Source organism: Equus przewalskii, chromosome 13 (assembly GCF_037783145.1).
Source record: "Equus przewalskii isolate Varuska chromosome 13, EquPr2, whole genome shotgun sequence".
Taxonomy (NCBI): domain Eukaryota; kingdom Metazoa; phylum Chordata; class Mammalia; order Perissodactyla; family Equidae; genus Equus; species Equus przewalskii.
Genome location: NC_091843.1, coordinates 6,109,454 through 6,181,542, shown reverse-complemented (window position 1 = coordinate 6,181,542; position 72,089 = coordinate 6,109,454). Strand labels below are relative to the sequence as shown.

The 72,089-nt window shown below is 45.8% G+C and overlaps 2 long non-coding RNA genes across 2 annotated transcripts; both read left to right on the top strand.

Annotated features, from left to right (window-relative positions):
* Positions 1-30,308: 30,308 nt before the first annotated feature.
* Positions 30,309-44,379, top strand: LOC139075028 (uncharacterized). The gene is made up of 3 exons (XR_011525041.1): positions 30,309-30,489; positions 30,812-31,087; positions 43,196-44,379. It is a non-coding gene; the product is annotated as an uncharacterized lncRNA (long non-coding RNA).
* A 2,278-nt stretch (positions 44,380-46,657) lies between these two features.
* On the top strand, positions 46,658-53,901 carry LOC139075027 (uncharacterized). Its single transcript, XR_011525040.1, has 3 exons — positions 46,658-47,165; positions 49,382-50,706; positions 50,787-53,901. It is a non-coding gene; the product is annotated as an uncharacterized lncRNA (long non-coding RNA).
* Positions 53,902-72,089: the final 18,188 nt, after the last annotated feature.

Here is a 72,089-nt window from a genome sequence, read left to right as displayed (position 1 = left end):
GGTCAAATGTGAAAGCAACAACAGTAACCAAGCCTCGAGCACTTGTCACGTGCCAGGCAGGACTAAGACTGCCCGTCCCCAGTACTACCCTAATCAAGTCCACACCGTTTATTATCCTCACTTTGCAGATGAGAAAGCTGCTCAGAGGTTATAGAATGGGCAAGGGCCAGAAATGGTAAGCAGCTGAGCCGGGCAAGGAATCCAGGGTAGTTTTGCTCCAAAGTGCCCCTCCTCAACCATTCCTAACACAGAGGGACACGCGCAGACGGCAAGTGCAACACTGGCCATGGCCCTCTCAGCCCTCTGCCCTGTGCTCCCTCTGGGCAGCCGAGAACACTGAGTTCCACAGTGAGAGGGTGACTTGGCCAGGTGACAGCGACGGTGGCTCATGTTGGCTCTTTCCATCAACCCCCAGGGAATTGCAGGTGGGAGGGAAGGGGAAACCCACTCATGAGTTTCCATTGCACCGAGGACACCGCCAGACCTCACAACTGCGCACCCCGTAACCCCCGCCCCCGGGTCAAACAACAGAATGACCAGGCACGCTTTCCGTGTTTAAGCGATGCTGAGAATAAGCAAAGATAACTTGGCTGTGCGCTCTAAGAAAGACCCGCGTACTGGAAGACGAGTCTGCGAACCGCCTGAAACAGCTCATGTGCGAAGACTGACAGCGAGACTCACTTCCAGACCCTCTTCTCACTGCGTTTACAAATCCCAGGCATAAGCAAACCCCCATCGTAAACTCTGCCTAATCCCCGCTCATTCTCTGCCTGGTAAAACCAGCCTTAAAATCATCAAGCCGGGGCCCTAAAACTCTAAACAGGCTCTCCTGAGCTCCACCTCCGAGACATCACTAAAGCTCCGTCAAAGCTGTGCTCTCTTTCACTGCAGTAGATCTATAGGCTTTGCTTGATCAGTGCGCTTTTTGTTTTGTTTGGGGATTTGGAGAATGGTTTTGGGGGGAACTGATAGTTGACATTTCCTTGCCATGGCCTATAAAGTCACGTGCCTTCTAGCCTCTAGTTATCTCACTGGCTTTTCTCTTCCTCGCGTTCTAAAGCTACAGATGCCTTTAGTCTCTTCTTTGATCCTGCCATGCTTCCTCCAACCACAGGGCCTTTGCACATACCATTTCTCCTGTCTGAAATACTCCAGCAAACCTTCTTTACCTGGTTAACTCCTTTACTTCTTTCAAATCACCTCACTTGCCACTTTTGCAAGGAAGCCTTCCTTTCCTGTCTTTATGAATAAGAGAAATCTCCCCGTTTTTTGCTCTTACATTTATCTCTGCTTTATAGCACTTCTCCAGTTGTAGTTTTATCTTTAGTTTTTGGTTATTTGATTACTGTGCGTCTATCCCTCTAGAAGGTAAGGTCCCTGAAGGCAGGCACTGTGTCCGTTTTGATTACCCATGCAGTTCTTTGCAATTTACCTGAAATAGATGCTCAGCAAAGAGCTGTTGGCTAAGTGATGGATGGATGGATGGATGACAGCAAGATTTTGCTCTTAATAAAACCTCATGATTGTGTGTACATGGCAGCATGTGTGTGTGTGTCACGTGTTTGTAGCCTGAAATTAGAAAGGGGGACACAGGCCAGGATGTAGGAATGACGACATCGGAGCAGGGAGAAGGCAGGCGTCCAGGGGGCCCCTTGGTGTCTGTTTTGGCCCTGAAGCCTATCCTCACTGAAGTGCTCAATGTCTGACCCCTCTCCTCCAACCAGCCACCTGGTGAGGGCTGAAGGGGTTTGGGAGAACTCAACGCATTTCCCTTCAACTTCAGGCTAAGCTGCAAAATGACCAGCCTCCCAGAACCCTGCCACATGCCCAGCGTGCCGGGGTACACAGATCCTTAAGAACCCCTGCTCTTGGAACCCTTGAGGCACGTAGGGTTTTTTTGTTTGTTGGTTTGGTTTGGTTTTAAGACTTTATTTTTTAGGGCAGTTTTAGTTTCACAGCAAAATCGAGAAGAAGGTACAGAGAGTTCCCATATACTCCGTGCCCCACACATGCCAGCGTCCCCTGTTATCAGCGTCCCCCACCAGGGGGTATATTTGTTAAAATCAACTAGCCTACACTGACACAGCGTTATCACCTAAAGTCCACAGTTTACACGAGGGCTCCCTGTCGGTGTTGTACAATCTATGGGTTTGGACAAACGTACACTGACCTGTATCCACCATTATAACGTCATACAGAGCAGTTTCTGCCTACTCACCCTTCCTTGCCCCAATCGCTGGTAACCACTGCTATTTTCATTGCCTCCAGAGTTTTGCTGTTTTTTAGTTGGTATTTTCTAGCACTTCCCTTTTTTTTCTACAGTTGCAAAGAATGCAATAGAAGGCAGCAAAGTTAACACACTTTTTAGCCTGAAGTCGTCCTCCTTTGGGAAGCAGTAAGGTAACCCACGGGCTTCTGATGGGACTGAAGTCCAGGAAACATCGTTGGGGGGCAGGCAAGCCAAGGGAATTGTGTTGGTTTCTATGAGCAAATAATCCCTATGAAAATGGGGACCCAAGAAGTTAGGCCAGACATTGCACTTAATAAATTCTCCCTTGCCCGATGGGGCTCCACAACGTTACTGAGAAAATTCCGAATTTCACCCATTTTCAGATCCTGGGTCCATTTGAAGGAATGGAAGCAGATGCTCCATTTGGAAGAATAACCAATCAAGATATGGTGGAATAGATCCTTCTAGAATGAGGCTTTCATTTTTTTTTTTTTTACTTTAATAATTTTTAATTTGATAATTGTGACCTTTGTATTTCACATCAAAAGCTCGCTAAGAATTTAGGGAGGGAGGCTGATCCTAAAATTACTCTGACAACTGACAGCAGGGCAATTTGCAGGCAGTTTACAGCTGTGTATTTGCATGATGTTCACATGGAAAATAAGGTGATGATTGTTGACATACTTCCTTGGCGAAGGCTGTCCGAAACTCATTCCTTTCCAAGCGGTTCTCAGAAGGCTTCGGACCCCAGGGCTGAGTCATGACCTGCCACATGCCGACTGGATTTGTAACCAGGCTCCTCTTGCAAACATGCACGCTCTACAGACTCATATCTATTTCTTACTGTTACCTTGTAAGGAAACATCCCTTAGTGCTTCAGAGGAATAAGCAATCTTTCACCAAAAGATCAGAACACCAATTGGGCAGAACCCTTTCTAACTTTGGGCCTGTCAGGACAGAAGCAGCAGCAACAGCTACAAAATAGCTAACGTGAGACTTACTGGGGAGCAGGCTCCATGCTAAGCCCTTTCTCTGGCATTGTCTTGTTAACTCCTTGCAACAATCCCAGAAGATAAAAATTAACATGATGCCGGTTCTCCAGGAGAGGAAACCGGGGCTCTGTGAGGTGCAGTGACGTGCCTGAGTCGCCTCACTGTGCATGGAGGAGCTATGGTCCATTTACTAAGACGGCACCCTCTCAACCACCTGCCTTCAGCTGATTGTAAACAGTGAGGAGCACGTACTACGGACGCCCCACCCAGACACCCTTGCTGACCACTGCACCCTGGGCTGACCAGAGCTGCCTCAGAGCCCCACCCCACCCGCTTCCTCCCCCACGGCCCTGTGTCCATCCTTGGCCATGACCGATGAGGGAGCCTTACAGCCCTGTCCCCTTGCCTTTGGGCAGGATAACCTTTGTGGTGCAGTCCACCCTCCAGAGCTCCTCATGGGATCCAGACACAGCTAGAATCCTCCAGAAGCCTCACGTTTGCTGATCTTCTTTCCCTGCCCTATCCTGCTTCCCCTGCTCCTTTCCAGGTTTCAGGGGAGAACTCTCCCTCAGTCAAGGCACTGATCTAAGTTCCTCAGGGAGCGGTGGGCTTACGACAAAGGGAGATGGGGACGGTAGTTTCTCTGGAAGCGCCTCTTCTCTCTGTCCTAGTGGGGGCCTCAGAAGCAGGGGGAGCCTATTGGGGGTCATAGGCCTGGTTTATAGGGTGCAATACAGCACGATCACCGGGAGTGGGGGCAGCTCAAGGCTCAACTCTTGGAGTAAAGAGGCATTGATGCGCATAGCACTCGCCTCACAGAGATGCGGTTAATGTGACAAGGCATGAAAAGCATTTGGGGACAGTCCTGTCCCACAGAACTCACTGAGCAAACAAGAGATGTATTCAGGGATTTCAGGAGAGGAAAGAATGTTTTCTGTCCCTCCCCTTCCTACTCCCAACCTCAAGCACTGAGCAGAATCAATAAAATCATTACCCCTAAGTGGGACGGAGCAACATGGTAGATACCAGTTGACCTCCTTTGCTCCCCGACATCGAAAGTTGGGCTGTAGGCTCTATTCAGGGAAAGTGTGACACCATCTTTTGAATACAAATGATGCAGAACTTAGCGCCCAGCTGAAAAATGCCTGAGGGGGCGGGATGTTCCTGAGATTGAACTGGAAGACCCCAGGGGCTGGGTTCAGGACCCTCATGACAGTCTGTGTGATCGTCAGGACAGGATAAAGCCAAAGCCTGTCAACACGTGGTCCCCCAAGCCGCCCACCTTTACTATCACTGCTGATTCCAAGCCACCCTCAGATCTGTCCCTTCTTCTCCATCCTTGGCCTCAGCAGGCAAACACATTCACGCTTGATTCAACTTCACGTCGACGTCATACCTAAAATGTCATTCCTTCATGTATTCATTTAACAAACACTTACCAATATCTATTCTGTGCCAGTCACCATTCTAGATTCTGAGGATACAGGGTGAACAAGACGGAGCCCACAGTCAAGTGAGGGAGCCACATCCATGTTGTAGCTGCAGGAATGTCTTGCTCTTCTACCTCCGTGCTTACTGTTCCCTCCACTTCTCCATATCTGTCCCTTTGTTTCTGGCTGACCAACCACACTAACCCTTCAAGTCCCTGCTCATCCATCACTGCTTCCTCCTCAAAGCCTCTTCTGGCTTTTCTCATGCCCAGTTGGGCCGATTACCCCTTCCCTTAACTGCTACAGTGCCTTGTTCTTCCCCTTCCATAGCCCTTACCACAGGGCATTACAGCGATGTGTTACAGATGGTGAGCTCCTTAAGGGCAGAGATCACGCCATTTCTTCATTTAAGCCTTTCTCCCTTCACTCGTTGCTGAGTCAGGCACTGTGCTAGATGCCAGGGATTAGCAGTGGTTCTTACAGAGAAGCTCCCGTCCCATCCTCACAGCACTCACATTCCACTGGGGAAGGCAGGCAAAAAGGAACTCAGTTTCAGATTCCCACGCTTAGGCAGAAGGTCTGATGGAGAATGACTTCTCATCAAGTCCATGAAGTGAATGGACAAGAAGGCCAGGAACTTCCTTTCTGTCAGGCTGGGGATTGGGCACTCTGATTAGATCACTATGAAATGAATGAACTCAAGCAGCAATCTGACAATTGCCTGACCAAACTCAAACTTCCCTGGAAGGGTGGCGCCCCCTCAGTTTGGGCTGTTTAGACAGGAGTTTAACATGCAGTCACTTACAGGGGCCCAGGAGGTCATATGCACACGTGACTTGTTTCAGGGACAAGACCACTGTCCTATGCTGCCCCTTTTTGGAAGCTGTAATTCACAAGAGAGTGGACACCGGGTGACAGGAAGCTCTTCTTCTCAGCTCCTCCACTTATTTCCCTGTAGGAAAGTGGATCAAGTCTTTTCCAATTTCTCAGCAGAAGCCCCAAATTAGAAAATTTGGCTCCAAATTTTTGCTCCAAATCCAATCTCCAGATTTTCACTAATTCAGTTGTTCTAAGTTGTTCAGTTGTTCAGTTGCTAGTTGAATAAAAATAGTCTGTAGGTAATCACCTGCAACTTCTGGTACTGATCCAGGCACAAATCAACATCCTACTTAGAGGAGCGACATCGGCATCATGGCAGAGTGAGCTGCTCTCTTTGTCTCTCCCTTCTAGGTTACAACGAACCGGACATCCATTGACCAACAGAGGATTCACTACACAGCACAACAGGATGCCTAAGAGGTCCACGCATCTATACATCTGAAGATGGGTAGAGTGGACCCATGGGAGGCAGTGGAACTAGGGGAGCAGCCCCCTCTCCATCCCCTGGCAGCAGTGATCCAGAGGACTGATCCTCACACCAGCACGCATGCCTGCAAGCTGTCACTGCAGGAACAGAAACAGCAGGTGCCGAGGCCCGTGCAACTGTGAGTAGAGTGGAAACAGCAGGCATGAGGGCCAGCGAGACTGTGAGCAGACCCAGCAGGAGCAGGAGAAGCAAGTGCAGCTTGCTCCCTGGCCATCTCCCAGAGGATCTAGTGTGCATGCCCCCACGCCTCCCCTAGCAGTGGCCAGGTCTTTCCAACAGTGAGGATGGTATACAAAATTTGCATTTTCCCAGCTGGGTCAGGCGCCCTGACCTAAGTTTTCAAAACTCACCAGCTAGTGCCAGAGACAAGAGGCAGCACTAGTGAGCAGCAACAACAACCTCTCCCTACTTAGCCCCTGCTCCACTGCAGTGGCGGCAGGTGGAATCTGTGACCAGAGGCTTCAGGAGCCACAGCAGAACTGGTTACCCAGCCCTCAGTGGTGGCACCCTGATACCAGCTTCACCAGCAGCAGGGGCTGCATATAAGTCCTTGGGTCCCTGGTCCCCTGGCAGCAACAGCAACACCCAAGAATCCAGCACCCCTGGCAGCAGTGCAACCAGCATCCCCGGACAACCCAGGAGCAGCAGAGTAGGTGGTGCATGGGGAAGCAGCATCCAAGCCTGCAGAGAGCCAGTGGAGGAACATGAGACCCAGGTGACCCTGGAAGCAGCAGAAGTGTTGGCAGCCTGGTGATCCCAGTGGCAACACCTGAGACTGCAGTGACATCCGAAGCAGCAAGGCACCAGCAACTTCAGGGCACCAACGGTACAAGGAGGGCACTGATGATGCCTCTGGCAGAGGCAGTGGAGGTGGGAAGTGCAGGTTCTCAACTACAACCAGAAGCAGCTCAGAACCAAAGTAACCAAACCCTTACCCAAATAAGACAGGTGGTTACTACCACAAATGTGCTAGCAGAGAATCAATTCATCAGACACCACGAAGAACTACAGTAACACAGCAGAACAGAAAGAAAATGACAACTCCCCAGAAACCAAACTTGAAGTCACAGAAGATTATAATCTAACTGACAGAGAATTCAAAATAGCTCTCATAAAGAAACTCAATGAGTTACAAGAAAACAAGGAAGATGGTTCAATGAGCCCAGGAATGAAATTAATAAACAGAGAGAGCACTTCACCAAAGCGATTGAAACTCTAAAAAAAAAAATTCTGGAGAAACAGAAATTCTGGAGATGAAGAACACAATTAATGAGATGAAAAATAATGTAGAAAGCATTAAAAGTAGAGCAGACCAAATGGAAGAGAGAATTAGTGAGCTTGAAGATAGAAACCTAGAAACGATTCAGCTGGAGGAGGAAAGAGAACTAAGATTTTTAAAAAATGAACAAATTCTTTGAGAAATATCTGACCCAATTAAGAAGACTAACATAAGGATTATAGGTATCCCAGAGGGAGAAAAGGAGGAGAAAGGAACAGAGAGCTTATTCAAAGAAATAATAGCTGAGAACTTCCTAAACCTGGGAAAGGAACTGGATATGCAAGTACATGAAGCTAATAGAACTCCTAATTACCTCAATGCAAAAAGATTCTCTCCAAGGCATATAATATTAAAACTGTCCGAAGTCAATGATAAAGAAAAAATATTAAGGGAAGCAAGAGAGGAGAAAATAACCTACAAAGAAACCCCCATCGGGCTTTGAGTGGATTTCTCAGCAAAGACTCTGCAGGCTAGGAGAGAGTGGAACAATATATTTAAAATATGAAAGACAAAAACTTTTGGCCACGAATACTCTATCCAGTGAAATTATCCTTCAGCTGTAATAAAGACGGAGAAATAAAAGTTCCCTCAGACAAACAAAACCTGAGGGAGCTCATTACCACTAGACCTGCCTTTCAATAAATGTTGAAAGGAGCCCTCCTACGTGAAACAAAAAGACAAAGGTTTACAAAGCTTTGAACAAGGAGATAAATAGACAGACAGAATCAGAAAATTGCAGCTCTGAATCAGAATAGGTTAGTAAACTTTTAATTATAGTATAAAGGATAAGGGAAAGAAAGCATCAAAAACAACTATAACCACTTCAATTTGGTTATAAACTCACAAAACAAGAAAGAATAATTTGTGACAACAAAAACATAGAATGGGAAGAGGAAAAGGATAAAACCTGCATAAGCAAATGGAATTAAGAGGCTGTCAGAAAAAGAACTGTCTCGGGGCCAGCCCTGTGGCTGAGAGGTTAAAGCTCCATGCACTCCACTTCAGTGGCCTGGGGTTTGTGGGTTCAGATTCCAGGTGCAGACCTACTCCACTCATCAGCCATGCTATGGAGGCATCCCACATACAAAATAGAGGAAGATTGACACAGATGTTAGCTCAGGACTAATCTTCCTCAAGCAAAAAAATAAAAAGAGGAGAACTGGCAATGGATATTAGCTCAGGGTGAATCTTCCTCACCAAAAAGAAAGAAAAAAAAAAGAAAGGACTATCTCATCTATAAGATGTTTCACACAAACATCTTGGTAACCACTAAGCAAAAAAATCAGAGCAGAGTTGCAAATCACAAACAAAGAGAAAACCGAGAAAAACATCACAGAAACCACTAAACTGAAATGGCAGACAGAAATACAAGGAAAAAGAAATGATGGAAATATAGATAAACCAGAAAACAAAAGATAAAATGGAAATATTAATATATCAATATTCACTCTAAATTTAAATGGATTTAATTCACTGCTCAAAAGACACAGAGTGGCAGGATGGATTAAAACAGAAGAGCCAAAAATATGCTGCCTCCAGGAAATACATCTCAGCTCTAAAGATAAACATAAGCTCAGAGTGAAGGGATGGAAGACAATACTCCAAGCAAATGGCAAACAAAAGAAAGCAGATGTTGCCATACTTACAACAGACAAAGCAGAACTCAAGATAAAAAAGACACTGAGAGACAAGAGAGGCAGTGTATAAGGACAAAAGGGACATTCCACCAAGAGGACATAATACCTATGAATATATATGCACCTAACACAGGAGCACCAAAGTATACAAAGCAACTGCTAACAGACGAAAAGGAAGAAACACAATAATAGTAGGAGACCTTAATATCCCACTTACATTGAGGGATAGATCATCCAGACAGAAAGTCAACAAGGAACTAGTGGCCACAAATGAAACGCTAGACCACATGGACTTAATAGATACATATATACAGAACAGGCAATCCCAAAACAGCACAATACACATTCTTCTCAAGTGCACATGGAACAGTCTGAAAGAGAGACCACATTTTGGGAAATAAAGCAAGATTCAATAAATTTAAGAAAACTGAAATCCTATCAAGCATCTTTTCCAACAACAATGGTATGAAACTAGAAAACAACTAAAAGAAAAAAGCTGGAAAAATCACAAATATGTGGAGACTAAACAAATATGTTGTTCAGAAATACTGAATAATCATTGGCTCAATGAAGAAATCAAAGGAGAAATCAAAAGGAGACAAATGAAAATGACAACACAACATACCAACTCTTACGGGATGCAACAAAAGCAATACTAAGAGGGAAATTTATAGCAATACAGGTCTACATCAAAAAACAAGAAAAAAAATTGGGGCTGGGCCCGTGGCCGAGTGGTTGAGTTGGCGCACTCCACTGCAGGCAGCCCAGTGTTTCGTTGGTTCGAATCCTGGGTGCAGACATGGCACCGCTCAGCAAACCACGCTGAGGCAGTGTCCCACATGCCACAACTAGAAGGACCCACAACAAAGAATATACAACTATGTACTGGGGGGCTTTGGGGAGAAAAAGGAAAAAAATAAAATCTTTAAAAAAAACAAAAAACAAGAAAAAACAACCAAAAAAAAAAACAAGAAAAAATTCAAATAAACAGGCTTATCCTATAACTAAAAGAACTAGAAAAAGAAGAACAAACAAAGCCCAAAGTCAGAAGAAGGAAGGAAATAATAAAAATCAGAGCAGATATAAATGACATAGAGACTAAAAAACCATAGAAAGGATCAGTGTAACTAAGAGCTGGTTCTTTGAGAAGACAAACAAAATTGACAAACTCCTACCCAGACTCACTAAGAAAAAAGAGAGAAGGCTCAAATAAATAAAATTAAAAATGAAACAGGAGAAATTACATGGATACCATAGAAATACAAAGGATTATAAGAGAACACTATAAAAAGCTATACACCAACAATTTGGAGAACCTAGAAGAAATGGATAAATTCTTAGAATCATACAAACTGACAAAACTGAATCAATAAGAAATAGAGAATCTGAATACACCAATCACAAGTAAAGAGATAGAAACTAATCAAAAACCTCCCAAGAAACAAAAGCCCAGGACCAGTTGGCTTCTCTGGTGAATTCTACCAAACATTCAAAGGAGATTTAATATCTTTCCTTCTCAAACTATTCTGAAAAATTGAAGAGGACAGGACACTTCCTAACTCATTTTACAAGGCCAACATTACCCTGATACCAAAACCAGACACGGACAACACAAAAAAAGAAAATTACACACCACTATCGCTGATGAACATAGATGTAAAATCCTGAACAAAATAATAGCAAAGTGAATACATCAATACATTAAAAAGATCATACACCATGATCAAGTGGGATTCATACCAGGGATGCAGGGATGGTTCAACGTGTGCAAGTCAATCAATGTGGTACACCACATCAACAAAAGAAAGAAAGAAAATCACACGATCATCTCAACAGATGCAGAGCAAGCACTTGACAAGATCCAATATCCATTTATGATAAAAACTCTCAATAAAATGGGTATGAAGAAAAGTACCTCAACATAATAACGGCCATATATGACAAACCCACAGCCAACATCATACTCAATAGTAAAAAACTGAAAGCTATTTCTCTGAGAACAGGAACAAGACAAGGATGCCCACTCTGGCCACTCTTACAAAACATAGTATTGGAAGTTTTAGCCAGAGCAATTAGGCAAGAAAAAGGAAATAAAAGGGATCCAGAACGGAAAGGAAGAAGTAAAACCGTGACAATTTGTAGATGACATAATTCTGTATATAGAAAACCCTACAGAATCCACCAAAAAACTCTTAGAAATACAGTAAAGTGGCAAGGTACAAAATCAATAAACAAAAATCAGTTGAATTTCTATACACTAATAACGAACTAGAAAGAGAAATCAAGAATACATTCCCATTTACAATTGCAAAAAAAAGAATAAACACCTAGGAATAAATTTAAGCAAGGAGGTGAAAGACCTATACACTGAAAACTATAAGACATTATTGAAAGAAATGGAAGAAGACAGGAAGAAATGGAAAGATATTCCATGCTTATGGATTGGAAGAATAAGCATAGTTAAAACGTCCATATTACCTAAAGCAATCTACAGATTCAGTGTAATCCCAATCAGAATCCCAATGACATTCTTCACGGAAATAGAACAAAGAATCCTAAAATTTATATGGAACAACAAAAGAACTGGAATAGCCAAAGCAATCCTGAGAAAAAAGAACAAAATTGGAGATATCACACTCCCTGAATTCAAAACATACTACAAAGCTATCATAATCATAACAGCCTGGTACCAGCAGAAACACAGACAGACAGACCAATGGAGCAGAAACACAGACAGACAGACCAATGGAGCAGAACTGAAAGCCCAGAAATAAAACCACACAGCTATGGACAGCTAATCTTTGACAAAGGAGCCAAGAACATACACTAGAGAAAGGAAAGTCTCTTCAATAAATGGTGTTGGGAAAACTGGACAGCCACATGCAAAAGAATGAAAGTAGGCCATTATCTTACACCATGCACAAAAATCAACTCAAAATGGATGAAAGATTTCAATGTAAGACCTGAAACCATAAAACTTGTAGAGGAAAATACAAGAGGCATTATGCTCTTTGATATCAGTCTTGGCAGCATCTTTTCAAATACCATGTCTACTCGGGCAAGGGAAACAGAAGAAAAAATAAACAAATTGGACTTCATCAGACTAAACAGCTTCTGCACAGCAAAGGAAACCATTGACAAAACGAAAAGACAACCCACCAACTGGGAGAATATATTTGAAAATCATATATCCTACAAGGGGTTAATTTCCAAAAACTTTGAAGAACTCATACAACTCAACAACAAAAAAATGAACAACCCAATCAAAAAATGGTCAGAGGATACGAATGGACATTTTTCCAAAGAAGATATACAGATGGCCAACAGGCATATGAAAAGATGTTCAACATCGCTAATTGTTACAGAAAGGCAAATCGAAACTACAATGAGATATCACCTCACTCCCATCAGAATGGCTGTAATTAACAAGACAGGAAATAACAAGCATTGGAGAGGATGTGGAGAGACGGGAACCTTCATACCCTGCAGGTGGTAATGCAAACTGGTGCAATCACTATGGAAAACCATATGGAGAGTTCTCAAGAAATTAAAAATAGAAATACCATACGATTTAGCTATTCCACCTCTGGGTATTTATCCAAAGAACATGAAATCAATAATTGAAAAAGATTTATGCATCCCTATGTTCATCACAACATTATTCACAAGAGCTAAGACGTGGAAGCAACCCAGGTGCCCATCAATGGATGAATGAATAAAGATGTGGTATACATGTACAATGGAATACTATTCAATCATAAAAACAAGACAAAATCATGCCATTTGCGACAACGTGGATGGACCGTGAGGGTATTATGTTAAGAAAAATAAGTCAGACAGAGAAAGACAAATACCACATGATTTCCTTCATATATGGAAGATAAACACATGGATGAGGAGAACAGATCAGTTAGCAGAGGGGAAGGGGGTTGGGGGAGGGAGAAAGGGGTAAAGAGGCATGTATGTATGGTGATGGATGAAAACCAGACTATTGGTGGTGAACATAAGGTAGTCTACACAGAAAATGAAATATAATAGTGTACACCTGAAATTTACACAACGTTATAAGCCAATAGGACCTCAATAAAAAATAATAAAAAGATCCTAGCTAGAGACACTTCTTTACAACTAATGTTTCCCGTCTTAATTAACCCAGAAGGAGAAGAGAAAAAAATTAACAGGAAAAAAAACCACAAGAGAACCTGGACAAAGCTAAGAAACTGAAATCTCTGAAACAGGATGTTCTTAGCAGGGAGACACCCCCACTCCCGCCTTGCAAAAGCCCCAGGTTTGGGGGGTGGGGTTGGGGTCGAAAAGGAGGAGAGAGGCCTGGCAGCAATGATCTCCCCAGACCACAGCTCAAAGCCATTAGAACAAGGGGAAGTCCTCGTTCCCTCCACAGGTCGTTTCAATGAAGAGGAGCCTGCCAGGGTGCAACCCGATAGCTTCCTGGTCGCAGGGCCTGCTGGCCTCGCCTCCGCACTTCTGGACAGTATTAGTTTACACAGGCCTGCAAACAAGCCGGGCTCTCTCCAACCTATTGGGTTACATGCAAAGCACAAGTAAACTTCCTGGGATAACTAATAGAGGAAATTGGAAAGGAAGGAACAATCTATTAATTATCAATAAGCAGCTCACAGGAACTCGGCAAATTAAGTAGTTTAAACGGGTAATAGAGATGAAAAGAAAACCGTAAGATTTAAAAAATATTCCGCCGTGACGCAGCGGATTGAAGGATCCAGCTGCTCTTCCCGCTCCCACAATAATGCGGCAAATCGAGGAAGTTCAGAGAGAAGGAGGAGACAGGAAGAGTGAAGAGGCGCGCGCTCCAGATCTCGGCCGGACGGCGCGCATCGCTGTGTATTAGCCGGGAGACGGCCTTCCACCCGAGCTGCCAGAGCAGGACCGCGCAGGCAGCATTTCCAAACGGCAGGAGCGTCGTAGCTGACGTTAGGTAGGATTTAGCATAGTATTAAACGACACTTGTGTATTAAAAGACGTTATTCCCTTCTCAATTCTGTTTGAATCTGATGCTACTGGCCTTGAACCCTCCCTGGCACACGCAGAGCCCTCTCTTTAACAAGGGGACGTGCCCATAGCCTTCTGCAGCCGCGGGATCTAGCTGGAATGCCGGATTTTGTTCCGTCTTTATTGCATGTATTTTTTCGGTTACCTCCTTCTTATCCCAAGCGGCACTACATTCCGTTGCAGTAGCCATCTGAAGTCCTTTTGAAATAGATTTATTTAAGTTTTAAAAAGTGAAGTGATGCAAAAAATTATTTCCAGGAAATGGGTGCACCTAGTTACAGAGAGGGGATCATGAGATTCTGAGCCCCCTACAAATTCATACAATTCTTGGAAATGGCTTTGAAATTCCACTGGGTATATCATTATATTAAACGCTGATGTCGTTGACCTCCAAGGACCAGGCAGAGGGACCGTACATCAACTAAATGTATTATTTCATTTAGTTCTTTCAATTCCTTTGTGAGAAAGTAATACTTCGGGGGCTTTTTTACAAATGGGAAAACTGAGGCATAGAAAAGCTAAGTCACTGGCCCAAGGATACCCAGATATGAAAATGTGGAGCCTAGACTGTTCCCTAGGCCTGGGTGACTCAGCCTAGGAGGCAGGGTAGCCTGGTTGCCTTCTGAGTCACTGGCATATGTTTACCAATCTCGAGAGTCTTCTGAAGGTTGACTAAGACAATGCAGGGAAAGCCCCTGGCTCCGTGTCTTGGTATGTCACCTGTCCCCAGTAAGTTCTCTCTTCCTTCCCACTGAGATGCTCAGGGTTCTAGGAGACTTTCGAGGTCATGGCTTTCAGCTTCATTTTAGCGGGGAGCCTGGAGAGCGTCAGTGACTTCCCACGCTGCAGCAGTGTGGAGCTCTCCAGGATGCCTGGCTCCAACTAAGAGCTCCTCACCATTCTTCCCGGGACCAGGCACCTACTGACCTTCTTGGTGTCTGGCTACATTTCCAAGGCTGACAGGCCACTCCCAGTGCTGCAGAAGACACCAGTCTGACCCCAGCTCCCTCTGACTTACTTCGTTATTCAACAGCTATTGGTGGAGCACCAGCCACCTGGGTGCTGAGGATCGGTAGCAGTCTCTAAGACAGACCCAGGCCTCGCTCCCACGGAGCTTCCAGGCTAGAAGGGAAGACAGACAGTAATCAACTGATTGTCGAAAGAAATATAAATTACAATGGTTTCATGGTTTCTCCTCATTTTGACACAAAGAGAGTATTTGCCTCTTCAGTCTGTTTAGCAACCCACTCCTTGGTTTCCTGCCTCCCTGCCCCCCTTCTAACCAATCTCTGTCTGGCTGCTGGAGTACTCTGCCTAAACGCCAATTCCAACATCTCTGCCAGCTCTTATGCCTTCAGGGGCTCCCCACGGCCCAGAGAGAGCGGTAGATGCCTCAGCCTGCCAGCCACAGCTTCCAGGAGATGCTTCCAGTTTTCCAACCTTGCACCCGACCCTATTCCCAGGTCAAGAGCCAGGATTTCCCACGGCACTTCCCTTATCTGTAATGATCTGTGATGCCCATGATGTCTTCTTAATAGAAACCGCATCCCCCATCCCCTAAAGCCAGTGCCGAATGCCTCCGCTCCCATGAAGCCTTCTCTCGACAGCCCTTTGCTCCCTTCGTCCACCTGCAGCACCGTGCTTCATCCGGGTCTGAGAACCCTCATGCTTCTCTTCCCCGCCTCACAGCCATGTAGGGACTTTTCTTCTGTTCCCAAGTTGAGTACGAGTTCCTTAGAGTTGGGTGGAGACATAAATGTTTTATTCATTTTTGTGGTGTTCATTGTGTTAATACTACAACATTGTGTCCTATAATCATGAATTGAATTCATTTGGTGCTCAAAGCCAGGCTAGAGATATGGGTTATACTCAAACAATGAAAAATAAATTAACTATCCTTTGTTTCAGTATAACCATATCTCTAGCCTACCCTTTAGCACCAACTGAATTAAATTCACGGTTATGGAACCACGTAGTGGAAGCTGAAGATAGAGACACAAACCTTGTGTTTGAAGTGACAAAGGCTAGAGGGACAGGCAGACACCCAAGCACGTAACAACTGCCGGGCTGGTCAGCTCCGCCAGGGAGGTAAGAATGACAGCAGCTGGCACTCACCGGGTGCCCCCCACGCTCCACAACTGTGCTGGGCTCTCTACACGTTGTCTCATCTAACCCTTAGAGCGATCCCACGACTTAGGTTCTTCTTCTTTCTGTTTCATAGATAAGGAAACTGGAGCTAATAAAAGTCAATGACCTGGCTGGGGTCCTGCTTGGGGGTTGCATCAGTGGTATATTACTGACGGCCACCAACAGGTAGCCTGGGGCAGGGAGTCCAGGGCCGATGACTTGACTCCATGATGCCATCAGAGACCAGGCACCTCCTGTCTTTTGGCTCAGCCGTTCTCAGTTTGTGACCTTCATCCTCTTGCTTGTCCCCTCGTGACTATGAGAGGTAGGACCCACACCCCGCCCGGCATCTATGATCTAAACTGGAAGTAGAGAAAAGGCAGAGTCAAAGTCACAGGTCCATTAGTCTGCCCTCTGGTAGAGAGTTTCTGGGAAGCCTGACCAGTAAACTCCATCGTTATGCCTTTGGCCGGAGCCATGTCATTTGAGCAGTCCAAACTGCAAGAGAGGCAGGAAATGCAGTTGTATAAATGAACTCAATGCCAGGCTAAACAAAACTGGAATTCCTTGCGTAAGAAACGAGGGAGAGAATGGATATCGTGTGAGCAGCAAGCAGCATCTGCCATCCCACTTTGAAGCCTACACTTGAACTCGTGGTGTGCGAGTAAACAGCGACCGTCTGTGGGGTGTAGGTAAGGGGATGGGGGAGCTCTGATTTGTGGTATTTGCCAATTTCCGTGGTGTAAATGCGCTCCTCGTGGGGAATGTCAAGCTACCGGTGTGCCTGCGCATGGCTCACAGAATTCCTGAAGATTTAACAGCCAGCTCCCACGAGCCGGTGCAGGCCATCTCCAGAACATCAGTGACTTGAACCTGTCTGACTCTAGGCAAGCGCTCTTTCCCGTGATACTTTACCAAACGCTGTGGACACAGAGAAGGGAGCGTGAAGTGTGCGCAGGGACCACGCAATTCTTGAACTTTGGAAACGTGTGGAGGCTCAGAGGCCACCATGTGCACAGATGCAACAAGCGTGTGAGTAGGCAGAGACGACTGAGAGCTTCCCTTTTCCAGGCGGATGTGTGGAAGACACACCTGAAGCCCCTGGGGGCAAAGAGGGGTGCGAGAGCTAACACGCGAAAGGCTCTTTCCTAGGGACCCCCACGGAGCTGGTGGATGATGGGTCGGAGCCTCAAGGCAGAAGGCCCTGATCAAGGCAGCCAATGCCTGAGACTGAGAGAGGAAGGAAGATCCTTTCAGTCTTCTTTCCTACCCTTGTGGCAGTGGTTGTCAAGGAGGGGGTGTCGTACCCCTCAGGGGACACGTGGCAATGTCTGGAGACATTTCTGGTTGTCACAGCTGGACTGAGGTGGGCTGCCGGCATTTACCAGGCAGAGGCCAGGGATGCTGCTAAACATCCTACCGTGCGCAGGATGCCACCCCACCCCCAACGAAGAATTATCCAGCTCACAGTGTCAGCGCCGAGGTTGAGAAATTGGCCAACAAACGTTGCCTTCGTGAGTTCTGCGAGCCACAGACAAGACCTATTTCCTTACTTTTGGGGAGGAGCAGGTACCAGCGATGAGGGGGAGGTGGCAAGCGGAGAAGGGAAGACGCTGTTTATTATTCAACTCTCGCTTCCACAGCAGGGAAAACACTGTTTATACAAAACATCAAAGGTCGCTGCCACAGATATCAGTTCCATATTGCATGAGCCTTTGCCAAATCAAATTAGCTTATTTTCCTTGATATTAAGTTTGACAAGCAAAGAGACTGTGAAAACCAGAATTCCAACTGGGCGTGCCCCTGTAATTCAGTAAATTTTTTTAGTATGGAGATTCCAACAGTAGCCTTATTCTTCACGTAAGGATTATATTACTGTCTGTATTTATCTTGTCTGGAAATTTACCTCATTGTATCCTCAATTCCTTCTAATATTCAGAGTCTTCAGGAATGTGACTGAGGCAGCAGACGCTGTTTGGACTGGCAGGGGATGCCAATGGCGGTCGGCTGGGGCAGTGCCCCAGGAAGAGAGAGGCCCCTGCTCCGCGTGAAACCCACTATTAAGATGATTTGGTGTGGGGCAGTGGTGTGTCAGCATTTGTGTCAGTCAAAAGAAAAAGAAAGAAAGAAAATATCCCCAGGCCAGTTGCTCCTAAGGGTTTTTGGTTCCAGATAGCTTTGCAAATCTGATGAAAGCTGTGATCTGTCTCCCGCAGACGTGTGCACACATACCCACAGTTTGCATGGAATCCAGAGTGCTCACTGGCTTCCTGATGCTCAACGGTGGAACCCCGCTTGGCCCGGATTAAGGATCTCTTCTACAGGGCAAAGTGGGGTATTGAAAAGAGGCTGAACATGGTGCCAGAAAGATCCAGTCGTGTCCTGACTCTTCCATGGCGTAACCTTACATCTGTGACCTCAGGCCTCGCCTCCTGGAGCCTGGGAGTCCTCTGCTGGAAAATGGGTATTAACGTCTCCTTCACCGGGTGGCCCTATCAATTAGGACCCAGCGCTCCAAGTCCACTTGGAGAGTGGACCAGACGGGGAAGCAGATGGGGGCAGGGAAAGCACTCACTCGCTGAACTGGCCTTTACGGGGCACTCACTACCTGCAGACCCCTTGCAGAGCGCAGGGAATTCAGAGAGCAACAGCACCAGTGTCTGCTCTCCAGGAGCTCACAGAACGTTTCAAATTCACAGCAGAGAGCTGGGGAGGCTTCCACTGACCCTGTGCCATGGGCTGGACTGATGGGAATGAGTTCAGGAGCTGCTCAGGAGCGAGGGCTTGGTGGACGGGACTGGCTCCAGGTGCCGAGGGGGAGGACAGGAGGGCTGACCTGAGTGCAACTCAGCCACCGCACAGAGGGCCTGGCCTGAGAAGTACGAGTTTTTAACACAGGCCCAGAACAAAGTAGCTTCCAGGGCTGGTAACAGCACCCAGAGCCCTGCCAGAGAGTCGAATCTCAAATGTAATCTTCCATAAATTATTGTGTGTTGCACTTTGGCATCCGCAATGTCAGTTGTGCTAGTAATGCCTGCTTTCCCCCAGGAGCCATGGACGTGGGATGCAGCGTCTTCAGTCCTCAAAGCCTGCCTTGTTCCTGGCTCTGCTCCCAGCACCCAGAATGGGGCCTGGCCTGCAGGAGGCACACGGAGCATTTACTTGAAGGAATGAATGAACGGACTCACCTAGTGGGGCACAGACTTGATCGGCGCAGTAGGAGGGAACGGAGGGCTGAGAACACTGTACCCGAGGAGGCTGCCTTGGTTAGGAGGCCTTGGGGACATGGCCGTGGGGGTGAGACTTGAGCAAGAGTTAATGAAGTGGAGAGGAAGACAGAGGACACAGCCCGTGGGAAGGCCTCACGGCGGGCAGGAGAACAGCAAAGTCAACAAACTGAGAAGGTCAGTGCGGCTGGAGCACTGAGGATGCAAGGGAGGGACTCAGAGTGGCTGGAGGAGCAGATCACACAGGGCCTTCCTTGTAGGTTGTGGTCAAGACTTCTGTCTGTCCCCAGAGCGTCAAACACCTTGGGCAATTTTCTCCCCTTCTCTGTTTTTCCATCCAGAGCATACTCTGTAATTTTGTCACTTGCCTTCTCAGCATTTATCTCTCTTTTCTTCCTGGAAACAGTGACCTGAATTTCCCTTGGCAATCTACCCCTCCCTGCTCCTCAGCCATGAGGCCCCACCCCAGCTCCAGCGGGCCGCTCTTTGCCCTAAACCAGTGAATATATACCTCCTCCCTTTGACGATGGAGGATTGGTTTGATGATGGTCACAAAACACAATCAACACACAGGAGGGAAAAGGAGGCAGTGGTCATGGGCTTCCAGGATGTGAGGCTCTCTCTTCCATGGGAACTACGAAAAGTATCTCCTTTTTCTCCTGGAGAGTTTGGTATGAAACGCCACTCTTGCATCAGGAACTGTAGCAGGAGGCCACCGTGTGAGACTTAAAGATGAAGCTGACATCTTGAAAGACAGAGCCAAGAGATGTAGCTGAACTGAGCCTTGATGATATTCTGTGAGCACCTAGATCAAGCCTCACCTGATGTCAGCTACTTCTGGACTTTTCAGCTTCCTGAGCCAATAATTCCTCTTTGCTTTTAAAGCCATTTTGAGTTGGGTTTTTGAACATAGAGGTACTTAATTGATTCAGACAGTTGAACCAGTGATCTAATGTTGCTGATTCTGCGGAACAGTTTTTACAAAGACTTGTCGAAAGACAGGGGCATCTGGGAGGTAGAAGCTATGTGGAAACTGTAATCTGAAAGCATGAAATCTCATATTTTACCAAAGTGTTATGGTGGGCCATCAGTCCAAAACTTCACACCACAGTACAACCGATTTCACAATAAGTGGTCTGAAACGCATGTGGACATGGTTGCAAAGATTCAGGATTCAGTTTCCATTTGGAGGAAAGCCTAGAATTTTTGGATGTTTCCCCAAGGATTCAAGCTGGTGGATCTGAAAAGCCAGCAGGGACATCTCCCGAGGGGCATTTTCACAGCTCTCCAGGATACTTCCTCCCCAGGATAAGACGGCACTTTTCTTCTGGGCCTCAGGCGCTTCCATGGTGGAAAGTTGGCTGGAAATCAGAAGAGATGAGTAATGAGGAAAAGTTCGCAGGCTTCAAAGAGCAGCATTGCTCTGGGCTGGGCTTAAATAATCAGTGGAAGGCCTGCTGGGTGGGTTCGCGTTTGTGGAAGCCCATTCGTTCCTCCCTGGTGCCGGCATGCTTGGCCATCTCTTTCTTTTGAACTCGAGGCAGACACGCTAAAGGGCAAGGCCCAGGCCTGCTGTGCTGAGGCCTGAGTCTCAGCTGCCGAACTCGACTCTGAAGATCGGCATGGCCTCTATTCTCTCCCGATATCTCCAGCCTCAGGGCACTTTCTTCCTGAGCAACCTACTCAGAGACTTTTCCAGAAAGGAGACGAAAAGGGATCTTGGTGTAGGGAAGAAGAGTAGAAAAAAACACTTGATCTGCCTGTATGTGATTTGTTGAAATTTCCCTTTTATAGCCAATACGTTTTGAGCTCATCTATGAGTTGGACGGTTAGTCTCTCTGAACTTCCATTTCTTCTTCGGTCCAGTGAGGACCATACCACCTATTCCAATAAGTGCTCTAACAATAAAATATAATCTCATATGGGAATTGCTCAGCACAGTCCAACACATTAACGAGCTCAAGAAATATTGGCTGTAATAGGCAAATTCCAACATGAGAATGCTACAAAAAGAGCAAATTGTAGTCTAGTGTCATGAAATGTCATGTTGCCATGAAAAGGAAAAATAAAAGTCTAACTAAATAAAAACTAACTGCCTCCCAGTGCTTGTTTGCAAGAAAACGGAATGATAGACTTTCAGTTTTGCAATGGAGGGGTCATGGAGTTCAGCCCATGCACTGGCATGTGAACTTGTGGTTTCTGCCCAATGAATCAGTCCATGATGGGAAAATTAACTTATTCGAACAGTGATGTCAATGTCACTCGGAGGAAGGTGCTGGTACAATGTACAGTCACTGCAAACGTCCAACATTCAGAGACTAAATAATGTTGTCTAGGGGGCTGGCTGACATGCCATTCATATTTAAAACCCTGATGTTAATCTAAAACATTTTGGTTCGACAGTGGGGTGGGGGAGGGCAGAAGGAGGGGGACTATTATGTTCCTGTCGGTAATAAGTAGGGAGGGACTAAACGTCTCCCATGCTTGACCCTTGGGGCACTGGTTTAGGGGTGAGTCATTCCACTGACTGCACAGCGGCTGCACGAGTTAGACAGAGCGAAGTTGGGGTCCCTCCCTGCCAAGTTGGTCCAATTTGCTCATGAGCACTGGCCCATCCAGTCCCAGAGCAGTGGACCAGAAAGCTGTTTGGACATGGTTTGCTCTTTCTTTTGCTTCTAATAGGAAACTTCCTTTCCCAGAGAGGGTCTCTCTGGCGACTTCTGCTTCTTTCTCATTGCAGCGTTGTCTGAGCCAGAGAAGCAAGTGCAACTTGAATACAGGCAAAGTGAGCCAGGCTTCTCAGTATCCCTCTAATAGCCTCGATTGACTTTAGCGGTTTGGAGGAAGTTCACATTTTTCCAAACCAGCTCCTCCATCACCATAACAGCCAGAGTGTCTGGGAAAACTGCCTGTCTTTTTGTAGAGGCCATTATGTTAAGAGATAGATTAAAAATAATAGGAAGGGGTCGGAAACTTTCTTCCTCTGAGCCAAGAAAATAAAGAAGGAGAGGTGAGTGATCAACATCTTGCGGGGAGCTGGGCAGCCAGGCTGCCATGAGCCAGCGGAGCAGCTCCCTCCCATCCCAGAGCGTGGAACTGGTGCACTTCAAAGACCCACGGAGGCCTTTCTCAGCAGAAGCAGCTTGCAATGCTAGAAAGATTCTTGTTTTTCCATTCTGAGAATAATACTGCTGGCAAAGGATTCATAAATGAGGTCTGAACGGGAAGAGGGGATTAAGGCAGAGAAGGAAAATCTTGCCACAAGGACTATTTACAAGCTATAAATCCGGTTGTTAATTTCAAGCCATCATAACCATTCTCCCATTTCTAGCCTAAAACAACAACTGCTGGTCATCAACGCACCGGTAATCCACCAGAGGAACACCGAGCGGAGCTGCAGCGGCCCAGCCACCACTTTTCCCGGCAAATAAAATATGACCTTAATTATAAGTCAACTCGTTCTCATTAGGAGAGGGGGAGGGGGAGGCTGGAGAAGACTGGTTGAGAAATGGAGGCTGATGGCAGGGAGCAGAAATGTGCATGCAATTTGCAACAGGAAGAAAGCAAGGCTGACTTTTATAAAAGATGTGCCAAGAACATTTCAGGCTCCAGAAGAGACATGAGCCTGGAGCAGGCAAAGCCTTGTTGATTACACAGAGGCAAGATCCAGCACCACGTCCAAACCAAGGGCTTCCCTTCTCATACGTGAGAATTTTACTGCAAAATAGAAATTTCTCATAACTGTCCTATGTGGGGGAAGGATGAGGCTTCACTACCCGCCCACAAGAAAGAATGATTGATAATAATAACTTCACAAAGCTATTATCACATCTATTGCCTCTTTTCCTTGCACAGCTTACATTATTGCACATTTATTATGTGCTAGATACAAGGCTAATTACAATAAGGTAAATATTTATTATCCCCACCTTACGGGTGAGGGAACTGAAGTGTGATAAATTGCACTGACACATAGCTACATTTGAATCAGAATTTGAATTCAGATTTATGTGGCTTCTATGGCTTTGCTTATATCCACTCCACTGTAATGGGTTTTGCTTTTCATAACTATTTTCTCCAAACGCCGTGAAGAGTCCCCTTTAACAGGTGAGAAAACTGAGGCCAAGAGAAGCCAAGAGTGTTGCCAAAAGTGACTCAAGCCCTTGAGTGCTGAGGCTGGAATTCTGTAATATTCCCCCCAAAAGGGCTGGGCATGGTGTTCCAGAAGCCAAAGATGGATCTGTCCTGGTGCTGACCTCCAACAACCAAGAGAGGAAGAGTCAGAGCTTACAGACAGTGGGCATCTCGTAAGGAGGTCGCCTCCCTCCCTGCTGCGCCCTTGAACCTCAGAGGTGGCCTGTTCTTGCCCTTTACAGAATCAGGTTTTTCAGCCTCTCACTCAGTTCTGCAAGCTCCTCCATCCTTGCACAAAATCTCTTTTTTGTTTAAGCTAGGCAGAATTGAGTTTCTGTTGCTTACAACTACAGAATCCTATTACAGTAGAGTATACTAAGTATAGACGATCAAAACTGGAAACCAAATTCTAAGATGAAGTCCAAGGGGGGACACAGGGCAAGCAGAGAGCGACAAGCCAGAGGACTAGAATTTCTAAAGGTATAAAAGGCACCTGCTAGAGGAGAAAGTGGCTCTAGGACAATGGAGACAGTAGGCCAGCCTGCTGGATGCTTGTTTTCACTGACTTCTGAATTTGTGGTCCTGCGGTGGGTTGGCCTGGTTTAAAGAACTCTAAAGGCCTTGCCTGGTCCATCACAGCAGTTTCCCACAAATTGTGATAAGCAGGTATAACTAAATCTGAATAAGCCAAGATGAAACTTTCTCACCTCAAACTCAGTTACCCAGGTGTGTAGGTTTTGGAGAATTGTAACCTTAATTAGCCAGAGGTTAGTCTCTTTTTTGTTTTTTAATTTCATTTTCATAAAGAAAGAGAATCTGATTCCAGATTGATCACTTAGATTCAGAAACTATACATATTACTGTTGGTATTGTTGGGTCAAAAACAGAAACACCAGAGGTAAAAAAAAAAAGGGGGGGGGGAAGAAAATTACAAAACTAAGTGTATAAACTTGACGGTCAAGAGAGCACACAGCAGTAGAGAAATTCACTGAATAGTTCTCTGTGGGAAAAACTCAGAGCATTGAAAGTTCTAGAAGAGGGGAGCTTCTGGTGTTTAGTGCAATTTAGCGTTGAAGATGGACACATCGAATGGGGCGGAGTGAGGCCACAGGTCTGAACACAGTTGGTTAAAACAAGTCCTGTTGTCATCGGTCAGAAGCATCTCCAGCTATGTCCACTAACGATCTGGGACACGAGGTCGCTCAAAAAAACAGCTTTGAATTGTTTAGAACCAATTGTAATGACACACAGCATTCAGTGTTTTATCACCTAGGCAAATGCTGCTGTAAGTGGAAATTTCCCTCATCGTGGTTCTCCCCTTCTGAGATGATGGATGAGAACATAAGGGACAGGCAGATTACCGGGTTTTCAGGTCCACACCACTATCTTGATTTCAGTGCCGTTCTCACAGATCCCATTGTGTTTATTTGTCTCTTACGTCTCCTTTGGAAATAGAATCGCCTGATGGATGAACCAACAAGAGGATAGCTGTGCAACAGCGTTTAGGACCTTGTCAACCATATACTTGACAACAGCTACAATTAGGCACAATGTAACTAACACGAAGGTGCCCCTTAATCAGGCCCTATACAGACAAGTCACGAGGAAACTTTCCATTGGTCGGTTCATCCCACTTTGAACAAGGAAGTCCTTGTTCTTGAATTTTATGTGGGAACCTCTTGACTTATCCTGAAACATTAGTTCAAACGCCACAGGAGGTGTTAGCCAGAGCACAAAAGCTGCCTTGTTTGGTCGGTAAATAAGCCAGAGTGATTCGATTGTCCAAGTCATTGCAATTGAGCGAGTGAGCAAGGCTTTCACGGCTGTGTTTGACCAGCAGACACCTTCTAGACAATTTCATTCGTTGTGATTGCCACTGTTAGGCACAGTTTCTAATGCAGTGTTCTAATCAGGAACCCCAAACAAAGGGAGAAACCCATGCACCATGTGCTGGGACTGCTATCTCTCCCACCTCTGAGGATCTGTTCTTGCACGGGCGTATCCCTTAGTGAAAACTCAACGCTGATACAAACCCATCCAAGTCTACCAGGTCGGTAGACTCCTTCCCTTCGCCAAGGCCCACGTTGGGGGGCGACATTACCTGGGCAGAAACACACAAAGCCACAAGGGGAACCCCCGACATTTTGTAAGTATACTTCTCAGGCATCTTAGCCCCGTTACAACCAAATACACCTAAAGTTTAATGGAAAATAGTGTAACGAGTTCAACAAGCACAGAGATATTTTCTTTTAATCTCTCAAAAAGAATTGAGTAAAAAAGCTTTATTATTTATTTCCTGTGAAATAATAGTTTACCATCAGTAAAATTTTACATGCCACTTGGGAAAATTTTTGACCATTACAGCTAGTGTGGTTCCCAAAATTTGGTGGCTGAATATTAACCAGGAAGATGTCACTCTTACACATAAGGGTATTAATTATAGACCAATCAGAAGCAAATTCATTTCCATGAATGTCTTATCTTGATGCAGCTAGGAACATTTTCAGCACAACACCTTAGCAGAAGGGAGCTCCAAGGAGCTCCATGAGAAAGGTGACAAGCTCAAACTGAGTTTGGTGACTAAAATAAGCTCTCACAATAATTTTGAGTTACTTAAAATCTAAAGAATGCCACACGAATTTAGTGATTTTTATTATCTTTTCTTTTTATAAAGTGAAAGAGCAAATCTTTGTATTTACTCAATGGCTATCTAGGAAAACTCAAAGGTGTTTTAGGTTTAAAATATATTGTGTGATTCTAAATTTGGGGCTTCATTTTGGGGACCGCAATATCAAAAAGAGTCACCAGGAGAGTCACCAGGTTGGTCACAAGAACAAGGGAAAGTTGTCATCTTGGCTTCCTCATTAAACAGAAAGATTAACAGAAGATAATCATTCAGGTGTCAGTGAAGAATCCTTATTGCTTCAGGTAAAACAACGCAGAAGCATTGTAAGAGGAAGTATAAATTTAAAAATATGGAACTCTTAAGAATTGAGTCCACGAAAGACAAGAATAATCCCTTATTTCCTCATGTGAAAAGAAGATATATAGTGCAAGGTCATAATTTTCCTTTATCAGAACTCTTTTTTCTGTCATATTTAAGGTTTTTGCTTATTGATGTTTTTATACCATTGTGTTTATATATTAAGACATATATAAATGAGTATACTATACAATTTTTTACATTATTATTCTTATTAATGTAAGACAATGTATACGTCATATTGATTTTACCATTTTGATTCAAATGTTATAAAAAAGCAAATGTGTTCATGTACACTCATGAATATGAGTTAAAATGATTACGTGTGTGGTGGGATGATCAATGGCACCTCAAAGATACCCACATCCGGGAACCTGAGACCACGTTACCTTACGTGGCAATAGGGACTTGACAGATGTGATTAAATTGAGGCTCTTGAGATTCTCCTGTATCGTTTGGTTTGGCCTGATGTAATTACAGGGAGGTAGGAGGTCAAAGAGGAGAAAAGATGCTTGGCTGCTAGCTTTGAAAGTTGGAGGAAGGACCCAAAGTATGCTGCTGGCCTCTGAAAGCTGGAAAAGGCAAGGAAACATAGTCTCCCCTGAAGACTCCAGAAGGGACAGAGACTTGCCAGCATCTTGATTTTAGCCTTCTGACTTCCAGAACTGTAAGAGAAGAAATTTGTTTTCTTAAGCCAGTAAATCTGTGGTAATTTGTTATAGCAACAATAGGAAACTAATGCCTATCATAACTCTGCACACATTTTTCTCTCTGCTTGAGGAATTTGAAATAAAAATTACTCATTGCTGACTCTCAAGGTTTCAAAGTCCATTAGAGATCTTAGAGATTAAATTCCAATCATCCTTCAAAAACAATACAATCATTAAGGATATTAAAAAATATCAGAAAAACACCGTTTTAGAATTTACAGTAGTTTAAGTAGAGTAATTCTGGAGACTCATGTAATTTGTGGCTTGACTGAAGTTACAAAAATCAACCCTTTTTATGAAGACATCGATCATTATAATTCAATCTAATTGAAGATGTAGTTACATGTTTGCAATTTTAAACATTTATGAAGAGCACTATTAGCTTAAGATAAGTATAGGAAATTTAGAAAATTCAGATTAAATAAGTTATTTAGCATAAACTCAAATATTATGCTAACATTTTTATACTGTGGTAAAATCAGAGAGAAATTATCAAAATGGGCACATTTTCAAAGATTCACCTTGATTATAAATATTTCTCTTATTTTACATTATGTAACAACGTTAACACTTTAAATTGTTTAAAAACATTGAATGAAGTGCACTCCATCTTAGTGTGTAACCCAGTAACCAAGACTGTCAGCTCACAGCTAAATCTTTCTTTTTCAGAGCTGCAATCTCAACAGGAAAATTTTCCTTAAAAGAACTAAAATATTTAAAGCATTAGCAGTTAAGTTGTTTCGTCTTCTGGAAATTCTTGAGTTCTCTTATTTTAAATTTATATAAGTGATTTTAAGTCTCTATAAACCAATTAACTTAAGGGCTCCTATAGCATTTGGAAACTTATAATCTGATTCACTGGCTTTCTCCTGTCTGGACCAGATATTCTAGAAGGTGCATGAGAACAGTTTACAGTCGACTAAAAGATGGACCATTGTGGGACTGAAATAGTCTATGTTGTTGCGGGGGGCAGATGTATTAACTGTTTTTGAATTGGCAGTCCCTGTGTTTAACAAAAACAGACATAGAAGGGATTCATTCCTTAGCTAAAAGACAGACTTAAGTCAGCTCAAGGAAAGACGGTATTTGCTTCTCTTCGCCAGATGAATCTCAGACAAATGAACGCACAACAAACCAAGACTGAAAGTGCCGCTGGAAAACTCTTGAGTTGAAATCAGGAGACTGCTGGCCAGAGTGAGGAAACCAGTGCAGGGTACGGTCACTAGGACAGCCTAGATGAAACAATGAAAACTCAGCGAGGATGCAACGCACATCATCCCACACTCAGAGCTCGCGCACTGCTGCAGGAACCCACCCACAATGCGGGAAGATTAAACAGGAGCAAGGGGGTTCATATTTTCCAGTTCAGGATCAGGGGTGTCTGCGAGTGCGGCTGGTCAAGACGGTCTCCGTAGAACCTCCGTTCTTTATGCCTAAAAGTAGAACAAAGACCACGAGAGCTGAAACATGAAACAAAACAGAGATAATAATGAACAAACAAGCAAAAAAATGAGTCTATCAACTTGCCAAGCAAGGAAACCCACGTCAGCAAAGAAATTCTCCAAGAGGAAGAAAATCAGGGATATTTAAGTGCTGAAAAAGGGGAGCTCATGGCTGTCGTGCTAATTAGGCATTGAGAACTGGCCCTCTGGATAGAACAGAGGGAGCCCATAGGTCTGTACGCAGTTGGTTAGATAAATTCCATGGATTATTGGTTAGGAAAGAGTTTGTAGTTAGTTCCTGTAAGGATCTGGGGTATGGGGTTAATCAAAGTTCATGGTTAACAGCTTCAACTGTTTAGAGCTAGTTGTGATGAGACACAACTCAGTTTGATAGCCCCTAGGCAAGTGCTGCTGTAAGCACAGGTTGCTCATATAGACGGCCTGAAAAGAAGGGGCTCTGAACTGTAGTGCTACACTCATCTGGATTATCAAGTGGCCCACAGAGGCTCTCCCAACCAGGAAGCTCTGCCACCCTTCAAGACTAGCCAAGAAGATGTCAAAGTAACTGGGAAACAATAGAGGGCGCTCTTGCTGGCATGTCCTCTCAAGCTGTCAACCAGGATCCGGGAAGAAGGAAGTAGTATTATTCCTGGCATCTGCGCTTGGATTTTGTTTGGTTCTTTGTTTCTGTGTTGTTGAGCATATAGCAGTTACCAGAAAAACATCTCTTTTTAATTAACAAAGTTATTTTTATTTGGATTAATCACAGTCCCAATAGGGGCATGCTTAGGGTTTGTTATTAATGAACCCAATAATAATCAAGCTTCTTAGAATTCTTTTACTATAGTCATTTGGGATGAAAGCATCAACATAAACTCAGTTGCTCTAAACAATACTTGATGCTAATAAATCTATTCCTGGGTGGCTTACATTCTAGCCAATCAAACATGTTGGGTTTCCAAGTCATAATAAACTATGAATAAGGACACCACTGAGAGAGGCTATTTCCTCTTCGCCTGTGTTAAGGTTGATATAGACAGCAAAACACTTTGGATATTCACTCATGTATTTAATGCAAGAATATATATTTTTAAAAGTTGAGAAAGGAACGCTGAAGAATTGTCAAGAGAATTTGGGTTTCTCAAAACTCAGAACTATAACTTTTAATTTGACTGTATGTAAATTTGACCTTAATAAACCTCACCCACAAAAAGAAATTTGGATTATTTCCCCTCACAAAGAGATAACTAAGGAATTGACTTAAAAATAACTTCCAATATCTGTGGATAAAATGTCTGAAATTTGCTTCCAAATATACCAAAGTTGTTACGGATGCTAACTAGACTTATGGTGACGATTGTGGTGCAATATATTCATATGTCGAATCATGTTGCACACCTAAAATTAATATAATGTTACATGTCAATTATAACTCAATAAAAAATAAATTAATTAAAAAATATCTACCAAGGTTGGCAAGTAGGGAAGGGGCGAAAATGAAGCGAGAATTGATAAATGTTGGAGCTGCGTGGTGGGTATTCATTATACCACTCTCTCTCATTCTTTATATGTTTGAAATTTTCCATAATAAAAAGTTGAACAAATAACTTATGAGTTTAGACAGGGCTTTAGCCCAGAGAATGCTGAACTCATGTTCCAGTGCCAGGCAAAAGCTCAAAATAGCAAACATCAGATAATAAATGTTTACCATGTACCACTTTCTGAGCTACGTGCAGAACGTGTGTCAGTTCACTCAGTCCCAGGAGCCCTGCAAAGCTGGCATTATTCTTCTCATTCCATAAAGAAGGAAACTGAGGCTAGGCAGATTACGGGACTTGCCTCAAGTCCCACTGCTTGGAAGTGGCAAAGCCAGGATTCCAGTCTAGGTTGGTCTGACTCCAAAGGTTAGTTTTTGTTTTGATTTGGTTTTGTTTGGGGTTTTGGTTTTGTGTGTGTGTGTTTACAATGCTTTAATATTAAGAACTATTTCTCACATGGTTGTTATTCAGCTTCGAAAACATTGACCGAGGGAGGACACTCAGAATTTTCTCCCTGTGCAAGATGTCCTATGTGCACATGTTTTGGCATGCTCTAAAGATCCCATGTTAGCCCCTGTTCGAGCAGGTTGGTCAGGAAATGACGTTGCTGTCTTGAGTTGTCTCTCACCTCCTTGGGAAGCCTGTCCTGATCACACAGCCCCAGCAGCTGATTCCTGTATCCTTTCAGACTTAGTCCAGTGCTGAGCCCTAAGCACGAGGTTGTGGGAGATGCCACTTGCTGTGCCTCCCTGAGCAACCCAGCCAGACTGCAGTTTGTTCTGTTCCATCGAAGATCACAGCTCAGAGACTCTCTTCTGTTTTTTATCCACCGGAACCTCCAAGAAAAGCCACTGACAAGATTAAGACAATATTAGAGAGGCAACTGAGATATAGAAGAGACATCACAGGAAGCAGGAAACCACTCTGTCTTGAGCCGCCTACTATGTGCTTTATGACCTATTTGGTAAGTAGCATATGTGATCTTGGCTTTTTCATTGGAACAACCCTAACACAAAGGGAATATTATTCCCACCTTGAAAAACTGGAGCTCCCAGTGTTTGAGTGTGCCTAGGAGGAATGACCCAGTGTCCATACTTTCCTGTGATTTTATTATTTTCTAGCAGGGTAGCCTTCCAGCTTCCCCTCTCTGACCCTCAGTTTCTTCACGTGCAAAATGGCGGTAATCCTGCTAACTAGAAAGACTGTAGCGAGGATAAAATTAAAATGCCTAGTGCTTAAATAGACACGAGTACATATCCTCACTTGGGTGAGGGTTTACTGCCCCAGAAATGGTGGCACAAGGGTCATTTCCCAGGGGCCTTCACAGCAGCCACACTTTTCCAACTGGTGATACCGTCAGATGACACTGAGGTTCTCAGCCATGCCATGCTGTGCCTCATCCTCCCAGGCTCCACACCTCCCTTCCAACCAACTCTCGATTCACCCCCACCCTCATCATGACCCTTGGAAGAACTACATGCAGGAGGCAGGTGTCCCATTCTGTCCTTGCCTTGACCAAGGGGAGTGGCCCCCAGAATGTTGTAGGTCACCCCCGACTCAGGAACAGAGTTCTAATTCTACCTTTACAGTTTCCTGGAGTTGTCACCTGGCTAGGCCAAGCACCCTTGTCCACATGCCCTGGTAGCTCCCATTCTTCTCCTATGTAGTCTGGATCATCATTGAAATCAGATAATTAATCATATAATTAGTTACTAAAATCTACTCTGCTGACTATGAGGGCTAAGACCATGTTGTGTTAAACACTGGATTCCAGCATCTTGTAGAGGACCAGGCGCAAGGTAGGAAATTAATAATATTTGTTAAATGTTAGAAGAATAGGGGCCGGCCCAGTGGCACAGCAGTTAAGTTCACACGTTCCACTTCGGTGGCCTGGGGTTCGCTGGTTTGGATCCCAGGTGCGGACATGGCACTACTTGGCTCGCCATGCTGTGGTAGGCATCCCACATATAAAGTAGAGGAAGATGGGCGTGGATGTTAGCTCAGGGCCAGTCTTGCTCAGCAAAAACAAAGAGGAGGATTGGCAGCAGTCAGCTCAGGGCTAATGCTCAAAAAAAAAAAAAAAGATAAATGTTAGAAGGATGAAACATTTTAAATGTGTGGAGGTTTCCTCTCTACAATGCCAGATTCTTTATCCCCACCATTTTGATCCACTATTTTGACCACAGGCAAGTCTAACTACACAGCGTTGACTGCTGTTTGCTCTTTGCACTGTCAATGATGTGGCCAGTTAGTAAGCAAAGTAATGACAAGTTTATGGAACAATCAGATTAGTAATGTGATTTGCAACAAAATCCTGGAATCACTGATAAGAATTGCATGTGGCTTTATCACGCATTAGCCAAGAAATAATTGCATATTGTTTTTTTAAAACTCCACTTCGCGATGAATATTACCAATAGAAAAATACCTATACAAATTAAACTTAAATCTATACCCAGCAAAGTTGAGACTTACAAAATATGAGGAAGAGAACTAGATTTGATAAAGAAAACTCAAAGTTATGATTAATGAAATGATGTAAACAAAATACCTACAGATGAACCAAGTGTTTGTAGTAAAACATACTTGGAAAATATTTAGGGTGGCCAACTCGTCCCAGTTTGCTCAGGACATTCCTGGCTTTAGCTCTGAAAGTCCCACGTCCCGGGAGACCTCTCAGTCCCAGGCAAACCAGGATGGTTGGTCATCCTAAAAATAATTGACCCTGTTGAAAGCAATTTGACTCTAATGCTTACAGCTATGTCACCTTGGGTTCTTATCTCAGTTTTCTCATTTATAAATTGGGGCAATTAATAGTACCTATATTATAGGTTCTTGTGAGGATAAACTGAGATAATGCACAGGAAGCATCTGGTACATAGCAAATTCTCAAAACACTTAATAGTTATTAGTATTTGGTCAGAGTCATAAGCTAGTTAGTGGCCGAAGTGGAATTTCAGAATGAGAATTTTCTCTCCCCAAGGCTGCTATTTATTCCCCTCCTACACTATGCATGTTTATGCATATTGAATTTAGTAGCCAAGAACTTCTAAGGGTGATGGTTCATTCTGAGGTGCCCTGTGATTAGAAACAACACATGGCTACTAGATCATCTTTTGCACATGGGCAGATGGACCTGACCTCTAGGCCTTGAAAGGAACAAAGATATAAGGAAAGGCCCAACCACCAACAGGCCTCCATAATGCAGGAGCATTGGTTGTACCAGCAGCCAAAAACACTGGGCAAGGTTAAACTCAGACTCATCTGAATGCATAGCTAGCACCCAGCCTGACACATTCCGGGCTCTCAGTAACTGGCCGCCATTTTGAATGGGGAGTAGTGGCAGCTGGCCTGTCTCAGGCAGATTCCAGCTAGGATAAATGAGAGACACTGGTTTGAGAAAGGAATTCTTGTTAAAACAAATAAGCAGCCAATCAAGGTGTCAAGAGCTTTCAGGCACTATTGTGTCACCATTTGGGCTTGAATCGTAAAGCTGCCTCTCTATCTGGTGCCATGACTTCATTAATCCCTCCTATTTTGGTCATAGCTCTGCTATCCCTTCCTTTGGTTCCTGAGACAGAAGGTAGGTCTTAGGCCCGAACCCATTCTGGAGCCGAGGAAGAAGTTGTAGGGTTGCGAGTGGATCGAGCAGATGGAAATGGGTGTCAAGAAGGGTCTCCATCCCCCATGTGGTCCTTGACAATGTTACGCCCTCTGGTCCCACCCATCTCAGCTTCTTCCCGCCTCCATCTGCTCTGACTGGGCTGCCTTTCTTCTGTCAGTGGAGACACTGAATCAACATCTCTGAGAAATCTCCATCTTTCCCCACCGGATCTTGAAGTGCTCGGTGCATACCCACCACTAACGGGCAGGCAGGTCTCTGAGGCCGGCGGCTTTAGCACCAGTTCTGAGGCCAGACAGGAGTAGGGACCTGCTGCAGACTGAGGTAAATTGCAGAAGTTCACTGAGGCAATCAAGGTGGCCTCTAAAGGCAATTACAGGGCTAGGCCTTCCCAACGAGGGCTGCTGGACCAGACTCAACCAAGAAAGCCTGTCTCAACCTACCTGGAGACCTGCCAGGGCATCCAGAAGGTGTGCATTTAGCAAGCACATGCCACCCCTGTGGCTCTTCCCTGCCGGCACTCTCTCGTCTGCCTCTGGTGGAGAGCTGAGCTGAGTTTCAGCTATGAATGAGGAGGTCTCTAGAGGAGAGAGCGTTTGCAGAATGAACGACTTTGTGAACAATAATTCTAGGATATTATTAAGAAAATTAGAATGCATAGACTGAAAAGGGAAGGGAGTGTTTTAAAACTGGTAAATGAGATCTCGGGGCATTGTGTCTTCTGTGGTTTGTTCAAAAAACTTGGAGACACATCCGCACAGGCCCTTACTGGGTGGGCAGGTGGGTCTGGTAGATGATGCTCGTGTATAGGTGGTGAAAATACTCCGATAGGAAACGGTGGTGGCGGTGTAAAATGGCACAACTCTTAAAATCAGCTGACCGATTTAAAGAAAATCTTTACAAGTAAAGTAAACAGTAACAGTAAATAGTAAGACAAGTGGCGCTTGAACATTGCAAAATTGTGAAAGTGTCCATGAATGGGGGAGAAATGGGAAAGATTGTCTTTAGAAATTATCCTTTCCCTCTGTCCTGCCTAATGGGATTTGAGGTCTCCTAGATAAAGGCCAGATAAAGACTCCACTTGAGGAATGCCTTGGACTCTCTCCTCCCTCCCTCCCTCCGTCTCCTGCATTCTGAACCTCAGGGATCTGACAGGGTCCTGGAAAGTCAGGGTAAAGCTTCCCTACCACATCCTGTTGGAACATTCCATAGAAGCTACTGTTATTAGGTGTGTTCACTCTGCGGCTTTCCAAAATAAAGTAAAATAACACAGGCTTAATTTTGAAATGAACCCAGCCCTCCTCCTTCCTTCCCAATCTGACTTGAGCGTCTGCGTTTAATTAATTGGGCTTGTTGCTGATCGATCAGCCAATGTGCACAAACAATTAAGTGCATTACTCGGGTACACCCATACGGGCTCCTAACCTATTATGCTTGGCAAATTTGGCCAAACAAAATTAGAGATGCCGTTTCCAAATCTGGTTCTTCCATCTCTATTGCACTCACTCTTGGTGAAAAACGTGCAGGGCAGAGTTGATTTACACATTCAGCCTTTTATAATGTTCTGATGTTTTCGCCCTAGATGTCCTGGTTTTGAAAAACATGAAAACCTTCTTCCATTCAATTTGATTCAGTTCATTTCAGCACCTATACATGGCCCCTTTGAGAAGCTTCATGGGTTTCAAAGCCCCTTTCCCAGCATTCACTGTGCACTGAGCGCTCTGCAAGGTGTGCTACCGTCTTGTTTTAGCTTGGTCACTTCCTGACATTTATTGCCCAGGGAATAATTTTCAGCTCTATAGTCTTTTGAAATGAGTATATAGACATTTTTGAAATCAAGTCTGTTTTTGTTGTTAATGTCGTTTAATTCTATATACTCTGCTTGCCTTCCCAACAAATTCTTTGCAATTTCCTTGGAGTCTGTGAGAGTCTTCAAAAATAAAAGACTTTGGCTTCCCAGAGGTGATATCCGTCAGACCTGTGCCAAGGAGACTGGTCTTGCCCACATGTGTGGTGACTGGGTTGGGGTTTAGGGTGGAGCTGAGGCCTTGGAGAAGGAGCTGGTAATCTGGATCTCTGGCCTACAGCTCATGACATCAGGAAGTAGGAGAGTGATCTGTAGAGTTCCTTTCCTACAGCTGCAGCAGATGTCAGGCCAAAGATCTAAGTTTGTAGGAAGCAGATAAAAGGGAGCAAAGGGGAGGTGATTGCCCTCAGGGATAGAGGAAACTGCCATGTCTCCATCATCTTGGGGAAGGGAAGACCGGGGACAAAAGCTTTCATTTAAAGAAGGATTAATGCAAAATGTCTGTTCATATCCTCTGCCCATGTTTTGATGGGTTTTTTGGGGTTTTTTTCATTGAGTTGGATGAGTTCTTTATATATTTTGGAGATCAACCCCTTGTCTGATAAATGATTTGCAAATATTTTCTCCCATTTGGTGGGTCGTCTTTCCATTTTGTTCATGGTTTCCTTTGCTTTGCAGAAGCTCTTTCGTGTGATGTAGTTCCATTTGTTAACTTTTTCTTTTATTTGCCTTACTCTAGTAGACATGGTATTCGAAATGATGTGGCTAAGACCAATGTCAAAGAGTGTACTGCCTATATTTTCTTCTAGGAGTTTTAGGGTTTCAGGTCTTACATTCAAATCTAATCCATTTAGAGTTGATTTTTGTGTATGGTGCAAGATAATGGTCTACTTTCATTCTTATGCGTGTAGCTGTCCAGTTATCCAAAGAACTTGAAATCAATGATCCCAAGAGATTTATGCACCCCTATGCTCACTGCAGCGTTATTCACAATAGCCAAGATGTGGAAGCAACCCAAGTGCACATCTATAGATGAATGGATAAAGAAGATGTGGTATGGGGCCGGCCAGGTGGCACAGCGGTTAAGTGCACACATTCTGCTTGGGCTGCCCAGGGTTGGATCCTGGGTGCAGACATGGCACCGCTTGGCAAGCCATGCTATGGCAGGCATCCCACATATAAAGTAGAGGAAGATGGCCATGGATGTTAGCTTAGGGCCAGTCTTCCTCAGCAAAAAGAGGAGAATTGGCAGCAGATGTTAGCTCAGGGCTGATCTGCCTCAAAAAAAAGACTGTGAGCTTGTTTCTGGGAATTGTGTTTCAATCACACTTCTTTCCCTGGCAGGCGCTTGATCTGGAGACAGGTACATGGGCTGTTCTCAAGGTTCATTGAATAAAACAAAAGTTCGTTTGAGTTCCTGGGAGGATTAAATGGTCTGGCCTTTAGGAAGCATGCAGTTTAAGACCTAGGAACCCATGAAAGTAATGCCGTGTTAAACATCTTTAGATCCTTCGAACAAACAAGGGAGGCAAACACCTGAAATGATTCCCTTGCTCCTCGGTCAGCTCCTAATCAAGCCATGGCCAGGGGAAGCATGGGATCTGGAGATAAGGAGGGGGAGGCCCTGCCCTCCCAGAGCTTACCATTTAATGAAGGGGCGCCTCAAGGAGGAAAGATATGTAGACAGACATCTCCAAGAAAGGACAGAGGAATGTGGGAAGTTCCCCAGAGTAGTAGAAGCGAAGTTGCAAAGAGCCTGTAAGCCAAGTTAGAAGGGAGGAGAAGAACCATAAATGAAGATGGGGAGCTGCAAGAGAGAGACTCCTGAGAGTGGGAGAGAGTGGTGTAAATTAGCGCTTCTCCAAGTTGACCGTGCACCGGAGTCACCCAGGGGTCTTGTTCCAAAGCATGTTCTGACTCAGTCAGGAGAGGGTGGGGCCCGAGGTCCTGCATTTCTACAAGCTCCCGGGGGAGGATACACGGCTGGTCACGCTGGAAAGCAGGATTTAGGGTAAGGAGGGAGGAAGTCCAGGATGTTCTTGGAGGCCTTTGGCTAGAACTAAAAATGGTAAGAATGTGACATTAAAACCGTAACTGAATTCCAGAGGGACTTAAACATCAGCATAACTTGATAACATTGCTTGTTCTGGGCCTTTCCTACAAATCTAGCACTGTGGGGTGGTTTGTTTACGGTGACAACAACCAGGAAGATTTATTGAGCTACTGTTACTTACAGGCACTTTTCTAGGGGTTGGGGCTACAGCAGTGACCCACACAAACCAAAGTCCTTGCTCTGGTGGAGGTGACATTCTAGTGAGGTGTGAAAGACAATGAATATTGAAGATAATAAATAAGTAAACCATACAGTATTAGATGGTGATAAATGCCATGAAAAACAGAGCAAGGAAACGGGGATGGGGTGGCGAGGGTGCATTTCACTTTTAAGTAAGGTGATATGCATAAAGATACGGGGAGATAAAATGGTTAACTATGTGGGTGTGGGGGGAAGAGCATTGCAGGCAGAGGGAACCACCGGTGCGGGAGCCCTGAAGTTTTACAGAGAAGCTAAAGCCCAGAGAGGTGAGGTAAGTTTCCCAGGATGGAAACCCAGGCCCGACACGGGTTCAGATCTCAGCACTGTTCTGCTCCCTTTCTCGGTCTAGCAACATATGGTCTGTGGCTTCACGATGAGCCTCTGGCAGTAAAAATGGCTGTCACTCCTTTGCCAGGCACGGGTCACTCCCCCACTGTGCCTTCACTCTGCGGGAGGGTCGGGGAGGTGTGCACAGCCAGGCCAGGTGGAAAGGGCCCTGCTTCACCTGGGCCAGTCCTCACCCTCCGCTATCACCAGAAAGCCTCTCCATTGCTTCCTACCTGGGCTTCCTTACCATCCAGCTGTGTGACCACATGGAGTTTAGTTAACCACTCTGAACTTCAGTTTCCTCATCGACAGATGGAGATACCTCACAGAGCTGCTGGGAATATTAGATAAGAAAATGTATAAAATAGTAATGCCTACCGTTTATTAGCCATCTACCATGTTCCAGGCACTGCACTAAGTACTTTACAGATATTCTTAGTTAGTCCTTAAAGCAATTAGGTACTATTAGTGGTGTCCAATTTTTTTTTTTTTTGGAAGATTAGCCCTGAGCCAACTGCTGCCAATCCTCCTATTTTTGCTGAGGAAGACTGGCCCTGAGCTAACACCTGTGCCCATCTTCCTCTACTTTATATGCGGGACGCCTACCACGGCATGGCTTGCCACACGGTGCCATGTCCACACCCGGGATCTGAACCGGCGAACCCCAGGCCGCCCAAGCAGAATGTGTGCACTTAACCGCTGCACCGCCAGGCCGGACCCAGGTGTCCCATTTTGATGATGATGAAACCGAGGCTTAGAGAGAAGTGACTTGTCTAAGGTCAGTGGTTAAGAAGTAATGAAGCTCAGAGAGAAACTTGGGAAGGTCTAGCCCCATGGGCCATGTTCCTAACCACTTGCGCTGCCTCACTGGCTCTACGTGCTGCTGTTATGATCAAACAGCTAAGAAATGCATGCAACTTGAACCTTCTCTGCTGCTCATGCAGAATGATCTTTATCAGTTCTAGAAATAGATTTCTAGGACTACTTTTGGCCAATTTATACCTAAGGACTTCAGTGCTAAGAATGGTGGTAGAGAGAGAAGAGCTTATCTTCTAGTGGGAGAGAAACAGCTAATAAATATTTAAATTCATTAATTAAGATAAGCCTGGAGCATCTTCTTGTGCCAGAAATAAATTGCAGAATAAAGGAGAATGAGGAGACAAGAGCAACACAATACGTGACTCTGGATTCCCACAGAATTTGCCACAGAAGACATTTTGAAACAATTTGTAAAACCTGAATATTAGATAATGGTATTGGGTCAATGTTAAATTTCTTGAGTGTGCTAATGGTCTTGTGGTTATGAAAGAGAAGGTCCTTGTTCTTAGGAGTGTTTAGGGGTAAAATGCTGTGATGTGTTTAGGGGCAAAATGTTATGACGTCCGCAACTGACTCAAATGGTTCAGCCACCTCACCCCCCAAATTTTATACACCCATGTGGAAGATGAAGCACATTTGACAAGATGCTGACACTTAACTAATCTAGGAGAAGGGTTCATTCTACTATTCTTGCAATTTTCTATAGAGTTGAATTTGTCATAAGAAAAAGTTGAAAACACAAAAACAAATAACTGAATAGTGACAACTGCTGTGAGAATAGAATGGGATCATGGGATAGAGCTGAGCTTGCCAACACGATAGCGACTAGCTGTATGTATAGCTATTTGAATCTAATTTTAAGTTTATTAACATTAAAGAAACATTAAAATCCAGGTCTGCCGTCACGCCTGCCACATTTCAAGTGCTCGATAGTGGGCACCAGATTGAACAGCGCAGATACAGAGATTTCCATCACGGCAGAAAGTTCTATTGAATGGTGGCAGGAAGAAAAGAGGGGCAGAAGGGAAGCCCTCGCGAGGCGATGACGCCTGGCTGAGACCTGAATGATGACAAGAAGGCGGTCTTATGCATATCTGCGAGGCAGGGGAAAGCGTTGCCGGCAGAAGGAACTTCAGGAGCAAACATGCTGGAACTTCTGTTTTAGAGGAACAGAAAGACCAGTGTGGCTAGAAGAAGATGAACAAGAGAGAGGATGTTAAAGGAAGAAATTGTTCTGCTGGGCAGGGTGATACTTTGTGACTTACGAGGTTAGATTATAAAAGGGGATAAAACTTCTGCCTGGTTCCTGTTGACACTCACTCTTAGAACCCAGACAGCATGTGAAAGGAAGCCCCAAAGAGCAGCCCATGGAAAGACCTATGTGGAGAGGGCCAGAGGCCTCAGCCTATAGCTGTGCCGCTCCCAGGTGATGCAGGTGGCTTGGAAATGGATCCTTCAGCTTCAGTGGCTCACCCCAGCTGACCCTGCATGGAGCGGAAACTAGCCATTCCCACTGAACCCTGCCCAAATTGCAGAATCATGAACAAAATAAACGAATGCAGTTGTCTTAAGTTACAACACCTTGGAGTAGCTTGAATCCACAACAGCAGATAGTTGACACAGAGAGACGTGTGCAGGAGGTCACCCAGCTAGAAGTGGTGGAGAGGAGATTAAACCTAGCCCCTTGCTTTTCAGCTGCACTGAGAGTCGGCTATCCCATCTTTGCCACCTGCTAGCTGGGCAACGTCAGGCAAACTTGAATGCATAGGGGACACCCAGCTCAAGCTAGGACAATTAGTGCAGATGCTGCTGTTGGTGTGTTCAAACTCCTCAGCCTCCGCTTTGAAGTGTAAACATAATATCCTTTATCCATCTTGAAAATTTAATTTGTCACACCTGATTGAATTTGGGGGTTCCTTCTCCAGTAGGTCTCACACTTTATAGGAATCATTAGAGGAGCTTATTAAATTGCAGACCCAGCTCCTCTCTCAGTTTTCCCAACTCTGAGCTTTGGAGTCAAGGCCTAGAGTTTGCATTTTGTAAAATATTTTTTCAACTTTATTGAGATACAATTGAAGTACATGACACAACACATATTTAAAATGGTAGTTTGATCAGTTTTGACATATGTATACACCCGTGACTCCCTTTCCGTAATTAGGATTATAAACATTTCCTTAACCATCAAAGATTACCTTATGACCGTTACAGTCCATCCTTCCTTCCACTTCCTGGCTAGGCAACCACCGATGTATTTTTTGTCAGTATAGATTAGTGTACATTTTTCAAAAAAAAGAAAAAACTTTATATATTGAAGCTTACAGTGTGTACTCTTTTCTTGTCTGACTTGTTTCAGTATTATAATTTTGAGATTCATCCATATGGTTCATGTATCAACAGTTCATTCCATTCTATTGCTGATTACTGTTTCATTGTATAAATATGTCACAGTGTATCATCTACTGATGGACATTTGGGTCGGTTCCAATTTTTGGCTATTGGAAATAAAGCTGCCGTAACTTGGGTATGCTTAGATGTTGAATTGCTGCGATGTTTAATCACAGGTGATGTTTAATCTTTTTAAAAACTGCAAAACCATTTTTGCTAAGCGGTTTTACCATCTTACATCCCCAACAGCACTTAGGAGAGTGTTTCGGCTGCCCCACAGCTCCGCCAACTTGGCACTGCCAGCTTTAAACATTTTAGCCATCGGTGTGCTGAAGCCAGCTCGCACCAGCTTGTGGGAGTTCTGAGTTCAATGATATCTTGTCAGTAGCTTGAAATTGATCATGGTGAAGTGTTTACACCATAGAAATCAGGAAATGCTACTGATCCAACTTGCTCCACCTCTACCCCACCCAGAGCTGGTTGTTAAAAATTTACCTGCAAGCCATGCCACTGATTTTAGCCGCTCTGGTGGGTATGTCGAGTGGTAGCTCATTACCATTTAATTTGCATTTCCCTGATGGCTCATGACGTTGAGCACCTTCTCACTTCTTCTTTTGAGAAGTATCTGTTCAAATCTTTTGCCCATTTTCTCACAGGGTTGTCTATCTTCTTCTTATTGAGTTGTCAGAGTTCTTTTTATTCTGAATACAGATCTTTTTCCCGACATATATGTTGCACACATTTCCTCCCAATCTGTCACTTGTCCTTGTACTTTCTTAATGATGTCCTTCAAAGAGGAAAAGGTTCTCGTTTTAATTGAGGTCTAATTTATTGTTTTTTTCTTTTAGGATTTATGATTACTGTGTTCTAGCTAAGAAAACTTTGCCTACCCTAAGGAAGCAGAAATAATCTCCTATAGGTTTTAAGTTTTACATTTGGGTCTATAATGCATTTTGAGTCAATTTTTTATTGATGGTTTTGGTTAAGTGTCAATATTCACTTTTTTCCATGTTCACATGGACATCTAGCACCTTTGTTGAAAAGACTTTACTTTTCTCACAAAATTGCCTTGGCATCTGTGTCAAAACAATTGACCAAATACATGTGGGTCTATTTATGGACTCTCTAATCTGTTCCATTGATCTACATGCTTATATTTTCACTAATACTGAAACTATTTTGATTGCTGTAACTTTATAGTAAGTCTGGAAAGCAGGTAAGATAAGCTAGCCAACTCTTTTTCTCTTTTAAAATTGCTTTTGTTATCCTACACCCTTTGTATTTCCACGTAAATATTAGGATCAGTTTGTCAATTTTCACTAAAAATCTTCTGGAATTTTTACTGGGATGGCATTGAATCTATAGTTCAGTTTAGGGAAAAGTAGCATGTGAATAATATTGAGTCTTGCAAACCATAAAGGTGACATTTTTCCATTTATTTAAGCCTTTCTTAATTTCTCTCAGCAATACCTTGTAGTTTCAAATGTAGAGGTCCTGGATGTCTTATGTTAGATTTCTTCCTAGGTATTTAATATTTTTTTGATGCTACCATGCATGGGATTGTTTCCTTAATTTCATCGATTGTTTGATGTTAGACATGATGCAATTAGTTTTTGTATATTAACCTTGTATTCTGCAACACTGCTAAATTCATTTATTATCAGTTTTCATGCTTGTTCTTAAGACTTCCTTGGATTTTCTCCGTAAAGTGTCACAGCACCTGGGAGCAGGGATAGAGTTGTTTCTTCCTTTCTGAGTTTTATGCCTTTCCTTTCTTTTTCTTGCCTTATTGCAGAAGCTAGAATACTGCTGAACAGGAGTGGTGAAAGCAAGCATCCTTGTCTCGTTCTGCATCTCGGGGGAAAATAATTCAGTCTTTCATCATGAAGTATGATGTTAGCTATAGATTTTTTATAGATGCCCTTTAGCAGTTTGAGAAAGTTTCCTTTGATTTCTAGTTTGCTATGCATTTTTATTTTGAATGAGTGGAATTTTTTTTCAAATACTTTTCTTGCATCTATTGAAATAATCGGACAGTTTTTCTCCTTCATTCTGTTACTTTGTTGAATTACATTTACATATTGATTTCAAATATTAAACCAAGCTTTCATTCTGGGGATAAACTCTACTTGGTTATGATGTATTATCATTTTAACATATTGTTGGATTCGATGTATTACTTCGTCAAGGATTTTTGTGTCTATATTTATGAGGAGTATCTGTAACTTTTCTACAGTGTCTGTATCAGATTTCGGTATGAAGGATATACTGGGCTCACAAAACAGCTGGGCAGCGATTCGTCCTTCTCTATTTTTTGAAAATATTTGTGTAATATGAGTGTTATTTCTTCCTTGAATGTTCAATGGAATTCACCAGTGAAACCATATGGTCCTGAATTCTTCTTCTTGGGAAAGTTTTTGATAACTAATTTTTTCAATAGGTATAGGGCATTTTAGATTTTTCGTTTCTTCTGTCAATTTTGATAAATTCTATTTTTCAAGACATTTATCTATTCTATCTAATTTATTGAATTTTTTAGCATAGAGGTGTTGATAGTATTTTCTTATTATCCTTCTAATGTGGTGATACTCCCTTCTTCATCTCTGATATTGGTGAGGATAGTCTTTTTTTTCTTGGATTAGTCTAGTTAGAGGTTTGCCAATTTTGTTGATTATGTTTAGAAAACCAAATATGGGCTCTGCTAATTTTCTGTGTTGTCTCTCTGTTTCATATTTCACCAGCATCTGGTCTTATCATTATTATTTCCTGCTTTATATTATTTGATTTACTTTGCTCTTTTTTCCTATTTCCTTAAGATGCAACCTTAGGTCATTGACTTTAGACATTTCTTCTTTTCTAATATAAGCATTTAAAGCTACAACTTTCCCTATGAACACTGCTTAACTGCAACCCATGAATTCTGATATGTCATATTTTTGTTGTCTTTTAATTAAAAGTATTGTCTCATCTCCTTTGTAATTTAGTCTTTGGTCCATGAATTACTTAGTGATGTGTCATTTAATTTCCAGATATTTGGGGTTTTTGCAGATATCTTATTACTATTGGTTTCTAATTTAATTCCATTGTGGTCAGAAAATACTCTTTGCATGATTTTTTTTGTTTGTTTTAAATTTATTGAGACCTGTTTTATGGCCCAGGATGAGGTCTTTCTAGACAAATGTACCATGGGTACATCCCTAGCTGGATGATTACTTAATCTCTCTGGTCTCAGTTTCCTCATCTATAAAGGGGGGTGATGGCAATAGTATTTACCTCAAAGGGCTGGTATGAGGATTAAAACAGGTAACATGAAAAGTACCAAGCACAGTGGCTGGCATATAATGCACATTCAATAAATGTTAACTCTATGATCAGTACTATTCTTACTCAAAAGGTCAAAATCCTACTAGAGGAAAACAAGCTTGGTTCTATTCTGGGCTCCGCCAGGGTGTCCTTAGGGCTCCCCAGTAAAATAGCTCCTCTGTTAAAATAGCTCCAGAGTCTTCCCACTGCCTTCTGAGCAAATGCAGAATATCCTCGTCTGTGGTCCTTGGGGCCCTGTGCACCCCTGCCCCTACTGACCTCACTGACCGCCTCTCCTCCACGCCCCCTCAGGCTCACCCTCACCAGCCACCCTGATCTTCAACAGTCCTTCAACACTGCAAGAGGAACCTTTCCTGCTCTGGGCCTTTGCATATGCTTCTGTCTCCATCTGGAAACTTCTCACTCTCACATTCTTACCTTGCTAACTCCTGCTCCCCCTTCACACCTGTCTTAGTCCATTTGGGCTGTTATAGATTGGATGGCTCACGAACAACTGAAATTTATTTCTCATAGTTCTGGAGGTTGGAAGGCCAGGACCAAGATGCTGGCTGATTGGCTGTCTAGAGTGGGCCCACTTCCTGTCACAAAGAGGGCCATCTTCATATTGCATCCTCACATGGTGGAAGGGGCAAGGAAACTCTCTAGGGTTTCTTTTACAAAGGTACTAATCCCTAATCACCTCCAGAGGCCCCATTTCCAACCACCATCACATTGGGCGTTAGGTTTCAACATATGAATATTGAGGGAGAAACAAACATTTCATCTATGACACCACCTCAGCTCGAATGCGGCCTTCTCTAACAGCACAATCAGTATTCAGTCCATTTGCCATTCTCTTTTCTAACACCACGGTTTTTCCTTCAAAGCATTTAGCACAGTCTGTATGTGTACACTCTCCCCCGCTAGACCATGTGCACCAGGAGGGCGGGACTTCACCTGCCATCCAGAGTCTGGCACTGTGCCTGGAAAGGAGAGTAGTCAGTCAGTAAACACCTGAAGAGTGAATGACTGTTCTAAATGCCGGGAAAGGGACCCAGACAAGTCATTTTACTCATTTGTGCTTTATTTTCCTCATGTGTAAAATGGGTGCCATCATCCCTCCCTCAGTGTTTTGGAGAAAAATTTTTTGCATATGCTCAGTATAAGTTTTAAAAGACATCCAGAGAGGGGCTGGCCCCATGGCCAAGTGGTTAAGTTCACACACTCCGCTTCGGCGGCCCAGGGTCTCACCGGTTTGGATCCTGGGCACGAACATGGCACCACTCATCAGGCCATGCTGTGGCGGTGTCCCACACAGCACAACCAGAGGCACTCACAACTAAAACATACATCTATGTCCTGGGGGGCTTTGGGGAGAAGAAGAAGAAGAAAACAAAAAAAAAGACTGGCAACAGATGTTAGCTCAGATGCCAATCTTTAAAAAAAAAAAAAAAGACATTCAGAGAAATACTCAAACAAGAAAGCCACCGTATAGTGTACAAATGTCCACTGTCACGTTATAGAAGTGAAAACTTTTAGAAGCAGTGTAAAACATCACGCACAGAGAGCTGATTAACCAACAATCACAGCACATCCACACAACACAGGACCATGCAGCTGCTTAAAAACGTGCAGCTCCTTGTGACAGAAAGCTATGTCAGAGAGAAATGAAGCTGAAGAAGAGCGTACCTAGTAAGCACTCACTTTAAAAATGCACATTTTCTAAAACAGGAAATTTTTGGCCGTGTTTATTTCTCGGGGATGAGACTGGAAACGAGGAGAGATGTACTTCTCACTTTAAGCTGGTTTGGAATTTTTACTATGGGCGTGGATTACTTTTGTAAATAATTAATTCATTAATGATGCTCAGCTGGTGGTGAGCAGTCAGTCGGTGAGCAGGAGCAGAGCAGGGCTCCTCCCCTCAGTCTAGACGCCCAGTGCTGAGCTCCACATCATTCGACAGCACCGCACAGGCCCAGCGCTGAGGGCCAACATGTCGCTCAGCAGGCTTCCCCATCCTGGCCCATTCCCCATGCCTTCCCCAGACCACTGCAGCCGCTTCGAAAAACAAAACAGACAAAAGCAGCCCTTTCTGGGTGGTGAGGGCAGGTGGGCGGCAGCAGCGGCTGGCAGCCAGGAGCCTGATTTCCTACCTCGGCTCCGATGCCCTTCTGGGAGGGTTCTCCAGACAGCCCTGGCTGCAGCTGGTGCCACGGGTGCCGGGCCTAAGGAGTCAGCAATAAATCATTAGCAGATCGGCCCACAGATCATTTGCCCTTTTGGGGCGCTGCCTGGCACTTCCCAAGAGGAAGAGATTTATCAGCGTTTGGCTGGCTGCCCTGCGCTCACGCAATCGCAGGCTCCCAGCAGGTCGAGCCCGGTGGTTCCTCCTCCTCAGACACAGGGCTGTGCCAGACGAGGCCCAAGAAAACCAAAAGAAGGTCACGGGCTCAGGAGACACGGTAAGAAACACTCGGCATAGTCCCTGCCAATAAGACCAGGGGTTCCTGGGTATCCCGGGAGGGGGGCAGGTGAGAAGAGTAAGACAACCCTGACTCTGACCGCATGAACTCTGGACAGCCCTCAGGCCCAGGCTCACGCCCTCTGCTCAGCAGAGAGCAGGCCCTGCCCCTCATTTTCCCTGTAACCAAAGGTTGGCCTCACTTTGATCTCTGTTCTTCCCTCTCGCTGTTCACACTGGGACGGCGCCTTCGAGAAGCTATCCCAGGGCAATTTTCCACCTTTGAAGTCCCCGGAAAGCCCTGCCAAGAGCTGTTCTGGTTTGAGGAGGCTGCTGGGGCAGGCAGCCGGTGCCGTTGCCTCAGAGGGTGCCAGAACTGGAACATCAAGACATCAAAAGCGAAGGTGGCAGTGGAGCGATGAGTAAGCTCAGCTGCAGACTTTGCCCTGGCTCAGAGGCCTTCTCCCGGCCTCCCAGCCGGCGGTGGAGCCGGAGCAGGGAGCTCAGCTCAGACAGCCTGGAGACCTGCCTGGGAGGAAGCCTGTGGATGCTTCCAGGGCATTGCCCTGTGTCCCCGCACCTTGCGAAGGGTGCTGATCACTCGGAGAGCCCCCAGGTGCATAGCCTTTGGCAACTCCCCTCCTCTCTCTTGTCCCCAGTTTCTTGATCTGTCAAATGAGAAGGTGGGATCGACCCCGAGATGATCAATGGCAGCCCACGGGCCACCTCAGGCCCGCAGACTTGTTTTGTTTTGTCCACATGGGTGTAAAGAAAAAAGAAAAGTTGTAAATTATTTCCAACTTTTAAAAATTAGGAGATTTGATGCTAATTTCTACATTTTTGGATTCTTTGCAAAGAACGGAAAACGTGGCAGTGCAGGGCGTGCTATCCAAGATGGCGAACATTGGGCACGAGATGAATAGTAGCGGGGGAGCTGCTGCCCTTGCAAGAAATTTAAGTTCCAATTGACAGCCCCACCCCAGCCTGGGGTTTTTATGCCAAGGAACCATTTGAGTCTGGGGCCCCTAGACTAGATAGTTTCATTTTATCTCAAGAGATGTGTTGCAGGAGCCCTTACCGTGTACCACAGACTGCCCTAGAAAGACAAAGGTGAAACAGGTAGACGTGGCGTGGCCGCTTCCCTCCTAACAGTCACAGATGAAAAGCACGCAGAGGTTTCTCGAAGTGCGTTTTATGGACGCCTGCTAACAGAGTCACGTGAGGATGCTGGTTAAGATGCAGAAATGCCTGCGTCCAGACCCAAATCTGCTAAATCAGACTGTCTGGGGGTGGAATCCGGAAATCTGCATTTTTAGCAAACTCCCCAGGGGGACCTCTTCACCACATTAAAGGCTTTGAAGCATCGGTGGGAAAGATGCTCCATGGCGGTTTGCAGCTGTGAGACCTCGAATCCAACGCACTCGCTGGGGCCTCGAGGAAGGGAAGCATTTATGGGCTGCCCCCATCTTCCAGGGAGTGTGGTAAGCCCTTTCCATCCATCATTGCATTTCATCCGCACAATACCACCAAGAGTTGGGTACTATTATTACCACCATTTAACAGGTGGGAAAACTGAAGCGCAAGGAGATGGAGAAATGTGTGTTCAATCACGCAGCTCGGGGCGGAGCTGGAATTCACACCTGGGACTGACTCCAAAGTTATTGCGTAAGAACACAGCTGCTAATATCTTCCCTTTCCAGCTGAGACCAAGAAGGAAATTGTAATTGAAAGCAAACCAGGAGAGGGGAGCCACGTTTGCACTGACGTGTAATAGATAAATCTGTGCAACTGAAGTTCAGGACCAAGTGCCTAGAATACACTGGCATCCAGAACCACCTCCACTAAGCCTGGCTTCCGTAGCATGCCAGGGACTCACGGCTCTGGGGATTACTGCTCAGTGGCATGTGACATGAAGTTTTGGCAAAATAATTTGTAATATGATCATAGTAGCTGAGCCCTCTCGCTGGCCTGTGGGTGGCTTTGAGCGACTTCTGTCCAGATTCACAGAGGTTGGACCACTTGTCCAGAGAATCTGAAATCAGAAACTGAGATCCATCAGCTTTTGCCACCAAACTCAAGGGTTTTGTTACTGCTGCTGCTGTTTCTTTCTTTGGTTGTTGGCCGGGGCTGGGGTGGGGGTCGGGGATTGGTGCACGTCGGGTGGTAGGGTTGTAATGAATTCGCTTGCCACTGGCCCTTTCTCTGCCTTTATTCTAGGTCTGCACCATGTGGACCACAAAAGCTGTTGCCCCTTAAAAAAGCCTCTTGATTCCAATAAGGTAAACAAACAACAAATAGACAAACAAAGGTAGAGTCTTCGAAAGCTGAGCCAGCAGCCAATCTACTGAGCATATCATCATTTGGGGGGACAGCGAGGAGAGGAGCAGAGAACAGCTTTCACAGCTCGTTCACAGCAACAGCCACGCAGGATGACTCTGACAGTCGTGGAGTAACCAAGGCCTGGAATGGATTCAGTTTTGTTATTCTCAAAACTGTGTTTCTTTGCGTGAGTTGCTTCACCCAAATCTCTGAGCCTCAGTTTCCCTATCTGGAAATCTTGTCAGATAGTCTTTAAGACGATTCTAGTTCAAACATTCTGTGAGTCCTGTGCCTGGTAGACACTAAGTGGAAAGAAGGGAGGGAGGCAAGGAGGAAGAAATCAATCCATCTCTGCAGATCTGCCTTTCATAGAGGCAAGGCTGAGTGTATTTTCCATCATTTGCATTTCTACCTCCAAGGACACTGCCTCTCTCTAATGAGTATATGCTCTGAATTAAATTGTTGATCATTTTAATAAGCCCTGCCTCACCCTCCCACTGAAATGCCACTTTTTAGCCTGTGTTGTCACCAAAGAAAATAAGTCAATTAGAGGACCTTAACAAGACTGCTTCTGAAAAGAACATGGAAACTGTCAGTTGCAGTCAGTTAGACCTGTAGGCTGCGTGGGTGGATTTCCAGATAGGAAAAGAATGGGAAAAGCCAGCAGGCTCCTCATCTCTGAGAAGAAAGCCTTTGACAGTGACACCCAAGATGTGTCACAGCATCTAGCTGTCTCTCTGGGGAAGTTGGGGTGTTCAGCCCTGGCCTAACCTGTAAGATTCTTTCCCCACCAAAAGGAGCAAAATCCGAATGCCTTGCTCCTTGCCACTGGATAGGAGAGCCAGAAGTCACAGCAAAATCATGGCACTACAAGGCCGTGAAATAACTGGAGATACTGTTCTTGAGAAAGTGAGTGATGGGCATCCTGCAGAGTGTTTTGGAAGAAGCGACCTCTTCTATGAATACAGCACATCATGCCTGAGTGATTGTGGGTAGACCCCGGGGAATTTCTTCACACAGTATGTCAGTTGGGGGCCTACCAAGCTCTTCAGATGAAGCTAAAATTACCTTGTACGCTGCAATCCCACAGCTGATGAAAATCTAGTTCTAGCCCAGATTTCTACTCACCCCCACAATTTGCATCCCCCACAAGTGTGTATGCTGATATCCTACTCCTCCGTATCTTAGGAGGTGACCGTATTTGGGAATAGGGACTTACAAAGGTAAGTGGGCCATCCTGGAATAGAGGGGACGACTACTCCAATCTGATAATCCAATATGACCGATGTTCTTACTAAAACAGGAGTCTGGAGACAGACACACACACGGAGGATGCCACGTGGGGAGGCAGAGATTGGAGTGATGCTTCTATAAGTCCAGGAATGTCAAAGATGGCCAGCAAACCACCAGAAGAACCTCACAAAGAACCGATGCCGCTGACACCTTGACCTCAGACTTCCAGCCTGCAGAGCTGTGAGACGACGCCTTTTGTTGCCTAAGCCACTCAGTTGTGGAGCTTTGTTATGGCACCCCTCACAATCTTCTCCACCCCACCCCACCCCTACAGAGGAGACAACGGGGTTAAGGGAGCTTTGCTTCTCCAGGACCCCTGCCCCCGGGCGCTCTCCCCCTGCACCCTCTCGGCTCCCAAAGTGCCCTGGAAGAGCAAATTCTTCTCCACATTCGTTACAGAGCAGCTTCTCACAGCCTCTGAGGACTTGGCACCTGATGCCACCTAGCTCCTTGGGAAAGTCTCCTTCTTCCCAAACTCTTTTAAACATATTTCTCCAGGCAAAGCTATTCTCTCCCTAATTGGCACAAATTATTAAGAAAATCAATTCTTTTCCATCTCGTTAAAACAAGGAAAATATTGACCATATTAGTCTTCTATTGCTGCATAACAAATTAGCACAAATTTAGCAGCCTAAAACAGCACAGACGTGTGTTTTAGCTAAGTCCTCTGCTGAGGGTCTCGCAAAGCTGCAGTTAAAGGGTTGGCTGGGCTGTGTTCTCATTTGCAGGCTTGCTGGGGAAGAATCTGCTTCCAAACTCACTTGGGTTGTTGGCAGGATTTATTTCCTTATGATTGGAAGGCTGAGGGCCTCAGCCTCTTGCTGGCTGTTGGCTGTTGGCTGAGAGCTGCCCTCAGCTCCTAGAGGGCCCCTGTGGTTCCTGGCCACGTGGGCTTTCCCACATGGCTGTTTAGCTCATCAAACCAGCAAGGAGCACCTCTAGAGCGAGTCAGCTAGCAAGATGGAATCTTACATAGTGTGGTGGGATCACAGGAGTGATGCTCCATCACTTTTGTCATTCTATTGGTTAGAAAGAAGCCACAGGTCCTGCCCACACTCAAGCAGAGGAGATTACGCAAAGATGTAGGGGAGGAAGGGATCACAGCAAGGCACCTTCAGGTCTGTCTGCACACGACAATGTACGAGACATCATTGGTTATTCCCCAGCAGCTATCCCAGCCCTGAACTCCAGGGGTGAGTCTGATCAGTCCAAAGACAACCCTTTGCCATGACTGGTTTGGGAGAGAGCATGTGACCCAACTCTGGCTACAACGATGTGAGAAGTCTACTGAGCAATTTCTGCAGAAAATTTCCTTACTCCTAAAATGGAACTAGGGAGGGTGATGGTCTCTCTTTAATTCCTCAGGATGCTTTGGCGTTTAGTTGAAACCTTCAATCTGCAGCAACCATCTTGATGCCAGCCTGAGGGTGAAGCTAGCTCTAAGGATGGAAAGATGGAAGGTGAAAAGAACATAGATCTCTGATGTCATCATTTGGCTGCTGAATGCACCATCTCCAAAGCCCACTCTGTATCTGTTAAACCTTGAGTTAGGTTTGCTGTTACTTGCAGCCAAATGCATCTTAATACAATAGGACTCTCCCAGGGCAAAACAGCATGGGACCCATAGCAACATTTGAATGGAAAATCCTCAGTTCCATCAGTGAGATATAGATTAACCTGGCTACGTTTTTATGGGATATTTTGTGGGCAGGAACTGGACAATAATGTCAGTACTCTACGGTACTTTATAGCTCCTGCATATAATCAGGTCAGGCCAACTGTTTGCAGGCAGAATGCACTCTTCTGTGCCTTCCGAGCTGATCATTCTCCATTAATCTAGAGGCAGGATAGTCAGCGTAACTGCACTGGAAATTTATTATATTGAGTGAGACATGAAGATAAGTGTCACTGGCCCAGAAATAATTCATTCATTCATAAGAGGAAAGGAGAGAAACTAAGGCTTATGAATGCTTACAAAGTACCTACTATGTGCTGGGACCCTTGCATAGGCTTTCTGTTATTCCTGACCATACTACACAAAGGTTATTTTGCCTGTTTTGCTGATGAGGGACCTCAGGCTCAGAGGAGGACACACACGTCAGAGCGTGCTGCCACTCAGCATACATTCTCTGTCCTTTCAGAATGTGTTGCTCTGTTTTAGAACGTGATTGGCCCAGGATGGTTTACTCTGGTTGGCACTCCCCAGACCTGAAGTGGAGTGAGAATGTCCTACCCTAGCACCAGCAAGGAGAGCCTGAGCCTCTTATTGAGCATTTTAAGGCCATTGAAGTTCAGAGATCACATCCAGGTGCCTTATCCCGTTTGCTGTCATTAGCTCCATTTCACAGATGAGTTGATTGAGGCTCAGCAATGTTATGTCACTTGTTCAAAACCACTGAGCTCCTTGAAACAAAAAAAAAAGACAAACGAAAAAAAAAACCACTGAGTTCCTAGAGGCAGATTTTTCCGGGATGGATTCAAGCCCTGGTCTCTTATTCCAGCGCCCATCCCGCCACCAAGTAGCTCCTTTCTCCGCCCTGAAAGTTGGCAACAGAGCACCTCTGTCAAAGTCAGCCAGAGGCGGCAGTAAGGCTCATAGGCACAGGGCCACGTTCCCCCTGGAGTGGAGCAGACATATGTGCTAGACCAAGGAGTGCAGGTTCTCGAGAGGGTCCCAGAGAGCCAGTGGAAACTGCTAATTGCTTGTTGGTTCAGATAAATGTTATCTCTTTACACTGCTGTCAGGGCTTTCTGACGGCAGAAAATGCAAGCTATGTAGTGCAACCTGTTTGCCGTTTCGTCTTTGCATCAGCAAGCTGACAGCAAAGTATGTTACACAGGTATCATAAACCTATTCAGCTCATGTACCAGAAAGCACTTGCTCTGCTTCCTTCCTGTGCTAATTCAAAGTTAGTTATTTATTTCAATGTTTATTGAGGGTCCGGGTAGGCAAATTGCTGGGCTAGTTCTATGGTGAATTTCACACGGGTTCTCTGTGCGTACTTTTTTTTTTTGGTGTGGTTATTAATGCTTTCTTGTTATTTTGATGGGGGAGTCTTTCGATCCTTAGACATTTAATTATTTTTATAATTCATACATGCATATAGTAAAACATTCAAACAGTTTTACAGTGATGAGTGACTCTTCCTTTTGCCGCTGAGCCCCAGGCAGCCAGTTCCCCTCCCTAAAGGCGGGTATCGTGCTCAGTCCCAGGCTGTTTTGTGCAAACACAAAGCGGGTACTATCCGTGCTGTTCAGCTCTAGACTGTGTTGTCTTTGAATAACTATAAGATCATTTATTCAACCTGATCCCTATTAATGGACATTTAGATAGTTTCCATATTTTACTCAACATTTAATCTTAGCATTAATCTTCTTGTATTAATGCCTTTGCTCATGGTTGCAATGGGGAGAAATTCCTAGAATCGTTGGATCAAAAGACAAGCACATTTTAATTTTAACAGCCAGAACCCGGTGGCTTTCCTAAGAGATGGTGAGTAGGTTTCACTTCCTCAAACCGAGGCGAGCTTGCCTGTTTCCCCACAAACTCGCCCAAGAGGAATTATCAGTCTTCCAATTCTCTGCCAATCTGATAGCTGCAAGGGCATCTCTTGTAGTTTTGATTGCGCTTTTCCCATTATGAGATTGAACAGCAGACGATCTCTATTTTGCTCTGAGTTTTAATCTTAAAATACCCTAAATCCTCTTAGAAGTAGGTAGGGTCGGATCTTAAATCTAGATGGATTTACGTAATGGGTCTATGAAAATAAGTCATGGAGGGGATCAGGCTAAGTGTGAGGCCTCTCCCTCAGGCCCCAGCCCGTTCCTGATCCCTGCCCCCCTTGCAGGGCGTGTCCAGAGCCAGGCTGCGCCTGCATCATGCGCACACTCCTGGGCCACACCCCAATCTGGGCAGTCTGGCCTGGGGACCCCCTCAGGCCCTGACGCTCAGAGATCAGATTGGTAGATAGGTGGTGAGTGTGGCCCAGAGCACTGCATCCTGAGTAAAGGGATCGGGGAGTCCCACACGGATCCCTCCTAAATGAGGTCCTGGGGCCAACCTTCCTAGTGTTCTCTGATCAGGTCCAACAACATGGCCCCTCCCCTCTGAGGGAGCATGGGCCCAGTTCAGCAAGAAGAGTAACATTTTGCTTTTGCATACTGTTCTAATCACAGCACACTTTCTTATCTATTTCATTTCACCCTTTGCAACCAGTGAGATGGGGATTATTAGCACACCCTATACAGATGAGGAAACTGAAGCTCAGAGAGGATTGGCAACCTGCCAGTGGTCACACAGCCGGTCAGTGACACAGCTGAATTCAAACCCAGGCCTGTCTGACTCCTGGGCAGGGACCTACGGCTACCATCTAAGGGCAGGTCCCAGCTGGTCTCCATCCTGGGCCTGAGATGCTGGAGTAGCCTTCCTGGGCCACACGGGGAAGTCTGACCAAACTATGGCCTGAACCTGCCCCTGGCCCAGGTCTTTTCATAACCAGTGCATCTCAACACTCGCAGCACCCTGGCAAACGGGGATTCACGCTACCATTTTAATTAAGGGTAGAGGTGGAATTGGGATCCAGGCTGACCTGACTCCAAATCTTGTACTCCTTCCCCTCCCCACCCCCGGGAAAGCAAGGAGCTCCCCAATAAGTGAGAATCCATTCCCACAACACACGTGCTGTGGGAACACTGGCCACTTTGCCCCTCTGGCTGAGAGAAAGGGGTCTCCTGAGAGGCCCCAGGGTTATGTAGGCAGAGAAAGCGGGTTTGAAGACCTCGCCGTCCATCTGGACTTTATCAGCGTCTTTCCTGGGTAAGATTACAGTGAACGATTATCTGTAGATCTGGAGCCAGCAGGGACTTTGAAGGCCCCAATTGCCAAGGGGGCGGTGAGCTGGGGGAGGGCCTGGAGATGCAGAAGATGAAAAAGCAGCCCAGGCATCTTATCTTCCTGCTGAAATCAAACAGGCCAGGAGGGAGAGCATTACACGTCTGCAAGGCAGACTGTCTGGTCCTCGGCCCTCGCTGGCCACCAAAGGGTGGACGGGGACCCAATGAAGGCCCCCCGCTGTCTTCTCATCCTCTCACCCTCCTCTTCGTTTCCTTTGTTCATTCATTCACTCTTCGTGCATTCGCTTCCATCCTTTAGCCCATTCGTTCTATTAGCGGACCTGCCTGGAGCTTTCACTGAGCCAGGCGCTTTGCAACCGTCCTCCCATTTAATCCTCCCAATGAGCCTCTGGGAGAAGGGCCCAAGTCAGCCCCATTTTACAGATGAGGAAACCGAGGCCAAGAGAGGTTAAGTAGTTGGCCTAGGATCCCACAGCTAGTAAATGGCAGAGTCTGGCTTCTCTTAAACATTCAAGCATTCATTTTTCCATTTTTCCTTATCCGTATAGAATTCATTTACTTATTTATTCAGTTTTCTACTTTCCCATTACTTGTTCATTTTAAAATTCCATCTCCCAGGGCCTGCCTGGTGGTGTAGTGGTTAAGTTCACGTGCTCCGCCTCAGCAGCCTGGGGTTTGCGGGTTCAGATCTCAGGTGTGGACCTACACACCGCTCATCAAGCCACGCTGTGACGGGGTCCCACATACAAAGTGGAGGAAGATTGGCACAGATGTTAGCTCAGCAACAATCTTCCTCACGAAAAAGAAAAATTCCATCTCCCCTTTTTATGCATTCCTTCTATCCTTCCCCTGTCCTCCTGTCTCTTTCTCCCTTCCATGACCTTTACTGAGTGCCTACTGTGTGCCTGGCCACCAGGACATCAGGCCAAGGGGCTCCTGACAGATGGCTTCTGGGAAAAGAGATAGGAGACCCCTTATCTGTGATCAACCTCCTCAGTCGGGGCTTTGGGGCCAGCCTCCTGTGCCTGACTTGTCCCAGTGTTGGCCCAAAAGTGTATGCTTAGTGATATGGTTCTGGAGATGTCTTTGCCAAACCAGCCTTGAGTGTGACTTGAATGGGAATCCAAATGGCTTGGGGACGAGGGGGCGACTTCCTGCGGTTTCAGGCGCTGAACAAGGCTCTCCTTTTCCTGGCAGTTCTGACCTCCGTTCCTTCAGCGAACATCAGTGAGGACCTGTTCCCTCTTCCCACCCCCACAAGCTACCCAGTGGTCCCTCTGTTCCTCTAGCCATCTCTGCTTTCATGCCTCCCTCCCCTCTAGACCGCTCACTGCTAGAGGCGGGAATTTGGCATCAAAGAGTCTCTGTTCCCAACCCTGGCTCCATGACTTCTGGGCCCGTCTTACTCGCCGCTTCTCCTCGTACCTAACGCAGGGCGTGGGACAGACTAAATGCAGATGCACACAGGACTGAATGGGATGGGAGCGTCTTTCTCTGTAACACTATACTCACTGTAGTGGACAATGCCACGGATGCCATTGTCCTTCGTCATGTGGCTTTCATTTCTACTTGGGAACCCCAACTCCTCCGTCAGGTATAATCGTAATGCGGCTGTCACCCACAGTGCCCGCCGCTGGCCTCGTAGTCTCGGGTGCACGTGTGAGCTGGGCTAGGAGAGTCAAGTTCTCTCTCCCTGGACTTGGCATCTTAAGTCCAGTGACTCAAAGAAAGCAAAAACAAAGGAACAGTTAGACCACGTTTCCTCCCGCCGCCACTGAGGCTGTCCACTAGTTCTGGCTTTCCCCACCTCAGAGAACCATAGTTTCTATCCTTTTCCAATTCTAGCTTCCTACCCATTTTGTGAACTGCTCAGCATCCTTCCAATACGTTCCTTCTCTGCAGACATTCAACTAGCCAGTGAATGTCTGTTGCTTTGCGTGCAAAGAACAAACCCTGGATGATGCCCCGGCACATGGTTTCCAATGCCAGCCGCTGAAGATCTGACTAGGAATGCCCATTTCGCCTCATTGATTGCCTTGCCCGTTGCCTTTTCTGGAAGTGCTCTGAGCTGCCCTCTTTCCGTCCCTGCAGCACTGCCTCTCCCGCCTACCAAGCGGCCTCGGTGCCCTCCCCCCCCGCCCGTCATCCCCGTTAAGTCTGGGGACACCAGAATGATCTTCCTTCGTCTCTGGGTCTGCCAGCCCTCAGTGGGTGCTGAAGAGTTAGTTACCTGCCAACCTTAGCTGAGCATTTCTCTTTCTTCACTGTAACCTGGATTTTCTCCAGATTAGGAGCAGCTATTTACCTTGATAACATTTAGAGAAAAGTAAAAAAAAAAAAAAAATGAACTTCGAAGAGATCTTCAGATGGGTTCTAAATTTTACTCATATTTTCCCTGTCTTTGCCCCAAGTTCGGTATTTCAGGCAACATGACTGTCAGGAGTATGCAACTTTGTACATGTATTTCCTTTTCTATCTCTGCATCTTCCTACCCGGTACTTACTGTGGAATTCGAAATGTTTCTGTGGCTGCAAACAAGAAAGGGAAACGGAGCATTGAAGTAAGAGGGGATTGGACTGTTCAGATCTGCTTAAGGAATGAGGCCAGAGAGAAGCTCCTGTTAAGTCTGCATTTTCTACATGCCAGGTGCTGTTTGTTTCTGAGAGCCCCGGGTTATCTCATTAACCCTCACAACAAGCCTTGGGGAGAAATAGATTATCAGCCCATTTCATAGATTAGGAAACTGAGGTTTCAACAGTAAATTGCCCAGGGATATCCTACCAGTGGGAGAGTTAGAAACCCAAACAGTCCTTGCACACAGGCCTGTCTGATGCAAGCAGAGAAAGCCAATGGTGGCGTTAGGGGGACCTACTACATGCCAGGCCCAGTGTCAGATGCATTTCCTTCGTTTCCCTTAAGCTCCCAGGAGCCTTGTATAGATGAGGAAACGGAGACTCAGGGAGATTGAGAAGCTTTCCCAGGGTCATACAGTGAGAAAATGAACGGATCCAAACCCACGAGCTGTCTGTTCCACTACTCTGGCACACTCCCCCAAATGGGACTCCTGTTTTTACAAGGATCTGGAAGGTCCAGCCTTCTCCCCTGAAGTCATGACTGTGCTCGCCCTCCTTCTTACAGCTCTGTCCAGATTCCCGGTGAGGGTTGCAGCCCTACCCAGCCTGAAACCCCCTCAGGAGAATGTCAACTTAAGCTGGCTCAAGGTTCACTTGATGTCTGCAGAACCCCCAGTAGGCGCCAAGCTCTCCAAAGCTGGAGAGTGATTCATAAATGCGCCCTCGAGGAGGGTGTGAGCCCTGGGGGCAGAAGGCACAGACCCAGCTCAGGCTAAGGCTGTGTAGAAAGTGGCCAGGGAGGTGGACAGTGGGGAGGTTAAGCCCCTGAGCTCTGGGGTCAGGTCTTCTGGGTGAGAGCCTGTCTGGCCCCTTCCAGCAGGGGAATCTTGGCCAGAGCACCTCACCCCTTGGTAAAATGGGGATAGTGAGTACAAACCTCCCAGAATTGCTGGAGCCTTAAAGATGAGTGCACCTAGAGCGTCTGGCCCACAAAAAGCGCTAAAATGATGCCTGTTATTATTATAGAAGCACAAACAACGAATGAGAAGAGGTTGGTGGGAGAAGCCAGCGCATCTTGTAGGCATGGGTACGTGAAAAGAGCATGCCAGGAGGGGGAGAAGCGTGAACTGAGCCCAGAGGCGGGGGCAGGCAAAGCAGGGAGTAGTTAAGTTTGGGGCAAAGTTTCCTGAATGAAGGGGAGTAAAAGGAAACAGTTGACAAGTCGGGCCAGGGCCACATCTTTGAGGTCTTTGAGGGCGGCTCCGAGGCGGCTGTGTTTAACTGCCCAGGTCAGGACCTGCTGGACTTCGCTCATTCATTCTCCATCACCAGCGCAGATTGTCACATCCACATAGCATGTGCACAGTTATTTACTTCATATTTTTCTTTAAGATGAATCCCTCTTTTTTTTTTTTTTTTAACTAAAGGGCATCTATTCTAAAAGGAAGTTTGTTGTTTGCTCATTTTTATCATTAATGGACATGGAACTCTACCTGCTGTAGGTAGAGACTAATTGTCAAAGTGAACAATGTTAAGTCTTGCTGGATGCTTCTGCCCTGGCAGGAGGCCCTGCGCATTGGGTAAAAAGCTGGATGAGCCTCCCTACCTTTCTCAGGCTGGCCTGCCCGATTCTCTGAGCTGTGCCGCTTGCTTAGAGGGCAATTCTGTGTTTCTGATTCTATCTGTGCTCCAGGAGGCATTATCTCTATCTCCCTAATGACTTCTCAAGCAATAACAGTTTACTGGGTAAAAGAGTAAGGAATGGGCAGGACCTGTTGCTGATTCATAGGAACATTGCAAACAAACCCCACGCCCTAAGTAGCCCAGCCTCTCTCCATTCTCCTCTCTGGAGGCCTAGCTTCTAAGAACCATTGTGTCACACTGGATCTCCTATTCTTTCAGCTCTCTTCATTTATTCATTCATTCAAAGAGTGCCTACTATGTGCCATGCTTTGTTCTAGGTGCTGCCAAGGCAACAACCAGTGAGGTCCTTGCTCTACTTGGGAATTTAAACAAGTGAATACATGAGATCATGGTGGGGTTATTGAGAAAGCAACATGGTGGCAGTGTCATGTGACTTGATATGGGAGGCAGATGGCAACACTAGATAGGGTAGACAGGGAGGGTGTTTCTGAGGAGGTGATATGTGAGCTGAGATCTGAATGACAAGAGGGAACCAGCCAATGGAAAGTTCTGGAAACAGAGGTTTTTTTGTTACAACAGGACTAGAAGAAGACAGCATTTCTGTCAGAGGGAGGAGCAAGAAGCTAATGGTGCCCCGATATGGGAAACAATGGGACAGCAAAGGCGCAGGGGCTAGGAAACAAGAGTCCAGTGTTGGGCATGTTAGATGTGTAATGTCAGCCAGACACTCGAATGCATTCATTCTCTTCTCTGCAAACCCATAAGGTAAAGGTTATTAGTGTCTCCCATTTTACACACAGGAAAACTGAGGCTCCGGGAAGCTCCCTAGCTAGTAACAGACAGAGCTGGGATGTGAATCTGCGTTTTAGCACACCAAAGCCAGCACTGTCCCAGCTGCCCCGGGCTGCAGCAGCGTTCACATCCAGAAGTTGCAACATAGTGGCCCAAGCGGCAACGCTAACAGCCAAGTGGGTTTTATTTGCTTTACATGGATTTTGAAAAATTAATCTGAGCTAGTGATCAACTCTTAAAGATAAGACTTCATCCCAAAATCTGGCTCTCTGGCTTCTGAAAATATTTGAAGATCTGGTAACAGTGGGGCCATGGTTTTACTGGCAACAATGGGCCAGAGCAGTAGTCCTGCCCCCTTTATATAAGCAAAGGCTCTCTGTTTTTCTGCAGCCCTCACTTCTCCCTATTGTTTACCCCGGGCCCCTTCATTCCTCTACATTACATTCCTGGCCTCTCTATTCATTTGGCTTTGAGAACCCATTTCTCCATTAACGAAATAAGGAGGAAAACTCACAGAGGGCAGCAAGAAAGGAGTGACCTGAGGAATGAAGTTACAGTTCCTTGCCAGAACACTCTCCTGCCCTTCTGATATGATCATTTTGTGCAGACAGTAGAAAGTGTTTCTAACATCTGGGGCAAGGCCCTGGTGAAGAGGTCAGTCCTGGATTTTAATCCTGGCTCCAAGTCCTCATTATGGGACTTTGGGCGAGTCCTGAAACCTTAGTCTCCTTGTGCATAAAGTGAAAAAAAAAATTATAATACCTACTTTACAAGTAGGAGGACAGGGGAAAATAACAATTCAGGTAATGTGCTTGGAACAATGCTTGTTTCATGGCCATCCCACAGCCGCCGTGACGGTAGGAAGGAACTGAGTGGCCTGTTTCATGACTGTTCTTCAGAATGAATAACACACATTTAGAAACATTGCTTTTCTCCATATCCATGTCTCATGAAACAGCTTGACTCCAACACTCCCCACGCTCTTCCACGAGTGTCTCCATCCCAGAGCCACATTTTGTGACATCCAGCCCAGTTTTCCAGACCTTTCTCCTCACTTCGGTCTAACCACCCTGAGGTCTAGTGCTTTCTGGTTCTCTGCCTGAGGCCGGCTGGTGCTGGGAACACGGGTCTGCATCCCATTTGCATGACAGGAGCACAGGCAGGATTTTGATCCTTTCTCTGGGTGTGTGTGAGTCCGTGCTCTGCACAAAAGCCCCACTCAGCATTGCTTTTTCAAGCTGAGCTTTAAAAGGCTTATTTGCCATGACATCCAGCACTTGTAATTTGAGGTCATACCCCGAGGAGGAATTGCTAAATCTGTGTAAAATGTCTCTTGCCTCCTTTTCTTACAGATTCTGTCAGATTATCTCTTTAAGAATTCTAAACCCATGTTGTTTGAGGTGGTTTTAGGCTAAAGTACATTCCCCAAACATTTCTTTGTTGTTCAAAATAAAGCAATTGAGAGAGTTCCTCGTCAAATGAGACGCTTTCTAAGAGATCAATATGAAAGACAACTGCCTCCTTGCTAAGGGGTAATTTTAAGAGAGAGAGGAAAGAACGTGTGTTATAGCGAAGCGTGTCCAATCATGAGAGTCGTTTGCTGAGGTCCTGTGTGAGCCATGTGTTGCTCCTGTGTTCTCAAATCTCCTTGTCCCACGGGGGACATGAAGCCCAAGGAATGGAAGAGACGGACCGAGTCAGTCCAGGGTAGCACAGGGCGGCCCAGACCTGCTGGGCTCAACCCCACAGGAGCCGCATGTTCACCCCGCACTGGTCAGGCCCTGTGCCCGGCTCTGGCTGTACGAAATCAGACGAGCCGGTCCCTGCGCTCCAGTTGCTGCGAGGCCTGTTGGAGGTGAGCGTGGAGAGCACCAAACAGCCTACAATCCAAGGATAGAAGTGCTCAAATGGAGGAGTGTCCAGGACCTCTGGGGATCCAGGGGACGGAGGCTAACTGTCTCCTGATGGTCAGTGGAGGCTTCAGGGAGGAGGTGTTCCAGCAAAGTCCTGCAGGAAAGAATGGTTGGAGTGCTGATCTGAGGCCAGAAGAGCGGGGGGTTTGGAGAACCAGGAAGGCACAGGGCAGGTAGTAGGAGGTCGCTAGGCGCTGGCCCGGAGGCCCCTGTGGCCGGCTGCGTGCTGGGCCCGGCTGGACAAGGCCTAGGATGCAGACTCTGAAGCCGCAGCTCTCTCCTCCTCACCGCTGGATGTCGGGGGTGTCTCATCCCCCTTCACAGCTTCTTCCAAACCTGGCACGAGCATCTGAAGGGTCCCAGCAAGCGGTGAGGAAGGTGAGCTCACACCTGTGTGTCTGCAGAGGTGACCCCTGCACACTCGCACACAAGTGGAAATTCACACATGGGGAGAGAGGCAGAGCCAAGCAAAGGGACACACAAGCAAGCAGACAGCCAGACAGCCAGCCAGACAGACACACACTCAGACACAGCCACACAGACATGATAAACAGACAACCGTTAGATGCCCAGAGGAACACTCAACAGACCCAACACACATGCACGCCACACTCACACACAAACACACACGCCATCCCCACCTCTCTCTATCTCTCTGTCTGCCTCTCTCTTTCTGTCTCTGTATATCTGTCTCTCTCTCTTTGTCTCTCCCTCTCTCTCTTTCTGTCTCTCTCTCACATGCACACACACACTTCCAAAATAAACAATGGAAACTGGATCAGAGCACCCCCCCAACTCCTCCCCATCAGCTTTTCACGGCGCTCATCCCCCTGCCCTCTCCTTTCTTCTTCCAACAGAATACTTTTCCTGCCAGTCTCGAAGCGGACTCCACAAACCCTTCTTGAATACAAGCACGTACACCCAGCTAAGGGCCTGCAGGTGCCCTGTGTACCTCCAGGAGAGGGACCATTCTGGGCTGGAACACCCTAGTTGGGGTGGGAGGGAGGGCGAGGTGGAGAGGGAGGGGAGGTGTTGCTATAGAAACGCAGCCTGACGCCCAGAACAGGAGGCGCGGGGTTTGCCCCTCTAGTGGGGTGAGCAGAGTTAGACTCTCCCAGGGCCCCCGAGATTGTCCTGTTTCTCCCACCACACCCGTCACACTGATCCCGGGTGACGTGGCTGAATTTGGCCATAAGCAAGTTAGTCAACCTGATACCTGGGCAAAATGATGACTAGTTGAAAAGTGACTATCCTCGTTCACTGTTGTCAAGTGTGATTAATTTGGGTGCATCCTCGGGGGGTTCGGCAATGGTTTGTGGTTCTTTAAGGATTTCAACTACGCTTCAGAATTTGTTTTCTCTTTTTTGGGGGAGGGTGGGGAGTGTGTTTATTTCTAATCCATTTTCAGAAGGTCGTTTGTTCTTATACTATTTGTGATGAATATTAAGGTCATACTGGACTCTTTTATCTATTTTATTCATCCATTCAACAAATGTGTACTGGGAGTCTAATAGGATGGGTGTTCTGCTCAGGCCTGGGGGGACATACAAATGAGAGCAAAGTTGACAAAGTCCATCACTTTGGGAAGCTCACATTTTGAGGGGAGAAAGAGGCATCATAAACAGACGTTTAAATGTTGAACAGCATGTGTAAAAGCCATGAAGAAAGAGAAGCTAAAGTCTCAGGGCAAGCCCAGCTGAGGGGCAACAACTGAACAGAGACCTCAATGCATTGAGAGAGGGACACACACACACATCCAGCAAAAGGGAGGAGATGTGCAAAGGCCCTGAGGTGGAACAGCCTTGCTGTGTTTGCGAACAGCCAGGAGACCAGAACAGGTGGTCCACAGTGAATGAGTGAGAAGAAGGGAGGAAATTAGCCTGACGAAGCAGTCAGGGCCTGGATCACAGTCAGACCTCGGTTTCAATCCAGCTGGATGGGAAGCCACTGGAGTTCTGAGAATCAATGTGATCCAATTGAAACTTTAAAAGGAGCAGCTCTGACTGCTGTGTGCAGAACAGCCTGGAAGGGGAGCGAGCTCAGTGGGAGGAGAGAGATGAGTTAGGAGGACCTCACAGTCATGCCAGTGACTAATCAAGGGCACACACCCTTACTGTCCTCCTGGAGGAATTCCCCAGAACAGTCTGCAGGCGGAAGAGACCAACTGTGGCACAGCAGAGACCTGTTAGAAGCCACCAAGTGTCCACAAGGAAGAAACTGTTGATTATCGCTTGTTCAGGCCCTACTATGTGTCCAAGACAGTGCAAGAAACTTTATATGAAAGATCTCACTTAATCCTTCTAATCCCCATTTGAGGTAAACACAATTGTGTCACAGATTGGGGAACAACCGCAATCTCGCTGTGTGCAAGCATTGAAAAATATCAAAAAATCAGAAAGGGCAGAACTGGCTTGAAACAAATGAGACAGCTTAAAGTTAAAAATATTTTTGATCAAAAGACTGAAACTTTGTTTAGCTTTTCTTTTACTTTCTTTCTTTGTATAAATGTAATGTAATCTCATCTCAGAGATAGTAAAGTTGAAAGAGAGAAATGAAGTCACGGAATAAGGGCCCCCACAGGTCCACCTCCTTCCACCCTCCCTCAACCCCTTCGTTCAGACATAGCCACACCTCCTATGCAGACACGACACCCTTCTGCAAAAGTACGCTCGTGCCATGCACACTGTTTCGTAACATTCCATAATTCATTTAGATCAACTCAGTAGGAGAGGTCATCTCGACAATTTCCTCTTTTCTTGGTCATTTAAGTTGTTCTCTTATTAATGAATACTTATGGTGTCCCAACTTTTCCTTATTACAATGAAGGGCAAGAATAAATTATTGAAAATAAAGCAGAAACAAAACAGAGAGACAGTAAAAATTCTAGGAAAAAAAGGGCAGAAAGGCTTTGCGCAGAGGAAGAGGAATTTGCAATTGATGTTTCCGATGCTAACTACTGGGGCTATTCATTTTCAACCAAACTTTTGTTTTGACCAAGTTGTCTGTTAGTCACTCAGCTTTCTTCCAAATTGTTTGGACCAAATGGCTCATTTGTTCAACTTCAATTTGGCCAATAGTCTTTTGGCTGAATGACATGAGCATTAATAACACTAGTATTATGAATGGCTACTATTTATTTCGCTTTGAGCATGTGTGCCCTAGCCCTGCGTCAGAGCTTGTTGTAATTCATTCTCCCAACAGCAGCTGAACGCTGCCAGGACAGTCTTCCCCGTCTGCTGCAAATGGACTCAGGTTCAGAGGGATAAGGTCGTGGGCCAAGATGACCTGGCTGGGAAGTGGCAGAGGCAGCATTTGATCCCAGACCAGCCTGGTTGCCCACCTTTGGGCCTTTGTCATTGCCACACAATGAGATGTGTGAAAGCACAGCACACAGCAGGTATGCAGAAACGGTTGGTTGTTCCCTCGGCCTCTCATTCCCCTGGGCACAGTAATTGCTAGCAAGAGAAAGCAAATGCTATGCTTATAGTAAAAAGTCTTCACTGATTCTAAAACTTTTTTATTCTGTAAATACAACAGAGATTTCCAGAAGTGTAACTTCAGTTTCTGAATCTAGCAACTAATCTGTCTATATTAAAAGGTCTTTACGGCAATGCGTGATGCTGTGAAAAGTATGTTTTCATTTCCGTGCATTTAGTCTTGGTTTATAATGTGAGCTGTCATGGAAAATAAAAAAATTAAATATAAGAAGAAAGAGAGAGAGAAGAAAGAATTCTGAGGGGGCTGGTCTGATCGGTCCAGAACCATCCATTACCCCACTGGAAAGTCAGTGCCGAGGGGCCCTGGAAACCCGGGGAGATGGACAGCCTAAAGAAGGTGCCTCTCATGCCTGGCCACAAGGAGCGGGGTCCAGAACAGGAGACAGTCTGCGAACACGGCCGCAGTGTGCCCGCTGGCTGCAGGCGGGCTTCCTCCTGGGGATGCTGGAGTTTGATGACGAGAATTTTACAAGTTTGTCTTTTCTTTCATGATAACACAAACAATATTTTAACTGTTATAAAGAAAAAACTCTCTTTTTGGGGACTGTGAGGTCATCAAGGAGAGGATGACAGCCTTGGCGAGGTTGGGGGCCACCGCGGAGCTGAGCCCAGGGGAGAACTTCGCCACAGTGGTGAGCAGCTCTCTTGAGCCGGGGCTGGTTGCACACAGCATGCCCAGGCGATAGGGACAGTCCAGGAGTCCGTTTAGCAAAGGGTGGAAATGAGCAGGTGGGGGCGCACTGAGTGAGGCTGGCAGAAGGTGGTCGCTGGACGCCTGTGTGCCAGGCTCAGGGCTGCCTCTGGCCTGCCGTGGGCAGGGCGAGGTTGCTCCAGGTCGTCTGTGCACCTCAATTTCATCATCCGAACGCTAGAAGAGGAAGCCGAGAGCCTGGGGGTCCTGGGGAGTTTTCGTAGCATGCAGACTCCTGCCGTCCCTCCTCCAGGGAGAAGGATCTGTCCTACCTCTGACCTCCCCCATCAGCTGGCCCCAAGCTGAGGACACCTGAAGGAAGGACAGGGAGGACCTCCGAAGGACTGCAGGTTAAATCACAGGGCACACAGTTGGCGCTCATTAAATGCCAGTTCCTTCCTCCTTTTCCTTCCTCTGAGGGGCCTTCGTTGGGGTGACAGTGTTTGACCTGGATATATCAGGGATCAACTGCTCCGAAATTTCCCCCCACCCTGGCCCAGCTTTGCCCCTGGCAGGTGATGAGTGCCCCATCCCGGGTGGCCCAGGAGGGGTCAGGACAAGAAGCCAGGCCTGGGGCTCCTCCAGGGACAAGAGTCACAGTTGGTTACTCTGCCACCCTCCTGTCTGCACGGCCTAGGCCTTTCTGGTTGTGTTTATTCTCTCCAGGAAGCGGGGGAATCCTGAAGGACTGGCCAATCGCAACGTGTCGCTGGCACAGGCCGTCCAGAGCTTTCCCAACACTACCACCTCCACCAGCCACTCCGGCCCCAAATCCTGCACCTTGCAGGGGCATCTGGCCATGTGGCCCCTGCTCCCGGTCCTGACCACTATCCAAGGAACGTGTGTTAGGGCATCCTGAGTTAACTCAAGCATCCCATGGGCCTGGGCCAGAGTCCAAGGGAACAGACAGAGTTCTCCAGGGAAGCTGGGTTTGGGCACACATATGCCCGAGCCCAGCTCTCTGAGACCCAGGGCAGGAGATTTCTATTTTGGCATCAAACATTTAAAACAGCACCTTTGATGAAATAGTCTTATTTCTCCCATGTTGACTTTCTTCTTGGAATGGCCAAAGGCTCAGCAAACCCTTGCTTTGTACGTGGAAGGGATTTCCCTACGTCTCCATCTATCCATTCACTCCTTCAGCCGATGCCTGTTGATCCTGAGCACTTATGATATACCAGGCTGCAAGTGGACCGCAGGCGGGAAGGGGAAATGGTGCCCATGCTGGACTGGCAGCCCCCACAGCCTGTCACCTGCACAATCCAGATGTTGTGGGGCAGTTACAACAGGCAGGAGCTGAGGACCTGACTTCCAACCACAGCTTGCTGGGCTTTTTACCCCAAAAGATGTAGGTTTGAACCTTACTTCCACCATTTCCTGCTCTGTGAACTTGGGGAACACCCATTCCCTCGCGGATCGTTGCCTTCTCTTAATGGAGAAACCGTTCTGACCTCACAGGGTTCTGGACAGGTGCCCTGGGGTAAGGTCTGTGGAGACGCTGGTTCAGGGACGCCCCACAGTGCGGCCCCGCTGCGGCTGCTGCTGTGGATGGTGTTTCATCTTGGCAACTGCCTGACCTCAACCACTCCACAGCCCCACTGCCTGAGCCCTAAAATGATGATAACCAAATCTAACGAGCTTTCATAGAAGGATCAAAGAAGATATATTTGCAAAAGGGATTTTGAATAAAGATGATATTTGAAGTGGATAGACAATAAGCATATAACACATATCTCATTATAGGGAAACGAAACGATAGGAGGCCAAGCTCCTTTCAACTGTAACAGGGGACTCTGTTCCTCACCTTCCTCTAGTCGGGGGAAAACCCCTGTGGCGTGCCCAGCACTCTGCTCAGTGCACTCGCATGATTCCTTATTTCGTCCTCTCTGCGTGGTCATGATCCCTGTTTTGCACATGGTAAAACAGTGGCTCAGAGAAGTTACAGAGCCTGCCCAAGGTTACACAGCTAGCAAGTTGGGATTAGAACCAAATCTGTTTGGTTCGAAAGACCCTGCACCTGCCCCTATATGTCCTGACAGCACACAGGTGCTGTACATGCCCTTTCTGCTGCTTTAAAAAAAAAAAAAAGAAGAAGAAGAAGAAGCCCTCTGCAAGAGTCATTCACACGGAGTGCAACAGCCACGAGTGCAGAGCAGGCCTCCCAGCCTGGATTCCAGTGAGCACTCGGGGTTCAAGCAGTGAGTCACTCTCCCGTCTCAGCCCCACCCCCATCAAGGGTCCTTCCCGAAGTCTCGATGCCCTTCAGCTTCCTTCTGAGCTATGGTGGTAGATATAGCAAATGAAAATACGGGCCATCCAGTTCACTTTCAATTTTACGTGGAAAGAAGATGAACGTGTTTAGCATGAGTGTGTCCCACGCAATGTGTGGGGACAACCTGATCTGAATTTATCTGAGAACCCCACTCTGAGCTGACCTCTGAGGAGAGCTGGGTTAAGGCTGGTAGGAGGGCATCATGGAACCAGGCCCTGAGAACCTTTAGGCAAGGCCCTCAGGAGTTTAACCTTCACGGCTAGTCTCTTTGTCCCAGCTCTGGGGGCCGCTGCGGGGTTGACCACTGCTTCCCAGGAGGAAATAGAAGTGGATGCCTCAGTTTGAGAGAAATCATCCTTCTCTCTGCTTCCCTTCCCTCTAAGAGGAGTGATAAACCCAGGAATTGCCAGGCACTTACAAACACTTTTTCAAAACAAACCAAAGTGGAATCTGGACTCAGCCAGGTACAAAAACATAGGTAGAACTTTACCAAGAAGAGGGCTGGGAAGGCCGGTCCAGACAAAGGGAACAGTGTGTGCAAAACCTCAGGACTGTGCACGGGGGCGTCGTGTGCAGGAAAATGGAGAGATGAGCACGCGATGGCAGCCTCGGATGTCCAGGCACGTGGCTGGGGAGAGAACAAGCAGACCCCAAAACAGCAGGGGCCTTGTGTGTGGGGTTACTGAGCCTGGACTTTCTCTCTGAGACAATGAGTCGTCGTCGAAGGATTTTGACCAGGGGAGTAACCCGGGAGCAATCTGGCTAAGAATGGTTTCATTTCATTGTTACTTGATTACGGAGATTGAACTGTTTTTCCATGTTTGCTATTTGAATTTTTTCTGTTTCTCTTGTTGATTTGTAATAACCTTAGACATAGAAGGCTTTTAGTCCCTTATTATTTTTTGGTAATGTCCCTCATTTGTCTTCTTTATAATTTTCTATTTTTAAAGTAAAAGATAGTTTTGAATTTTATATAGTCACATTAAATCATATTTTGATGTGTAGATTTTTCCATTGTCGTTGTCTTAAAAAAGTTATTTCCTATTCTGAGGAGAGAACAATCCAGATGGATTATAGAGTTAAATATGAGAAACAAGCACACGTACACATTGCCCTTCTAGCTTTTCTCTTTGTCACTTCGCTGTATGCTGTTTGTTCCATTTAACTGAATAATCCATCTGGAATTTATTTGGAGGTATAGTGTGAGGTTAAGATCTCTCTTTTTTTCTCAAACACCCAGTTTGCCCGATGCCTTTTATGGATGAAGCCCGAGTCTCCCATGCGGTGTGGCGCTTCCTCACCACAGAGCAGCTTTCCCCGGCCGGGAACTGCTGTCTGACGCCCTGCTCTGGTCCAACAACCGGTTCAAACGCGGCACCGTTTCAGCGACCGTGACTCATGTGCGTGTTTTAACGTCTGATGAGAATTCTCACTCGGTTATTCTTCTTTTACAAAATCTCCTTTTGCAGCCGCCGCCCCGTGGCCAAGTGGTTGAGTTCTCGCACTCCACTTCGGCGGCTCAGGGTTTCGCTGGTTCGGATCCTGGGCACAGACATGGCACCGCTCATCAGGCCATGCTGAGGTGGCGTCCTACATGCCACAACTAGAGGGACCCACAACTAAAACATACCACTATATACCGGGGGATTTGGGGAGAAAAAGAAGAAGAAGAAGAAGAAAAGATTGGCAACAGATGTTAGCTCAGGTGCCAATCTTTAAAGAAAAAAAAGTCTTCTTTTGCTATTCTTCCAAATAAACTTAGCATCATTTTGTCAAGATCTAAGAAAAAATCCCATGGAGATTTTTGACTAAATTAATTTGACAGAATCGCCGCCTTTACCACATTCAGCCTTTCCATCCAGGAATGTGCTACATCTCTCACGGACATTATTTCTAATATTCGTAAAACTCCACGAAGTCATAATTATCCTCATTTTACAAATGAGGAAACCAAGCCTCAGAGAAGTCAGCAGCCTCCCCAAAGTCACGTCTACGGTGTATCTGAGCTGAAAGCCCACCGCTTCTTTCCAGGAGCTCGATCGCTTCTCTCATGGAAAGCTGAGAAAATTTAAAAAATAAAGCCATTTTGGGATTATTTACATCTAGCAAACATTTATTAGGCACTTTTTATGTGCCAGATATTGAGGATAAAGATGAACAAGACACAGTCCCTAGTCTGAAGGTGCTCATCATCTTGGGGGAAGGAACAGAAAAGTAGACAGATAATTATCACGTGGTGTAATATGTTATGTCAAAATAGTAGTTTCTTACATCGTGAGCTTATCACCTGCCAGGTACTGTTCTAAGTTCTTTACCTACATCTTCTCATTTTATCCTGAAAAGATTGAGTCACTGTTGTATCCACTTGTGTATGAGAACATCAAGGCACAGACATGTTAAGTGACTTGCCCAAGATGGTCAAGTTGCTGAGAGGCAGAGCTGGGATTGAAGCCCGACTCCAGAGCCCGTGCTTGGCCCACTGCCCAGGGCCGCCACAGGGATGCGCACGGGGAGCTGGGTGGGCCTCAGAAAGGGCACCTCATTGGGCCTGGGCAGGCTTCCAAGCAAGCCTCAGACGGCCTGAGACTTTGAGGATCCCCAGGAATGAAGCAGGCAGCAAAGGGGGAGAGAATGGACTTCCAGGCACGGAGAGCAGAACCTGCAAAGGTATGGGGCGATAAGGACCAGCGTGCTGGGGGGGTGGGGGGGATGCAGATGAAAATAATCATAATCACAGTAGTTAGTGTTTACTGAATGCTGACTAGATGCCAGGTTCTCTCCCGAGCTCTTTACACGTAGCCACCCTAGGACATAGGGGTTATTATCCCATTTTACAGATAGGGAAAGTGAGATGCAGACAGATTAAGTCACTGGACTCTGACCACGTAGGTATAAGCAGCAGAGCTGAAAATGCAACTGGAGAGGGGAGCATGAGTCAGACGGTGAAAAGTCTCAAGAACCAAATAGTTTGGACTTTAGAGAAGAGTCATAAAGGCCTTTGAGTAAGAGTCATGGTCAGATTTACAATGCACGGGGCAGAGAGAAGGTATTCATCCTCCTCTCGGCCCTTAACCACT